The following is a 72,089-nucleotide window of genomic DNA, read 5'->3' on the forward strand; positions in this document are numbered from 1 at the left end:
GATGCTATCAGTCACTCACCGAGATGCAGTACCTTATATTAGGTGAGTGTAGCCAGGCAACAGGGAAACAGCTCTTGATCAGCCTACATCCCAAAAGGCATCACCTACACCTAGGGGTAGCCATCACCTGCACCTAGGGGGGTAGCCATCACCTACACGTAGGGGTAGCCATCACCTGCACCTAAGGGGGTAGCCATCACCTACACCTAGGGGGGTAGCCATCACCTGCACCTAAGGGGGTAGCCATCACCTACACCTAGGGGGGTAGCCATCACCTGCACCTAGGGGGGTAGCCATCACCTACACGTAGGGGTAGCCATCACCTGCACCTAAGGGGGTAGCCATCACCTACACCTAGGGGGGTAGCCATCACCTACACGTAGGGGTAGCCATCACCTGCACCTAGGGGTAGCCATCACCTACACCGCCTGCATCTCAAAATACATACAGGAGTGGGATGTAAGTTGTCTTCAAGACTGGGTTCATGATTACCTGAGGCCAACTAAACAGTAGGTTTAGTAGGTTAGTGCTTAGCTGCAGGCTAGACACTAACAATGCAGAGACATGCAAGTTCAGTTTGCTGCAAATTGCTAACAGGTTACTCAGCTACTGCGTTAGTAAATTAGTCTATTTGTGCAGCCATACAAACTAAAAATAAAAAAGCACATCACTCCCCCAAAACTTACACAAAAGCAACTGTAGAATCAGCTAGAAGAGAAGGGGAAAGCAGAGCCCACCCTTCAGCTGCATGTCAGCCTTAACTCAAGCGTGCATCCGCTGTAGTTTGTCACTTTAAGCTGACATGAAACCTGTCGCCGTGTGCTTCTGCCCTACTCATTCCTGTGCATCTTTCGGATTCTGGAATAAATCCATCTGAGAGTTAACCAAGTAAAACAAACTGTTTTACCTGCCCCATCTGTTCCCTTATCTTTTCCAGTAATGGACGCTCGGCTCCCCTTGCTTGCTGGCAGAGGGGCTCACAAGGATACATCCATTTTCCACTCACTGATTCCCCTTCCCTTCTCCTTTACCAACTGAACACAGAAAAACTCCAAGACAGCACTGAAAAGCTCCAGCAATAAGCCATCCTGGTGATTCCTCTGGGGAGCCACTACATTGGTTTTGCCATATGTATGACTACAAAAGATTAATACACTATAACAATTTAAAACGAACAAAAAAAATACTGAACCACCCTTCTTTTATGACCTTCCTTCTTAAACATTTATAAAACACTGAAGGATTGTTTTTGTCTTTTGAAAGGCATGCTTTTAGTGTTATAAATGTTGTGGTTCATTACAGTTCCCATGGCCCCCTATAATTAACCTTCGTTACATTACCACTACACAGGATCTATCATTGCTCTTGGTAGCAAAGATTATTGTCATTCAGGATGACAGAAAGATACTTTAATAACTGAAAAACAGCAGTCACTGTGTATAAAATTTCTCCATCGCTTTTTTTTTCATTTGTTTTAAACGCTGTTTCTGAATTTGTCCTTGTCAGCATACAAAGTGACATAAGGATCATTCCAGACAAACTAACAAGCCACTTCAGAGGAAGAGAATAGAGCCAGACACCAGTAGTGTGCATGAAAGCACAGAGTAAGCTGAGTTCTCCTAAACACTTGTCATCATTGAAACAGCCTTCAGAAAAAAGAAATAAATATCCAGCCCATTATTATGTATTTTTTTCTATTTTGAATCACAGTCATAAGCAAACACAACATATCTCTTTATACCTGACTGACAAACTTTAAAATGTTTTAAAATTCAAACTAATAATTAAAAAAAAATCCTTGTTAAATATAAGCTATTTGCTTTAAACTTTGCTTTGATTCTTATTTGTCAGCTGATCCTCCAGGTTCTTCAACGCAGCATTTAACTGCACTACTGCAAGTGCACCACTTGGCATCACCAGAACCAATCAATTGCAAATTCTGTCATGGCAATTTTGTTGAGAATGAAGTTATCTGCAACATTAAACTGTTGTGCTACAAGTGGTACATTTCTTGCTAACAGAAATGGCCACTTTACCAGCATTCACGAGGAACAGTAACGCTGAGACTTATTTGCATGCACTAAAAGACAGCAAAGCAGTCAACACGTTTAGACCCGTTTAGTTTTTTTTAAGTTTTTTACACTTAAACATGCAGCTCAAGTTGAGCCATGTGTGACTCAAATATCAAAACATCAGTGTTATGCTGAAACTATCCCTTTTCTGCTTAAATTACTGTATTTAAAAGAGCGAGTCCCTGCTGTAAGCAAAGGTGTGTGCATTATTAGTAACCCTTTGCGATGATTCTCTGCAGCGCTCACTGCTAACCGAGGCAACGTACAGAAGGATCTGGAAATGACTACATCACACCGTTTCACCAAGTGCAAGAGAAGGTAATTTCATCATACAGGGTCATCTGTCTCATTAGCACCGCTGTTTTTCTGGTTTTATTCCATCTGGAGTACAGCAATTCCTGTTCCTTTCCTATTCTGCAGCATATTACCAATGGCTACATTATTTTGCTAGACATGTGCAGGTGGCACCAGTAGACACAAGCTTTCATCTGAGGGAAACATCAGTTTTGATAAACAGTAAGTAAATGTCATTCTTTGTCCTTAATTTAGCAAACAGATGTGGCTTGCATCAGCATTCAGGAAGACCTACCTTGCAAAACAGAAGCAGAATAGATTTCAGAAAAAGAACACACAGATCTGATCTTCGTTTACGTGCAGGAACGAGTAGGAAAGCAAAGCAATCACGAGGACTGCTTCTTCCAGCCTCAGCAAGATCCTCAACTGGTGCAAACTGCAGCGAGCCCAGCTAAGTCAAAGCCATTATTTGCCCAATGGCAGCAATGGAAGCTTATTCCAGCTGTTAATACGACCATTTAGAAAGTCCCTTAAAGTTAATTAATAGTACTTTATGACACCAAGCTGTGTGGTGCTGTCGACACGCTGGAAGGGAGGGATGCCATCCAGAGGGACCTCGACAGGCTGGAGAGGTGGGCCCGTGCCAACCTCATGAAGTTCAACCAGGCCAAGTGCAACGTCCTACATCTGGGTCGTGGCAATCCCAGGCACAAATACAGACTGGGCGGAGAATGGATCAAGAGCAGCCCTGAGGAGAAGGACTTGGGAGTACTGGTGGACGAGAAGCTCAATATGAGCCGGCAATGTGCTCTTGCGGCCCAGAAGGCCAACCGCGTCCTGGGCTGCATCAAGAGGAGCGTGGCCAGCAGGTCGAGGGAGGTGATTCTTCCCCTCTACTCTGCCCTCGTGAGACCTCACCTGGAGTACTGTGTCCAGTTCTGGAGCCCCCAACATAAAAAGGACATGGACCAGTTGGAGAGGGTCCAGAGGAGGGCCACGAAGATGATAAGAGGGCTGGAGCACCTTTCCTATGAGGACAGGCTGAAAGAGTTGGGGCTGTTCAGCCTGGAGAAGAGGAGGCTCCGGGGTGACCTTATAGCGGTCTTCCAGTACCTCAAGGGGGCCTACAGGAAAGATGGGGAGAGGCTGTTCAGGAGGGCCTGTTGTGATAGGACAAGGGGTAATGGTTTTAAAATAGAGGGAGGTAGATTCAGATTGGATATTAGGAAAAAATTTTTTACCATGAGAGTTGTAGAACACTGGAACAGGTTGCCCAGAGAGGTGGTGGATGCTCCATCCCTGGAGATGTTCAAGTCCAGGTTGGACGAGGCCCTGAGCAACCTGATCTAGTTGGAGATATCCCAGTTCCTTGCAGGGGGGTTGGACTAGATGACCTTTGAAGGTCCCTTCCAGCCCTAACCATTCTATGATTCTATGATTCTATGATTCTACTTCCCAAAAAAAAAGTATCCAAAGCACACTTAAAGGAGTGGTTTTGTAATTTTTTTCTCAATGGAGAAACAGGTCACAGAAGGATTAAATGAAAAAGTTACACTGGTGTTGGCAAAAATTCAGCTCCACCAGCATGGCTGCGAAAGAAAGGCGAATCAAAACAAAAAAGTGGCAGATCAGGCCTTGCAGATCTGTGAGCACATAGGCATGGGGTGGCCAGGTGAGCTCCAGGGCACCGGACTTGGTAGAGGCTGAAGTTACTGCTGCCTTTTAGACGTCAATCGTCAAGCCAAAAGCACGTTTCTATTGATTTTTTTGATTAATCCTCTCCATGTATCTACTAAAAAAAAAAAGCTTCCCATATCCCTTCCAGCCCTAACCATTCTATGATTCTATGATATTTAACCAAGTACTGTATCATGGAGACATAGCCTAAACACAGAACACAGCCTGACAGACAGAAAAATTCCTTAAAAGCTTTCAGTGCAAGACCAACGTGTGACCTGCCCATCTGCTGAAGCTGGATGGGACAGGCACCGGAGCGCAGAAACGCACTGCACTCTGTGCAGGAGAGAATAAGCAGGTTGTCAAGGTGAGGGGCACGTTATAGCAAAGACTTGGAAAGAGGATATCAATCCAGGTTCGGAACATTTGCCATCTTTAAGTGCTTGACACCTGAGAGAGGAACGTAATTTGCTGTTCAGATTTCGCCCCGCAAAAGCTGGTCCGTAAAAAGCACACAGAAATTCCAGCTCTGGTAAAAGCAAACTCTTCTTTACTTCCCAGGGTGGAGGCTTGTGTTTCTTACTGGCAGAAAACCAGACTTCATCAGTGTCACTTGTGTATTAGAACCACGACTGCACAGGGATTTGTAAATATGAGGTTTAAATGCTGCTAAAAACCCAACAAAAGCTTTCCTTTTGTCTGTACTGCTCAAGTTATTTACTGAATCTTGCTGAAGTGCTCCCAGAGATAACATTCGAGACTTGCAAAGGGTGAACCGAAAATCTGGCTGTCTGCTTATGTTTGACGTATCAATCGTCAGTAGCTTTCACCCAGATTTCATCCCTCTCTACACACGCGCCAGCAGAATGACATCACAGCATCCTCCGGATTCAGCTGTCAATCACAGCAGGCAGCAAGGGCACGAAACTCACTGCACACAGCAGCCTTGTCAGCGCGCAGATCCCAAGGACTAGTTATGACTGCAGAGGCCAAAAGCTGGAGGAGATAAAGTAGACTGAGTATTTAATCAGGACAAAAGCAAGAAAACCTCATTAAATTCCACACGCACACCACCACCTTTTTCCTCTCGCTACTCCTTGCTTATTCTTTTTCATGAAAGCATATTCTGGGAAATCACAGTATGGTCACTTCATAGTATACACACTAATAATTTTTTTTTTTTAAGCGGGTTTAACCTTTACAAATTTTTCCACTAAAGCAGCAGTTGCATTACACAAGATGCCCGTTGCCCGCGTGTCTCCAAACAAAACCCACCAAACCACACCCTACACCCCATATACATTCCTACCCACCGCTTGCTGGAAGAATGGCACTGGATACACTCAGAAGTGATGGGTAGGTGCACTCCACCGCTATATCATGTGCAGATTACAGAAAATAATCTCCTATTATTGCAAATTCATTGTCCAGACTGTGACAACAACAGCAGGTCGTACAGAGTTCACACTGAAATTCAGAGAATCTCTTGTCTTCACAGCTGGAACAGCAGTACTTTGTTGTTGTTTTTCAGCTTTTCCCTTCTTCCACTGAAATTTTACGGCCATAAAAATGGGATCTAAAAATTGATTCAGCTGAGAATGAACCATAATACAGGCAAAGACTGTATAATATGATCTTAACCTCTTCACAATTCTTTTAACACATGCAAGTTGGAAAAAAAGTCTGCTATTCCAACCTTGGCTAGACACGGTATTTTATTGCCATAGTGTACTCCCAGCATAAAGTTTCCATATAGTTTTCCCTTCCTCATACTCCCACTGTTCTGAGTTGTGATCCTCCCTAAAAATAGACCCAGAAAGTCTTGTCCATCTCAACTCTAGCATACAAATTTTATTAAATGCAAAATGCAGCGTATACCTCTTCCCTATTTAGTTATCTGTGCTCCATTTTTATTAGCAGTTGCAAGCAAACGTCAGTATGGATTGAGACGAAGAGTAAGTGGTGCATACCACTTCCCTTTCCTATATTCACAAATTATTTCCCATTTTCCAAAGAAAAAGGAAATAGTGTGGGAGGGAGGGGAGGTAACAATAACAGCCTATTAAATTGAAACACAGCTTCTGTATAACACTTGGTAGCATCACCACAAGCATGCAGATTTCTGATGGATTCGAAGAAAAAGTGAGAAGGATGCTGAACATAACTTTGAGCAAGTAAGCAAAGGATCACAGGAACAAGGTGACATGCTTTTTTCATCAAAACAGAAGATTTTATTTCTGCATTGTAGGTTTTACACCTTCCTTTAAATTATCTGTTTTGTTTTTCCCCAACATTGTTCCCCATCCCAATAAATACAAGCAGAAGAAATCCATTCTGCAAAGCTTGCCTCACCCAAACTTCTCCACAAGGTAATCCCCTGCCCTTTTCCCCCTCTCCTAAACATTCATGCCTTTGATTCAGCCTGTTCTATTTTAAGGTCTCCAGCACAGACTGATACAGCAACGGGTTTCTATTTCACTAGAAAAAGAGAGCAGTGAGATTTTTAAATGACTGTTCCAATCACTTAACATTATGACCCTAAGAACTGCCACAGGAACTAACCAGCCTTCCAAACAGGTCAGCCATAGAAAAAAAAATTCTGTGAGAAACAGGGAAAGAAAAGAGAAAGAAGAAATGCTTTGATACAACTGAACGCTCTCAGGAAAATTGATTGCTCTGTAGTATGAAGCAGGGCTGAAACGTTAGTGATAACATCTGCCTTAGGGGTTGGCCTAAACACACAGAGCTGAACAGCAAACACCAAAGTCTTCCTCCTCCCCAAACTTTTGCTGGGTATCTGTCTTGTACTTATGCAAAATAGAGAAACCAGACCTTGGATCCTACTCATCTAACTGCTGAAATAAATGAGAAAAGACAGTCAAGTGATGACCTGGAAGCAGTGTCAACAGCTACGTTTTGTGCTGTGCTATTTGCCAAAGGAACACAGAGCAGCAATCAGAGCGTTTTTCTGTCCTCACTGGAGGAGCACAAGTGATACAAAGTCAACGAGCAACCTGTTAGGGTTCATAATATGCTTTAAAAACAGTCCTGCATCAAGAATTATCATTATGATCCATTCTTCCTATTAATTCAAAGGCCAAGAGAAGGTTTTAATAAGAAATAATAAAAAAAAAATATATAAAAATGGAACGTTCTTAGCCATCACAGTCTCCACTAATGAATTTGTTGACAAAAGCTTCTATTGGTTTCGCTGCTGTTAATTCTGCAGTCAAGCGAGCCAGCTGGACTCTGCTCTGACTCATGCAGCTTCATATCTAATTAAGTTTCATTTATAGAATCAAACTCCTCCAGTGGTTATAACCTTGCAGAACACAGAAGGTCATTGACTTGTAAAAAGTCTTTTTACTGGTAGGTGTGATAAAGAAAAATACATACTTTTCCTGTCATTTTTCAAAGCAAATATGTCCTGCTAGGTCATTGAACACAGTCATTCTGCAACGCGGAATTATTCCTTAGTATTGCCATAGAGCTTCCATTCCCTTTTCTAGATATTTCCTGGTAATTGAAGAGTTAATGGAAGCCCTTAATGGAAGAGGTAAAGGTGCACTTGTTTTCTGAGATCCTGTGAAAAGGTCCCGCTTCTCAATTCACCAGAAATAAAAAGGCAAAAATTTCTGTATGTTGGCACCGCAATTTGTGTTTACTAACACGTGTTCACTTACATTCCTGGAGCCAGTACTGGAAAGCTAGTTTTAAATTGTAACTGGGAACTTCCATTGTCCATTTGTGACCACAAGCAAGCTCTCAGTATGTTTCTGGTGAAAAAAGGTTGTTTGTTTGTTTTTTCCAAATATGTGAGTGATAATATTAACACTACCCATAATATCATGATATTTGCTGACTTTTGAGTTCTTGCTCCTGAATTTCTTAACCAGAAAAGAGTAGAAAAATAATTGGTGGCTAAATGTGCATATTATTTTATGTAAAAATAAGTTAATTCAACTGTATCATACCACAGAAGGAGAAACAAAAGGAGAGGTGATAAGAAATGGTAAATAGCCAATATATCATATATTTTTTAATAAGTTTTATCAAGATATCCACAATCCCTGGTGTGCTGCTATTTTCAATACTACATGGGAAAAGCAAGTGATGGAAAATGCCAGAGTTCTCAAGTTCCTAGAATTATCTTTTTTTTAAAAAAAAAAAGAAATAGTTCACTACAGCATTTAAGTCAAAGCCAGTTCTAAAATCTATTTGTCCTCAAGAAGATCATTAATTGAAGTCAACTATTAAAGAATGTGATAATAATATTTTAATAATAAGTTGCAACAGTGTAAAGAAACTGGTAAGATGAATTCCTAGAATTTGATCCCTCCAACGCCTTTTCTGATGAAGTTTTACGCAAGTAAAACATTTCACTTCTATTAGTTTGAGTTTCGCCATCTTCAAAATTGAGGTGCCTACACTAAACCAGAATTGCTGTGAAGACAAATTAATCTACAAACAACTTCAGCAATCTTATGTTCACATACTTCTTGACACATCTTGCCAGATCAATCTTATCATCCTTTCCTACAATTTAAAGAAATGTCAAATAAAAAAAAAATCTATAGATATTTGAAATAATTTCGATAAGGGATAGGTTGCTTTTATTTTTTTTACTCCCCTCCAGAATATCAGCTGAACATCAAATATAATTCGTGGTAATAAAAGGACTTAATATCTTAATATCATATACTTAACACATTAACAGCATAATCCTTTTACATCCCAGGCTATACATAGACATGAAAGTCATCTGCTAATTAACCACAGATTAATGACAACACACAAATCTGAGCTGAAAGACCAGCCAAAATAGTCACACATTCCTTATCACCTTTTTGCAGTCAGTTCCAAGTGACACAGGGTCTCACTAAGATATGAAAAAGTTTAATGTAAAAGCTACATATTATGACTGACATGTACAAGGAGAAATACTACATCCAAATATATTTATAATTTCTCTTTGAAAAGTTTTAGATTAGTCATGACATGATATATCTTCATGCAAGGAGTACGAACTGACTCAGGAATCTGCAATTCAGATTCTGGGTTGCATTGATTTGGGAGTTTATTATTATTATTGCCATCATACAAAATTTTCTCTGAAGGTAACATGTCCCTCTTTGGTCTTAATAAATTCCTACTGCTTGATGCAGATTAATTAGACATAGTACCCACTTTAATACTGCAAATAAGAAGCTACATCTTATGGTGTAGTTAATAAAAAACATCCACAGGCACTGGAAATGTTCTTAAAATTGCAGGAGAGCTGTTTGTCTGAGGGTAAATTTACCTTGCTCCCCTCATGTCTCTGCAGAAGTCACTCCTTTTTGTTTCACTATTTTTCTCTTTTAGTTTTATTCCAAGGTCTTCCTTGTCTACAAGGCAGGATACTAGAAATATATCTTTTTTTTTATATTTATTTAAACTAGGAATACTAGTAGCTACTTTTTTTAAGTAAATACAATGCTGAACACATCTATTTATTTTAAACAAATCATATAACATGACAGCAAATATTAAAAAGCATATTACAGTACAGATATTAGGGTGAGAGAGGTGTACACTGGGAAATGTTGTTAACAGAAGTGAAGGAAGATGATCTAACTTGGTGAGGCACTGGCACAGGTTGCCCAGAGAAGTTGTGGCTGCCCCATCCCTGGCAGTGTTCAAGGCCAGGTTGGATGAGGCTTTGGGCAACCTGGTGTAGTGGAGGGTGTCCCTGCCCATGGCAGGGGGGTTGGAACTAGATGATCCTTGAGGTCCCTTTCAAGCCAAACCATTCTACAATTCTAACTAGATGACGGTGACTCTGAAGATCTGTATTTAATGACATAGCTGCTTTGAAGAGCATTGAGGCATGTACTGACGCAGCTTAAACTTGGAGAAATCATTTCGAAGATATTATTGCTGGCATCAAGAATAGTCCAGAAACACTCTTGGCACACAGGGCTCTCGGGGGCACTGCATGGAGCCCAGCCTGCTGCGAGAGCTGCATGGGCTCCTTCTAAGCACCCAGGAACCAAACAGGTTGACGTGCTCAACAGCTGGAGCTTGGGAATCTGGCTTAGCTAGACCAGAAGCTAGAAGTACAAGATGATTCTGCACTCAGGAAGGGACCTGGGCATTGTCAATGGCAGAACACACGAGGCTCCTGTGTGTATCCGTTTCAAGAGACGTGTGCGCTGAGAAGGTGGGAAGCATTACTCAAAGGCACTGCCAGAACAGGGTCCATCAAAAGCACCAGACATGATGTCCTTCAGCCATGACATTCTCAGGGTGAGCTCAGATTCCTTAACAGCTCATGACATTGCAATAGCCAGAAAACACTGGCACTGTGTTGTTAATCCGGCATAACAAAGATTATTCCTGTTCAACCCAGTGAACAAAGTAGCTGACAAGGTGAGGCTGAAGCAATTCCTCCAAAGCTGTTACGGAGCTGTTCCTCCAAAGCTGATGCACAAAGTTACCATTAGCAGGTGTATTTCAAGAAGGACGAAGTTGTTAAAGTTGCAGTCCTGCGGGTTGAAAATCACATTCTACCCAAACATGCTGCATTAGACATTGCTGTTGGGGGATCTCCATTTCAGAGTCCGTACGATGAGATGTTGATGTTCATATTTCACATCATTTTGGATGGTAACAGGTCAGTCACCCATTTGATAGCAGCAGTGACCACTTACATAAGCTATCAGTGAGAGAAGGGATGGTAAGATCAGTTACTTGACTAAGGCATCATACGCTAAAAATAATTTCTTTTTTTTTTTTAGAAGATGATTGATAGTGTTCCCCTAATGAAGGCATCCTGAGTATTTCTGACAGTCAAGTCCTAAATACGAGTCAACACCGCAAATGAGGAATCCCACCATACTCTGCCAGATCTGTTCACACTACCAAGTGAGAGAGAAGAATAAACAAGCAACTTTGACATCCGTGTGACAAAGAAACATAAGCACTTCAGAAGATTGTTTTCGCCAGGACCAGCAGAGAACCATCGGTGCTTCTGAAGCAGAGACACTGTTGCACTCAAAGTAAAATCATACTCAGCAAGACATAATTAATATTCACATGCCTTAAGCACAGGCATAAGCAAACTAAAATAGCACAACCAGCAAGAGCAGATAAGTGCTGTGTGACATTGTCACACCACTAATTGCATAACCAGCAACAAGCATTTCCAATGTAAATAACATGAATTGTAAAGGGGAAAATAGAGAATTCGGATGGAGTTGCACAAACAGGGTAGAGTAAGATGTGAAAAGTGGTAAAATCTGAAAGTGGTAAAATCTGAAAGATAACAAAGGACGTTAAACAGATAGGAAAGACATTCTGCTCAACTATTTTGGATTTATCATACCAACAAGAGAGATGCTTGGTGAAACCAGCCAATGAGACGGTGCTCTTATTTTGGGAAGAGGAAGGTAATATACCAATAACAAAGAAAGGACGGGAAGTCCGACAACACAACACCAGCTTCCATTCAGCCTTCCTTCCTTTCAAAGAGCACCTAAGCAAGACCACCTCCACCTTCAGATAAAACCATCAAGGACTTGCAGCTATCCATACAAGCAAAGTGGTGTCACCTCTACTGCACTGTGTACAGCTGATTTCGGACAGATTATCAAGGACTAACTGCGTGAATACGTAGGGATAAAGGTTCAGTGGTAGCCATTGGCGATGCGTATTGTTAATGCACATCAAGTAAGTAAAGGAAGTGATGTTTCCAAGGTTGAAACCAATCCATTAGTTTTCCAAACCATTCCCACTGTAGCCCTGCAATTCCCTGTGACATGTATATTCTCCACACTAGAACTGTTCTAAAGCAGGAATATTAATTCCTGATAAAGTTTGAACTTCTTCATGAAGAAACACAAACAGCCACAAAAAGCCTCAAACTGAATGAAAAAAAAAAATTCAAATGCACTAAAAGAGTTAAGGAGTAACTTGTTCTGGGTGGAAAAACATTCATCTTCGTTTGTGCTTCAAAACACTCCAGCAGAAGGGAAAAGCACACGCTCCGTCGCCTGACAGATGTTGAAGTCCATGGTCAGACTGTGACAGATCCAGATTGAAAGCGCTGCTTTGTCTCAATCAGAGCACAGATTGCTTGGATTCCCACAGAAATCCCAAGCCAATAAACCATCCAATAGACTATGAAAACACAGACTTTGTAGTCCTCTCAAAGCTGCTGACAAAGATGAAAGAAAAAAAAAAAAAAAGGTCTCCATTAAAATTTTTTACTTAACCAAAAATGTTTATCTATGAGGGTCATACAATTTCAAAATGAAAGCAGAAGCATCAGGTTCTGACCACTAAAAGTGGTAACTGACCCATAACGGTTTCTCAGTGCTGTGGGGTAGAGAGAAAAAAGTCTCAGACAAGTTACAGGATGAGTTTTCATAAACTGAAGCTTTCCTCATCGGAAGCCTGCGTATTGTATTTGGCATTCTTGATACTTAGTGTATATTCTATAAATTATATATATTATATTCTATAAATATCTATTATATTCTATAAATATATTCTCTTATATACTGAGAGATAATTAAGTGGCCAGTACACTCAAGGTTGGGTTTTTTTTAAATTAAGAAGTAGTTAGAATTTAACAATCTCTCATGACAACTCCACAAATTAAGTAACTTAAATGTTGCAAACCCTTTCTTATTCTTCCCACATATAATATCCAGCTTCCAAATAGTCTAAAAGAGAATTAGTACGTCAAAGGAATAAAGTGAGAATTACTACTGAAGGTAGAACAAGTTTTCTTGTAAAGGATGAAACTGCATGGAAATGTGCATGAAAACTTTTGTGGTTTTTGCTATGAACTGGATTTTATGGCCTGGCCTAATCCTGCTGAGCAGTCGGACTTGACAGAACACCCCCAGCAGATTGTCAAACCGCCTCTCACTCCAGTGAAGGACCTGACCTGAATCCCAGCACAAGGACAACTCATGTAGTGGAGCTGCATCCACACACAAGAACAACTTAAGACTCTAAACTTACTAACTCACATTAAACAGACCGGAGGACCAACGGATTTTTTTTTTTTCCCTCCTATGAATTTTGCAAGGACAAGACACTTTTGGCCCCTTTTCAGTAAATATTTTTCCAAGGCACAACCATCACTAACACAGTGAACACATGAAGCCCCTGGGGCTGCCAACATCAACACACATCTCTTATCAGGTGCAGTTCGGGGCGAAAGCGATAGGCACACATGGGTGAAGAAAGAAACCTTGTGCGCTTCGATGAATATTCATTACATCTCCTAATTTATTATCATGTTTACAGCCAAAACTGCAGAGTAAATTACATTCTACATAAGGTCCCGAGGGGGTTTTCATTTCCACAGCTTGGACTGGTACCAAAATAAAGCACATTAGAGAGAAATTGCAATGAGAGTCATTAGTATTTAATGGACTAACAGCAGTGTTCCTCATGACAAAGAGGCAGGGCAGGAATGGGAAAGATCATTCAGAACTTTGCTCCACAAAATCCTTTTCATTAAGCAAAGTGAATCCAAATAGAGAAACATTCCTGTTGGCTTTCTAAAAAAAAAAAAAAAAAAAAAACCTAAATACAAACAAACAAACACAACAACCACAAAAAAAAACCAAACTCCCCCACTAAAAATGAAAGAACAGCCTCCCAATATCAAGTAGCAGCTAAAATTGGTCCCAGGAGATAAGAGACAGCACAAAGGAGTGATCAGGAGAAATTAACTTATTACAGAAGCAGAGCAGAATTTGAAACTGCCCCTGCACAGAGAGAAAGTATCATACGGGGAAAACCCAAAATAATCAGTGGTTGGTGAGCGCAAACAAGTCACTGAACACAACAACTTTGAAATTCCCCATTTCCAGCGCAGCAAAAGCTTCAAACTGCCACCACAAAGGGCTGGAATTAACACACAGGGAAAAACAACTGCCCAGCAGCCAGTAGAACTTTTGCAGCACAAACATGCACGGCATAAACTTGTAACATTTTTCTAGTGATGATTCTTCAAGTCGGATGGCAGGAGCAGCACAGTCCTTGCCAAGGGAATGACAGGTAAGGATGCACACACTGGTCTAGATTAATTTTCAAAACTGAAGGCACATACAGCAGGTCACTTGCTTAAAGCAGCATTTCCTACCATTCCTGCTTATCCAAGCCAGCGAGGAAACCCCCAACTACCATTCCTCCAACACTTAGTGAAGTGATAGCCATGCAGATACAGTTGCACTAACTACAGCTCCCACATGGCCTCTGAGCACTGACAAAGGACTATGGACCACCACCTCCTGGGCAACCTCCCTCTCCATAGGAAAACTGTGCCTTTGCCTTTATTCCATTATTCCTGCACTGGTATTTTAAACAACTTGACCATTCTGACTGCCTGACCCTCCACAGACAGACACAGGCATGCTGGTTTGATACCTGCTTAATCCAATCTCCCAATCAATTAGTTCCCATAGTCAATTCAAACGACTTTTGAGATACCCTTGCCAGTTTTCATCCACAGTTTACCTCTTCCCATCTACTTTGTACCTCTCTGTGGAAAGGAGGAGATTGGAGCTGTGGGTCCTTGTCTACCTGATGGACGCCCTTCTCTCCCTCTCTGACATCATCTACTGGGGGAAGATTCTCCCCAGTAGAGTAGGCATATGGCTGGAAAGACTGATGTTTCACCCTGCAATGAATATCACCTAGTTTAGTCTATCTCAGAAACGTCCTCTGTTTGAAAGCCTTCACAAACCCAGTTTCATTCTCAGGGAATGGCACAGATCTCTAAGAGTTAAAGACTGGGAACAGCACAGCAGAAGACATTCTAAATGGAGGCAGTCTAAATGGCAATTAATTTGTTTCTTCAGCAAAAATATCTGCTAGCGTGGCACAGATCAGAATTCTCATCATGTTTCTGTCTTATCTTTTTAATACCTTATCTAGGACATAGTTTTCCAAACTGTTAGGAACCTTTCTCGGCTGGCACAGCTGTCAGTGGAACCAAAAAAGGCAGCTATAAAAGAAATACACACAGGTCACTACAAACTAAGCAAGGTAGGTCCTTGTCTTTTTCTTTGTCATACGTTTCCCTGATCATACAGTAAAACCATAGGCTGCATGAAAGCATTAACCATTAAGACAGTTGCTCCATTAACCTTTGTGTTGAATGTCCCAGAGCATCATTACGTTATTTTGTTCTTGTAAGTATTCTTCCAGAAAGAATTTCATCTCACAAATGTATTTAAACTCTGACCTGTATTCAGCAAAAATAACAGAGTATATCCCTAAACAACGTTTGAGGTTTTTTATTCACATTATAGAAATGTGTTTTGCTTTTGAAAGAAAACAACATAAATAGCAAAACAAATGTAACATCACTTGAAGTAATTGAGTTTTGGATTTACAAAAAAAAACCCCTTGGTGGAGTCAGGAATAAAAGTCCTACCAATTCTCATCACTGAGGTCCTAACAGACAACTTTATGAGGTCTCCAAATTGCTGAGGAATTAACACTCCTGGAGTTAACACACCCTGGGCAATAGTGCTGCCTACTTTCCTTCTCAGTCAGAAAAGTCTTCCGCTTTGTAAACTTTAAAAAGCACATGGTATGGAGACAATTCCAAGATTCCAGAGACTCAAACTTGTGACACCTCTAAATCACAAGCCGGAGAACAGGTGCTCACTGGAGATACTCTCCTGTAAAAAAAAAAGAGGTGGCAGCGGACAAACAGCAGGCAGCAAGGGCATCAGCACTCAGGTTGTGCTTCCTGCACCCAGCCAAAAAATATGAATAATGCAGGAAAATTGGAAAATTTAAGACAGCGGATTCCACCATTCATCTTCAACCTTGTAATTATCTTTCCTTCTGACTAGTCGTTTTTGGGAAGGGCAAAGAGCTGGTGAATAAGTACACCCAGCTCCTTGGAAAGCCTGGCACACTGAGGCACAAAGTAACTAACCTAAGTCCTGGGGAATGATCTTTGTGGGAACGCAAAGTTGCGATGAAGATACATTAAACTTGGTAAAAAAATTGTCAGATGTCGTTATTGGATCTCATATCTCTAATAAGAGCAAATGACAAGGAACATGATCACTTTTAGAAGTAAACTGGTTTCCCATTAAAAAAAAAATCAAAATGTCAAATTCTCAGATTATAATTGATCAGCAGATATTAATATGTAGAAAAATCACCCCGCAGATTGCCGGTCTCATTTGCCATTCTCTTTAGGCAGGTATAGCGCACACAAGGAATGTTCGCCTATAGATGTTGTTCCAGGATGAACAATATATTCTCAGGAGAGCTGGACGAATCCAGGCCAAGGTGTTGAGCTTTAGCCCAGCCAGCAGCTCAGCCACCATGTGGTCACTCGCTTCCTCCTGCCCCTCGGTGAGATGGAGAGGAGAAAAATGTGACAAAAGGCTGAGGGTGAGAGAAGAACAGGGTGGGATCACCCACCAACCACGGCCCTGGGCAAAACAGAGTCAGCTTGGGGACAAAACAATTTAATTAGTTACCAATCACATCAGCAAGGATAAGGAGAAACACAGCCACCTTCCCGTCACCCCTCCCTTCTTCCCAGCTCTACCTCCTCCTCCAGTGCAGGGGGACAGGGAACAGGGGTTGCAGGTCAGTTCCTCACACGTTTCTGCCACTCCTTCCTTCCCAGAGAGAGGAGTCCTTACACTCTTCCTCTGCTCCAATGTGGGGTCCCTTCTCACAGTAGACAGTTCTCCATGAACTTTTCTGACCTGAGTCCTTCCAGCAGGAGGCAATCCTTACCCATCAGATCGCTCCAGTGTGGGCTTTTCCCACGTAGTCACAGTTTCTTAAGGCACAACGACCCGCCCTGGCATGGAGTTCTCCACAGACTGCAGATGCATCTCTGCTCCGTTGCTTCTCTCAGCAGTAGGGGGTAATTTCCTATGGGAGAAAGTCATCTACAGACTCCTTTGGGTGCAGGCATCTCTGCTCCAACATGGGGTCCTCCACAGGCTGCCGGTGGATCTCTGCTCCACCATTAATCTCCATGGGCTGCAGGGGAATCAGCTCCACCACACCTCTTCCTGCTCCATCTTCGCCGACCTTGGTGTCTGCGTAGTTGTTTCTCCCACATTCCCGTCCTCTCTCCACTGCAGCCGCATCCATCTCGGTGTGACAAGCTCTGCCCAGAGTGTGCCTCAGGAGCAGGGCACTTCGGAGCTCTGCAAGCCATATCACCACGGCCATGACTAGTCAAGTGGCAGCAGTCCAGAGTGGGCAGTTGCCCACACAGGAGGCTAGGGAACCAGGCCCTCTGCCTCCCCGCTTTTGTCACTGCAGCTCCTGCATGGCGCAGGTTTCTTTGTTCCCTACTTAAATATATTATTCACAGAGACACTGATTAGCTCAGCCCTGGCCAAAGGTGGGTCCAGTCTGGCCAGAGGCAAGTCTGACCTGGAGCTGGGGAAGTTTCTCACAGCTTCTTAGAGGAGCCATCCCTGTAGCCTCTCCCCCACCACATACACCCAGCACACAAGGTTAGGAGTTGGAAAAGTGTTTGAAAATGGGTATGGAATAGAGGTCCCTTCCAGCTCCGCATTTTGCTGTGATCGAAGACAGTCTGATGTAACCCAACCGCTGATACAGAGAGGGACAAACCAGGGCTGGGATTTGATTTTGAATCCTGGATAGCTATACAGGGAAGGCTGATGATGTTCAACCCTGGCTGAGTACGTGTGGAGGACAAACTGTGATTAACGTCCAAAGTCAAACCTGACAGCAGGTATTACAGAGTGGATTACACCGAAACATAACCTAATATTACCAGACATCTCCCTCAATCAAGCCTCTCTCCTGAACGGAGCGATCAACACTAATGCCATTGTCACACTATTACACTGGTAGACTCCAAAGCTTTCCATTCCCCCACACCATCTAAACGCACAAAGCTGAAGGCTCCGGGCCATTTGGAACATCAGAACGACAGGAACAGAGTTCAGACTTTCCTGAACATTGCTGAACATCCTAAACACTAAATCTGTCGGAAAAATCTTAACTAACAGCACATTTCTCAACACAAGCAGCTGAGAAACCATGCAGTCTTCTCCACAGATGGCAGCAACGCACGCCCTGCGCTAGCACATCCTTTTACATCAACATGACAATCTACATTATAATCAGTATTTTTACACCACACATGCTTAAGCAAGCAAAATGATGACAGCCACATCACTCCATCAGCTAGATCCAAAGCAGAATTTATACAAACAAGTGTCCTCTAAGAGAGATTTTACTCCAAATGGAAGTTTTATTACTTTGTCTGGTCATATGCCAAAAGATGCTGCAAAATATGTGTAAAAAATATGAAAAATGTTCTGTAAGTAATATTGTGTAATGAGAACTTGAATTAGATGCGCTCAGTTTCCAAATGCAAATACAGACATTTGTTTTACTGCTTTTTTTTTCTCTTTTGTTTTGTTTTTAAACATAAAGTTACCCTTTCAGTAATATTTAAGTACACTACAGAAAGAGGATTTGCTAAGAAAAAATTATTGGTCAAAAGTGTCTGCTGGAAAAAGCAGCACTAAAAACATCAGAGCACTTATTTCTGCTTCTATCCATCCAAAAATAGTCTCAATATTTCAGAATATTATTTTAATATCTTTTTCTTGTTTTTCTTCAGCTGTCTAGGCCACAATTAGGAGAAAATAATAGACTTAGAGACTGGAATTCTTTTCTCTTTTTTCAACTTTTCTCCTCTCTCTTGGCTTTTCAAATCACCCAGGAAAAATTTCATTTTAAAATCATTTTCGTGATGTATTTTAGAAAGAAACGGGGCAGGGCGTTTCCAAAAAATTAATGGGCTCCATACTAGGCACTTGTGCTTTCATTTTCAAGAAACCAGTTGCTTACCAGTTGCAAGACAGCAGTTGGCCTGCATACAAAAATCGATTTAGAACCCAACTCATTTAACTTCATTAGGCTAGACAACTAAGTTTTCAAAGGTACTTTAAGTAATCAATTTCTGGAAATATCTACTGCCAAAAATATGATTCACCATACCCCAAGATTAGGCGTATTAAAAAAATCTAGAGAGTGTGAATCAATTGACGGAAGTGATCTCCTATTCCTATCAAGTCAATGTAGGGAAAAGGAAGGAACGGCTCTCCAACTTAAGCCGGATGCTAAACTTCGAGCTGGACACATTTAGATGGCATAAATCACACCCCGTCCCGTAATTATTTCAGTACTGATTGGCAGTTTCCCTCTCCAGGGCTTTTGTGTCATAACAACCATGTTTTACAGATGTTATACCTCTCTGGAGGGTTAAAGTAGTTCAGCCATCTCACCAAGGTATGGCAGGTTTGAAACCAACTCAACTGGAGTAAACAGCTTGAATAACTGGCACTTTCTAAGATTTATTCCTAAGTGTGTTAAGAAGAAAAGTGAGAGGCATTAACACATTCTCTCCCGTAAGAACTTCAGAACACCCGCCCCGTGCTGCAGCACCAGCCGTGCTGAGCGCACACTGAAATAGATACTGCAGAACATCAGCAGCAACAAGAACCTCTTTCTCGTAGCAATTTATCCACTTACAGCACACCCCCCCTTCCCAGGCCAGCAAAGCCCAGAGCCCAAATGCCACAAGCACACAAGCACCTGCCTCAGCCGGGCTCTCCAGGGCCAGCTCTGCCCTCGCTCGGGCTGAGCGTCAGTTTGCCAAATGGATCCTGACAGCTTGCCAGAGGGGAGGGCACGCACTTGCTCACTTCCATGCAGCCTCTTTTCCCACATCTGCAAAACCTGCAGCTAAGCCTGATGTCTCCAGCTGCTCGTACCTCTACTCCTCTCGCCAGCGCTCAGGCAGCCAGAGGGCATCTACCATGTCTGAACAACACATTTAATCAGAGAAAACTCAGTTCAAGTTACTGTAGACAGAAAGGCGTTCAAAACTCATTGACTTCCAACGGATACCAGGCCCTCCTTAGGAAAAGGAACAAGAGCGAGGAGTTATAGGAAAAGGAACAAGAGCGAGGGGTTACAGGAGCCCTCTATCTGTATTCCCACAAAGCCTCATTTCTTTCAAGGGAGAGTCCTTGGGAGTTTATACCACCTTTACCATTATTTCTAGAGTCTACAATAATCAGATATCCTTAAAACTCTGAAAAAAAAGCTAGATATTCTTCAAACACAACCCTGCAAGTACTATATGCTGTCCAAAACAGTTCCTTTTCTAAGTTTCTCTTAATTTATTCTAAGGGAAATTCTACTGCTTTCTCACTGCTGCAGTTCTGGATTTCCCAGCCGTTCTCTGTGTTCCCCAGAATGGAAAGCAAGATTTAATTTTTTTTTATATTACAGTTTCCATAAGCGCCCCCATATTTTCTCATCAGCACTATAACATGGGAAAGAAGTAGGAGATATTGTTCCACAGATGAAAAGGAGAAAGCACAATAAAGATCTGCTATTCCGATTCAAGAGAATGGTGCATCTTTACAGTTTTAAAAACTTGAAGATTCAACAAGGAACGGCAGGATATCGATCAGAGAATATTTCTGTGCCACGAGCATTTATTTGTTCAGGATGGGGACCTTAGCAGGCTGGAGAGGTGGGCCTGTGCAAGCCTCATGAAATTCCACAAGGCCAAGTGCAAGGTCCTGCATGTGGATTGGGGCAACCCCAAGCACAAGTACAGGCTGGGCAGAGATTGAGAGCAGCCCTGAGGAATTCTTCATTAATGAGAAGTTCAGCATGAGCCGGCAATGCGCCCTGGCAGCCCAGAAAGCCAACCGTGTCCTGGGCTGCATCCAAAGCAGCGTGGGCAGCAGCAGGTCAAGGGAGGGGATTCTGTCCCTCTGCTCTGCTCTCGTGAAACCCCACCTGGAATACTGTGTTCAGCTCTGGGGCCCCCCACCGTAAGGACATGGAACTGTTGGAGCAAGTCCAGAGGAGGACCACAAAGATGATCCAAGGGCTGGAGCACCTCTGCTATGGAGACAGGCAGAGAGAGTTGGGGGTGTTCAGCCTGGAGAAGAGAAGGCTCCAAGGACATCTTCTAGTAGCCTCCCAGTACCTAAAGGGGGCCTACAGGAAAGCTGGAAAGGGACTTTTTACAAAGGCCTGTAGTGATAGGACAAGGGGCAATGGCTTTAAACTGAAAGCGGAGAGATTTAGATTGGCTGTAAGGAATAAAGTTTTTATAATGAGGGTGGTGAGGCACTGGCACAGGTTTCCCAGAGAAGCTGTGGCTGCCCCATCCCTGGAAGTGTTCAAGGCCAGGTAGTGGAGGGTGTCCCCGGCCATGGCAGGGGGGTTGGAACTAGGTGATCTTTAAGGCCTCTTATGAACATTGACCCACTCTCACTTCCCGTATCACAGGAGAGGGAGTTTGCTGCTGCTGCAGGCTGCTAAGACTCAGACCTCCACAGCTGGTGCTCCAGGAGTTTTCTCTGCTTTTGACACTGAGGAAGGGCATTTCTATCAGGTTGCATTCATCAGGCCAAAAGGCTTGTTTGGAGAAAGACTTTTCTCAGCTGCTCAAGTATGGATAGGTGTAAATATTTCTGGAAGTAGAAAAGTATATCAAAATCCAGTGGAGCTTTTAAGTATGTACAGCTTTTCAAACATCCTATGAGACAAGCTTAAACCATACCGTTTACAATGCATTAAACATAGGTTGTGCTGCACTTCTCAACTCAGTAGGTACAGAAAGCTACAAGAACTGGTATGATTTCACTCTTGTGCAAAGAAGTGTCAGAGAAAATTAATATTACTTACATAAGCATGCACATCCTTACTGGAAGGTTTAAAATACACGTAACTGGAGATGTAGCCCCAAGGCATAAGTCATTTGTTTCAGCAGGGTTGGAAATAGTGCTGCAGCTATCTCTGTGGGTTTTATATAAAGATATACCAGTTGGTGGTGTTTGAAAACTATACAAAAGCAGTCCTAATATGAGCACAACTGCATTTGGGGGGGATTTTGTTATTTCATGGTATCCTGAATACCTTGCTAAGGAAGACACTATTAGCATGGCGATTTTCAGTCAGAAATTCCCCCAAATCTGGCAAAATATTGAAATTGGAACGCAAACAGGTTTCACCCATACACTAAATATGACCACTTCCAAGAAGAGAACTTTAAAATATTTAGGGCATACAAATACTCAGGATTACAAAGATATTAAAAAAAAAAAAAATCATATCTAGGTATCCTAGGAAAAATGAAAGAATAAAGTTACTCAAGATCAAAATTAAACCATACGTTGACTTTCTAAAGTAAAAAGGGATATCACATACAATAAAGAAGTCTTTTTAGAAATTCAAAAAAAAGGAAGCAAAGAGTTTCACATCAAATTGTTTTTTTTTCCTCAATATGAAATGAAACACAGTTCAAGCTTTAAAAATTTTAAGATCTTCCAGTGTTTCTAAGGAGGACTAAATATCAGGATGTTTCATCTAAAAAAAGAACACAAATAAGATGTTGTGAAAGGTTCTTTTAAAAAAAAAAAAAACAAAAAAACAACTATTTATAAAACCAGCAGAAACTTTTATGTACTAAAATGGGATATTCAACAGCAGCACATCTTTTCATCATGTTTGCTCTCCTTTCTAAAGCAGAAAGCACACGCACTTAACTCCACTTTGAAGATGTTGGCCCAGATGAGCCAGAAGGAGAAATGCTGTAGCATCATCAGCCTCACAGAGGTTCCCCGTCATTCATGAAGAACATTCCATGTCCCACTTCAAGTTAGAGTGTGCTTTTGCAGTCTCTGCTCGCACTGCCTCCAGCCTCATCCACTGGCACAATATCCTCTTTGCTTCCCCATCTTCCGTTTTTACCAGCCTCTCACATGGATGGAAAATAATCTTAGCACCTTGTCACTTTCTGTCCGTATTAATTTCCTAGTATCTCTTTGATTCATCAATTTTCCTTCTGGTTAAAAGAAAAAAAGAAATCTTATCTGCAAGCCCCCCTCCCTGCTGCATAATACCTTCTGCTTTCCTCGCCCCCATCAGTTTAATAAACTTTAGTGCCAGAGTAACACCACATTGCTCAACCCTCTGAAGCATTCTGGGGAACAGGTCTTGCATAAAAAATACCTTACTCAGTATTTTACACTAACGCTACCAGTTCCTGCTTAGCTTTCAAAAATTTACGAAACAGTACACATTACTGTGGCTGCTGAAGTCAAAATATGCTTTCAAAAAAGATTATTCCATTTGATTCCCTCCCCCTAAATCTTTTTGATTCCCAAGTAGTCTCACTTCCACGGAATTACTACATAGATGCAGAGTAGCTGCTTCCCTAACCTTGCTACCTCAGCTGGTTTTGTGACTTTTTCTGGTACTGATACCCTGACAGAATACAGCAGCCATCAGAGATTATCCACCTGCAAAAATAAACCCAGATCTATTTTCACTGGAAGATTAGAAGCAGATGGGCTTGGGGTATTATTCTATCCATTGACCAGAGTATTAGAAAGTGTACCAGCAAACAATTGCTATCTTAAATTCACCTATGTAAGCTAGTCTGATATTAACATTCTCTGTTACAGTTTAATAGCATTGTAGCAATGTTAAAAAGATTCAAAATACCTATTTAGGGAGGGAAAACAATTGCCAGGATTTTTCCCTCAAAGTTACAGCCATATATCTAATTAAGAGGGAAGTAGTCAATTAAAATTGCACAACAAAAACACTGAAAAACCACAAAAAGAGTCTTGTGGCACAAAAGGAAACATACACTGCAATTCAGTAATCAGGAACCTACAGTAAAAAGAAAATAGAAGTGAAAAATCAGATTATTGTCACTTAAAAAAATAAATCCAAAGCACTACACAGCTTGGAGAAAAACACCTCCATGCACACCTTACAAAACCAGACATGAAGTGATCATTAGGTCATGCACTCCAAGTCGGACAGAGATGCTATCCAGGCTGTCTGTTCAAATCCAACTCGCTCCTGGCGATCCTGGTATTTGTTCCTACAGGAGTTGGTAAGGGACAGCTTTGGTGCCAAAAGCTACGCCCACTCTGGGAAGGGCAGCCCCAAGGAGGAGCTGTAGCCCAGTAAGAGCCACTCAGCATTCAGATGGCACACGTCCTGAAGATGTACAGAAGTGCTGATCCCAACCTGAAGATGTACAGAAGTGCTGATCCCAACCTGATCTCATGAACTGAGCCCTCCCTCTGGGCTGGAACACAGGAAACACGCTTGCCTTGGGTAGGCTCATCCAAAAGTCAGGTTTTGTGCTCCATGAGCAAGGTACGAGATAAGCACAAGCAAGGCAGATTGTAACGACTGGGGCATCAATATCAACAGCACACTCCTGATGGAAATTGGATCAGTAGTGCAAGCACATCCCTTGCAGAAGGCATGTACACAGGTTCTGAATGACGCACAGCCAGCTTATGCAGCGCTGGAAGCCAGGGCATCGCGAAACGGACACTTTCCAGAGCCACTGGCTTGTATGTGCAAGTTACTGGAAGTATCTCACTTTCCTCGTCCACTGTGGAATATCAAATTATATAGGTATGGTCTGCTTTAGGAATAAACAAATAAATAAGTCTGACTCAGCAATGCTGATACATGTAGTGACCATCTCCATTGTGAAACTGCCTTTATAAGGTTAGTATTCCATGCTTTTTTTCCCCATGGAAAAATCTCATCAAGTCAACAACATGACCAGGAAACTTTTTACTAGCTAAATATTTTCTTGTAGAAAGCTATGTGCCAGTTTTCTATTCTGGACTTCTTCATTACACACCTTAAAATCCATTATTCCTTTTTCCAGAAGGTACCTACACTCCTCAGTGCACACACACCTATGGCTTATCAGTGAATGCCACAGATTACAGTCTTCCAAATTTTTCACTTTCAACTGCTGAAATTTTAATGAAAAGTATAGGGAAAGAAGATCAATGAAAGGATCCTCACAGCCATCCAAAAAGAAGGGAGAAAATTCTCAACAGTTCTGTTGTTGATTATTATGTTCAAAGAGGCAAACCAGAACTTATCTAGGTCAAAGAAAAAGGGTATATTGAAAAGGCAACAGAAAAGGTGGAGAAGAAAATGGGCAAAAATAACTGAATCTGAATTTGTTTTCCCTGGTTGCCCTGAACCTGATGTTATTTACGGAAACCAGGAACGCAGAAGTTGCAATGCAATGACTACAATAGTGCCTGGCAATAATGGTATTAAATCCGTGTTGTTCTAATTGTTCTCAGTGTGCAATCTGGTTCTCTCCTCAGTCTTGCTGTCTAAAAGCAGCTGGGCTTCCTTCATTCCAGCAGAGCAGAGCATGAAGACAGAAGTCACCTTTCATTTCTCTCCCTCATTCACAGGGTCACTGAACAGGAGGATACCTTTGGGTATGAACGGAGGAAAGAAGTCATAGGGCAAGTACTTCACCTCCTATGAGTCTAAAAAACAGTTTTGAAGCATTACCTACAGCAATGATATGCAGAAAAAGCTTAGCAAGGAAATAAGACAGCTTGAGTAGTGAACAGAGAAGACTGAAGTCACCGAGGCAAATTGACACATAAATGGATTTAACAAAATATACTGTGACAGAGCACTCTTATAGAATCATGGAATGGTTTGGGTTGGAAGGGACCTCAAAGATCATCCAGTTCCAACCCCCCTGCCATGGGCAGGGACACCCTCCACTACACCAGGTTGCCCAAAGCCTCATCCAACATGGCCTTGAACACTTCCAGGGATGGGGCAGCCACAACTTCTCTGGGCAACCTGTGCCAGTGTCTCACCACCCTCTGAGTGAAAAATTTCTTCTTTATAGCCAATCTAAATCTGCCCTCTTTCAGTTTAAAGCCATTGCCCCTTGTCCTATCACTACACGCCCTTGTAAAAAGTCCCTCTCCAGCTTTCCTGTAGGCCCCCTTTAGGTACTGGAAGGCTGCTATGAGATCACCCCGGAGCCTTCATCTTCTCCAGGCTGAACAGCCCCAACTCTCTCAGCCTGTCTTCATAGCAGAGGTGCTCCAGCCCTCAGATCATCTTCGTGACCACCTCTGGACTCACTCCAGCAGCTCCATGTCCTTCTGATGTTGGGGACTCCAGAGCTGAACACAGTATTCCAGGTGGGGTCTCAGGAGAGCAGAGCAGAGGGGCAGAATCCCCTCGACCTGCTGCCCACGCTGCTTTGGATGCAGCCCAGGACATGGTTGGCTTTCTGGGCTGCCAGCGCACATTGCCGGCTCATGTTGAGCTTCTCATCCACCAGCACTCCCAAGTCCTTTTCCTCAGGGCTGCTCTCAGTTCAATACACAGAAAAAACCCACAGGATATCAGGACACCTAACTAGTAACTCCCAAGCTCTGATGAAAGCTTCCTCTCTCTCATAATATGGTTATGCATTTTGCGATGGATTCTCTTCTACCTAGTACATTACACTTCCATCAACGCTCAAGTTTCTCTTCAGTCTGGATTTACTGGTACATTTGTCCTACTCATTTTCATAACTCCTCTGTTATCTAGTACCTTTGACCTCTCTGCTCTTCTAAATTCACTTAACACCAATGATGACCAACTGAAAAACTGAGAAGTAGACACACACAAACAGAGGAAGGAAGTTTGTCTGCTTACTCTAGGAAATCAGGCATAAGAAAAATTATAATGGATTCTGTTTTAAAGAGTTCATTAAAACAAAGTTGAACCACATTATGTTTTAGTAATCCCACTCCGACTGTAGCCTAGTGGCAGTAAAGGTCCACAAAAATCACAAGGAGAAAACAGAGCAGCTCATTCCTTGTTCCACTTTTCTCATAACGCAAAACAACTTGGGAAAAAAACAAAACAAAACACCCAAAACACAAACAAGAAACAGTTTTGCACAACTGTAATTCACTGATGGTTTTGGTGGGAATGGAACTCAGAAAAAGATACATGAAGAAAAAAAATTCAGGAGAAAGTGATAAAAAAAGAGCTTCCAATGGCTATTGTTGGCACACAAGTCAATGCCGTGCTTAGCATGTTGTTGATGGTACAAGATATATCAACAAAGAAATTATATGCAATTCCAACAGCTATACCATGAATAGCAAGAAATTTGGTGAAAACACTAAGTATAAAGGTCCATAAAGAGAACTCCTTACATCAAAAAATGGTTTTCATATATTACACCATAAACCACCGCTTCTAAGCCTGTATGAATGCTGCATTTATTTCACCATTACAACTTTCTTCTAAAAATGTACACGAGACTTTCCAATCCATACATTAGTTTGCATTACTTGCCCTCCTCCCAAAAAAAATTAAAATAAAATCTATAAAAACTTTAAAAATAGAAGGGGGTAGAGGTCCTGAGCTGAGCACTTCAGCTGGGCTTGCATGCTTTCCAACTTTCAGTAGTTTCATTCTCTGTAGTTTACTTCCCCATTAATACAAATAATTGCAATGAAATGCATTTTTTTACTAAATTCAGTATATATTCCCTACATCTACTACCAATAAATCCCTGATTATCACTTAACTCTACACTTTCACTCCGTTCTGCCAGAAGAATATTTGGGCTCCATCCTCTCCCTGAACTAGAAAGCCTAAAGAACAGATATTCAATAATTTGGGTATTAAAAATACAAAATATGAAGAATCCATAGAGCCTCCCACACTTGCCCAATGTATCAATTTGCTCAAGACAATAAGAACTGTTACAACAGGATGGATCCATTTGTATTTCCATTTGATACAATTATTTGAGTGGCTTCAGTATTTCTGAAGGTATTGTCTTCTGCTTCCAGGCTACTGCAGAAGCCCACACAGGCACTTATCTTCCTAGGCACTTTTAAAAAGGAAGGCAGGTTTTAATTCCTATAAAGCAGCGATGGCATTTCAAGAGGCAAGATAGTAAATGTATCCTCTTCATACAAGCAAGATACATTCAGCAAGTAATTGCAGCTCCCCAGCATGAGTTGTTCCCATCCGGTTGCCCATGGAGCTCATTCTCGCAAACTAACTTTGAGTATTACTCTGAAATAAAAATAAAAAATCATCTCAGGAACCAAGGTGACCATAAATCTCTTTGGTAACCTACAGATCCAGTCTGGTCCACTGGTTTGGACACAGATCATGTTCAGATCAGGGTTAGTGTGTTACAGCAAGTGTCTCAGCAGCACACAAAACCAGCTACTAAACCACACATTGCTAAACACACAATTCAGGCACCTGAGCTTAATATAAGCCTAATATTTTAAACAAACAAGTTGATAAAGATTTGGAAGGATTACTGATGCCACTTCTTGGACTGAGCCCATCTTCCCTGAACAGCAGCTGGAGCAGAAGTTGGCTGTGGGAGAAATGCCATTTCCATATCCAGCACTAATCTCTGTGAGTATCACCTGGAACAACACCTTAGGATTACTGACACTAAGTACCCTGACCTTCAAATCACAGCTGCTGCAAAGGGTCCCCCTATATCAGGTAGCTGCAGACACCTCCCATCCCATAATACCTTGTGGTTTCCCAGCTGAAGAGTGTGATTGGGGTCTTTGAAGTCTGAACGGGCAGGAAAGCTACTTCTCAGTACTTGCAACAATACATCATCATCATCCTGACACAAAAGTTGTGAAGAGATTCCACTAAGAATTCTTCTGACTAGAGGCATGGAGAAATTGTAATTTCATCCTACTCTTGTGTGTGTACTTGCACATTCCTTTTGGGTTAGGTACCAGAATAAATCCACAAGAATTCTGATTTGATAATTGCTATTGTCTAGCATTAATCTCAGAGCTAAATGGTCATAAACATCACTACAGAGACTCACTGGTTTTCATCAAATTTGATACAAAAAATGACAGCATGGCAGATAAATGGTTGCTAGAGAAGTTAAGGAAAAAAAACACACACTTTTTAGAGTTCATCTTACCATTTGGTTCAGAGTTAAGCCAAGTATGATTAAGGAAAAGCACACAGAGAGAACATGCCACCACATATGGGCTACTAAATCTTAAGTTTCATGTCCTAGCTCCATGAAGATTAAAGAAACTTTGAAAAAAAAAAAATAATAATAACTACAGTCCTAGGTAATCTTTGCTTCTTAAGCTCTGGCATTGCCTTCACATAACTCATTTATGGACTAGAAGTTTAAATAATTTATTAAATGTAAACTGCATTTGCCTTCGTCCATGTTAATCTCTATGCTAATTTTTTATTCATACAATCATTTGTAGAATATATTCAACTACTCACTAAAATAAGCAAAATAAAATATTCTAACATTTTGAATAACCATATATATTACTGCACCTTTCACAATGATCAATACAGAGAATTTGCTCATTGACAGACATGGCAAACAAGTTTCAGAACACAATCCTGTAATTGTGATTCTACGGAAGAGATCTAGATTGAAAAAAAAAAAAAAGATAAAAGTTGATAAGATTTACAGACAGTTCCCTCTAATAAAGTATTCAGTGGAAAGAACATGTGTTTTTCTGGCATCTTCACGTCCAGTAAACAAAAATATTGAATGAATAAAGCGCCTGTGGACAGATGCTTTCATGAACAATACATTACCTGCCTAACCTCACCAAGACTTTTACTAAGTGAAAGTACAAAGAATTACTCTCTTAGTTGGAAAAATAAAAATGAATAAAAATTTAGTGACAGACGACTGGAGCAGGGGAACAACAGCGAAACAATTAGCATGCAAACACACACTGGAAAGTTTAATTAATTACTTTTCCCTAACAATTACCCATGTTGAAGCAATACTGTTCAGGATGTTGAACCCTGATCAGACACTTGCTGTCATCAAAGGGACAATTAATTGGAAACAGTAATTTGCCACAGTACAACAGTTAACACTGAGTGTTATTGTGAACATCTCTAATTGTGCTAACCGCTGACATGAATACTTTAGTCAGCTAAAATATATTTTAAAAATTAGCATACAGATGTGTAACACGTTATACTGTCTTCATAACCAGAAAGCTTCAATGTGGGCTCATATACTACTGAGTTACACAAACGTGCAGCAATAACAAACAGTGAAGCCTGCTTGATTTTCTACGCAGCCAAGAACCGAAGTATTTTGAAACTGCATTTTCTAAACATGTTATTAGGGAGCTATATGGAATTTCCATTTTTAGATTCTTCAAGGCTGTACACATAAATTGCCTAATAACGATTTTCTTCAGAAAAACAAAGTAACATGTAGACAAATTTCATTCTCCTATTCCATCAGATCTCCTTTAGTACTCTGATCTTTTGTGTTCTCTCTGAATTTCCCAGTCCTGCTCAGCTGTGACTAAAATAAAGTGAAAATCCCTTCTAAATAGTCATAGGTAATAGAAAACACTTGACAATTACAGCAGAAAAAAATAATACAGCAGGAAAGAATGAGAAAAGGTTACAGTAATCCTGCATAGAATTCCTTTCTATCTAAGGCAGTTTTAGTTTTCACTGGATGTTGATCTTCTTTCAGGGTTTTTCTTTGGCTGGCATGTGCATGTGTGGTTTAAACCTATTTCCATAGTACTGAAGTACTGAGACTGGCAATACCTGTGTATAAAAGCACCAAAGACACTGCCATCCTTTAGTTGTCACGGAGGTGTTGGTAATCATTGGGAAAAAAAAAAAAAAAAAGAAAAATTAAAATAGAGCACCCATGGGTATCAAAAAGTGACACCTGAGAACAACCTGTAATTTGCCATTATAATGTTAGACATGCAAACACATTCTCAAAAAAACAAAATCAAGGTGTAAGTTGCCAAAATATTTAAGAGGAATCTGACAATTAGCACATCTCTGCTAAGATTATCACATCATCTTGACAATATTTCTTTGGGCAAGGAATATTGTCCCATAAGCAGAGAAGAACAATTGGAGGAGAGGGGCCAATCAAATACATCAGTTATTCTAATGGAAGTGATCAACGTCTTGTGAAAATAATCCATTTTGATGACTTTTTCTTACAACTGTGTAGTGGTTTTTACATAGTTTATGCCCAGGGCTAAAAACCAAGTAAGACTAAATAAAATCTGTGTCTACCCAAAGACCTACTATCACAATCAGCAGTCTTAACAGAGAATATATATATATTTTTTCCACCCCAGCACTGAACTAATTAATTGAGTCCCAGAGAGCCTTCCCAGGACAATTTGTAGAAAAATGGATGAATTCAGAAGCGTGAGACACTATTGCTTTTGCAGATCAGGTTCAGCAAAAAGAGTCAAGAGTTTCAGATTCAGGATTTTTTAACATTTGCAGCACAACTAGCTTTTCTCCAAAGAGAAAGGAGGAAAAAAATCCTGAAGATACAGATGCATGCAAACAGCTGTAACAGCCACCCGATCCGTAAGTGAAACCAACTCCGCCACTGGCAAAAAAAAACCCCGAGATATCAAATAACTGGCTGAAAACAAACAGGCATTGTCACATTTCATATTCAAGAAAACGTTATCACAGATTTATGCTGCTGGCACAGTCCGTTTTCAGCCACTTCAACACCTGTAACTCACACAGCTGAAGTGCCTCAGTGCCAAGTTACCCCGTACCCTGAAGACTGTGGTCGGAGCAAACCAGTAGTACCCACTCCTGCTGGGTGTTCCATCCATTATAGGGAATAATGGAGCACAACGTGGCTTTAATTCTGTTGCCTTAGGCCACTCATATCGTGAACAGTAGGAGTCGTGTCACCGATGCCTGGAACAGAACTGAAGCCACAATTTATGCATATTTGAAGACTGCCAAAGTAACACGTTCCAGGAGCCTTCCTTTCCACTTTATAACCTTCCAGAGAACACTGAAGTTCTAAGACATCCCAGTGTGTTCTCCAGTTATGTTTTCTTCAGTGTTTTTACGTACGAGATGGCCCTTTTTGTCAGGTCATGACACAACAGTCAGAGATACGTATCAGCCAACTAACATTAGACAAAAATCATGTAATATAGGCAATCCCCACCAAAACTACTGATGTGCAAGACATGGCTATTGACCGAGGTTTCACCTGATCCAAGAGCAACAGGGCCTTAGGATCAAAGGAGTGGTGGATTGCAGAGGTGAAGGCATCCCATGACTAAAGAAGGAAAATAAGCAAGCGGTCTCACATTTCTTACCAAAAAAAGCATCCTGCCCAAAAGGCTTTTCAGATAAAAGGCTAATGCCACACTTCTGTTTTTGTAAGGAAATTGTTAACATTGTCTCCTTCCTATACATTTCCTCCCTAAGGAATTTAAATGATAACGAAGTAACACTGGCTCTGTGAGGAAAAAATCTTCCTAAATCCAATGGTCAGCAGTTGGCATGTATTCAAAAGCACAGAAATTGGTATACTGCAGCTTGCTCATAGTCCTATCATCATTATAAAACCAGTGCACTTGGGGATAAAGTTTTTCTTTAAGGAAACGTACGTTCTTCACTCAAACCCTGTCGCAGTTTCTTGTGTCTTCACATCCAAGTTGTTTCATCCTCTCGCAGTGCTCTTAGAGGTTGCCTTAAAAGCCCACGAAAACAAACAAAGCCACAACACACAGAATGGAAAAAAAAAAAAAGTATAAATCTCTTTATTTTCGCAAGTTCTCCCATCTGAGAAAAACTGGCTCAGTCTCATTTATTCCATTGGGAGAGGGGAAGGGAGAGAAACAACATACTTTTTCCTACCCATTGTCTTGATTTTGTTGTTGTTGTTGTTGTTAGGAAAAGGTTCAGAAAGAAGAAAAATATGAGATTCTCAAACTTTTTATGTTTCAACAGGAAATAAAATTAATTTCTCCATAACAATTGCTTGAAAATGCTATTTTTTTCCACTCTCCTCATTAAATAAGCATGCTACTCCTGCTTGCCCAAAAGCAGAAATAAGTACATTGAGATGACATAGTCTATAGTATTACTTTCACTTTTCTTCATCTTGTACTATCTTATGATCCCTTATGAGCTCAGTGTCCCTGTCATGTTTATTCTTCCCTATTTAAGAGGCTCATCACAATTCCCCCGTAACGGCCTTGATAGTGTTATCCCTGAAGTCAATGGAAGCTTTTCTACATCCAGCTTTTTTTATTGCTTTCCAACTTTTTTCTCCCTAGCCCCCTCTCTGTTCTTTCATCTCTGAAATGAAGGAAGAACAAAAACCAAAGCAAACACTGTATATACCCTCAGCTGAAACAGCAATAGCATATTCCTAGTATATTATCAATTCTTTTCTTATTAAAAAGCTATTGTCAAGTGGCACTTTTTTAAATAATTTTGACCACAGTCGAGCATTAAGCAGATATTTTCAGTAAGCCACTAACAACGAAGACCAAGGCTGTGTGAGAGGACAGCAGCATTTAATTTAGAACCCATCAATGGGTTCAAGCATTTCAAACTGCTCTTTCTGAAGTTCACTACCTTGCACTTCTCTCTATTGGATTAGCTTTGTAACACCTTCATAAAGCTCTTTAAAAACCAATTTGAACTTAAAAAATACTTAAACCTAACAATTTTGTTATTCTTCAAATCTTTGCCACTTCAGATGCCTTTTGTCACCTGTGTCCTTTCTTCTGTTTTCCTCATTCAGAATGACCTTAACGAAATAACAGGGAAAGAGTTTGGGTTTGCTGTCTTGTTTTTTGTGGGTTTTTTACTGAAAACAAAAGCTTCAGTTTTCCATTTTTTCCCCTAATTTCAAACATTTAGAAGTGAGAAAAAATAGTTAGAAATAACAATTCCTAATAAGCATATTCATCAGCATTCCTCACTATGTTATACAGCTCTGAGGCAAGATGCTGCCAGAAGCTTTTCTTTGTTTATGGAAAACTGATCAATTCCAAACATTATTCTGTCTGTCAACCACCTGCTAATCAACAACCTTATCCTTCAATATGCAAGTAATTTACTTCCCCTAATAAGCCTTTATAGAAGGCATGTCGTAAAGAAGTTTAGTCCGAAGTATAACCTCCAGTTCTGTTTTCTTTAGTGTGATTCCAATAGAAATATTTTCATGGGTTTGCTATAATATTTTTCTTGACACAAACCACAATGGTTGATTTAGATGATGTTGAATTAATGCAACAGCTTTTTTACATTCCCAAAAAGGTTTATAAAAATGCAGGGAAAAAAAAAAAAGATATTAAGAGAGAGAAAACAGTAAGTGTGACATCATTACAAAGGTAAGAATAGAAGATAGTCTAATATGAAATTGTCTATAGAAGCTTTAACCTAAAATACTAACTAAAATAAAATAAAAATAAATACTAACACCTCAGAGGCTTTATAAACCTACAGATTAAAACAACACAGAGGTGCTAACGCAGATGAAGACTTGACAAAAAACAATGAGCTGATGTAGGATGAACAAGACTGATGCCACAGCAGATCTTGCTCCAAGACCTGGTTTGAGCAACACGCTACAAAGCAATGCCTTTGCAACATCTGCTGTTGCAACATCTGGTTAGGACGTACGATGCCACCAGCACAGATGCTATTTTGAGGTTCATGTAGCTTTATCTAACTCGTTTGAAACTTTTGTGCACTTCTGCACTTTGAATTTTCAGTGCAATAAAAGAGAATCCTATGGAGCGAGGCAGCATCAAGCCCACATTAGGCTCACTTGGGTCTTGATCAGAAGACAGCCCTGCAAACGCGTGCTCATACACACACACGCCCCCAGTACTCAAGTGGGATTAAATTGACCATATTCAAAAGTAAATTTCATTCTGAAAGTGTTCAGAAGGGAAAGAGAAGTGAAGCTTTTTATATTAATCTTGTGATGCCTAGAAGCAGGACAAGAAAATTTCAATATGCACTGTGACCTCCTGCAATTTCAGACACAATTACTTCTGAGAGACGCCACATAAACTCTGGTAAGCAATTCTGCTTGTTGGAAAAGGAAAACACAAAGGTACAGCCGTTTCAGCAAGAGGCCACCTGTGAGATTCATGGCACAACAAGCAGGTTCTGGTTCCCTGTTCTGCCCAGTTGAGGCCACCAGCTTTCATCTGCCAAACCACTCTGCAGGAGGCAAAACAGGGACCTGAAGCCGAAGTTCCCACACTCTGTACAAATACTCTAATCCCCCACAGAGAGCAAGAGAAAAGCACAAACGTTTCATGGTAAGCTTTGGTTCTGCTCTAAATTGCTCTTAGATTTTCTGTTGGTCAGCTCTGCACGATACCAACGTTCAGTTATCTCCACAAGAGCACGGATTTGATTCTTTGTTGAGGCATCGACGTTAATGTATGTGGGGAAGTGACATGCTGCATGTGGGGGCGTGTGCTGGAACAAGCCCATGAGAATTATAGAACACTGTAAATGAAAAAGAAAAATTGCCTTTAGGGTGACGGGCTATCCTTCAAGAAGAAAAGCCAAATAATTTATGCCTGTGGAGGTACTGTAAGGCTCATATTTTAGCAGACAAAATTCCTCTAGATAATATAGCTGAGACCCTGCAGGGAGGAGCTATTAATCCACTGTATACTTCACTATCGTTTATTGAGCCAAAAGGAGGAGACATAAAACTTTAAAGCCATTTTCTCACTCAAGGTTTTTTCACTCAAAAGTTTGAGGAGCTCTACCGATCAGATACTGCATTGAAAGACTGGGAGAACAGATGGCTGACGTATAGTGAATAATTTTTACATCAAGTAAACCTTCACTGTTTGATGCAAACTTTGCAGCAGGACGATGCTCCTTCTAAAGCATCCCACTGGGCAGGTAAGAGTGAAGGATCAGAGACAGTTAAACACATGAGCTCTCTATTGGCATCCAAAAAGTCATGTCTACTCCACCGCTAGCCAAAGGCTGAGCTCAGAAGTGTATATTGCCAAATACAAAAGGCAGATTTCCATCTCTGAACTGGGTCAAACAGAACAACACAGCAAGCAGTAACTGGTGGGAACAGATCACAACACCTCCTCTTCCTCAAAAACCCACTTGTTTAGAAATGTTGATATCCTTATAGGTGGAAGCTCTAAAGGAAGCCATGCATCTCACCCAAAACAAGGCAAGTCTCTATTCTCAAATTAAGGAAAGATGTTTTTGCTCCAGTTCCTCACACAATTAAAGGTCTCCAGAAAGTTATGGGATTCACATTAGCCACAGAAGTTGCAATGTTGCATTTACAGCAGCCTTCATGAGTTGTAAGAAGCCACTTAAGTATTGGAGCTTAAGATCAAAAATATTGTGCAAGATGACTACTGTTAATATTCCTCCTCCAAAAGTTATACCTTTCTCCAAAACTTCACAGACATCAGTGACATCAGTCCTGCCCCTTTGTGTAGAAGAATAAACATTTAGAACCAAACAAGATTCTTATTCTGCACAAATTATCAGCTTTCACACCTGTAGCTATGAAAAAAAAAAAACAGACAGACCCATAAAATCTCATCTCTATATTGGTCTCTGTTCTTTGCTTTTGGAAGTACGTAGAAAAAGCCAGCCATCAATAAATGGCTTATTTTGCTGAAAGTAGACTGGCATTTTCTTAAAACAAAAAAACTTTCAGCTCCCTATCTGCTGCCTTCCAAACACTGTAAAAGCTGTTGGGCCTTCCCACTGGGATACTGATATGACACAGCCTGTGGGAAACTGACTGTTGGAATCCAGATCTGTCTACATCACACGATGTGAAGGTGGCTGCAAATTTTAGAAGTAACCAAGTGAGCCATTTTTGAATACTTCCCAGTTTTCCAGAAAGACACACTGCAGTAGGTACACAGGAAGCAGTTCACAACAGCGAAATTCACAATAAAGGTAACTCAGTATCTAACAGCAACTCCTGCCAGAACACCCTCTCTGCCACATGTAGAACACGACCCGCTGACAGTCGTTTGAAGTGTTTATCGATGGAAACCACATTCATAGGATCATAGAACTGTTTGGATTGGAAGGGACCTTGAAGATCATTTAGTTTCAATCCCCCTGCCACGGGCACAGATGTTTTCCACTAGATCAGGTTGCTCAAAGCCTCATCCAACCTGGCCTTAAATACCTCTGAATTAAATGTGCAGAAGTCTATGGGGCCAGACGAGATCCACCTAAGAGTTCTGAGGGAGCTGGCGGAAGTGCTTACCAAGACACTTTCCATCATTTACCAACAATCCTGGCTAACAGGGGAGGTACCAGCTGACTGGAGGTTGGCAAATGTGACGCCAATCTACAAGAAAGGTAAGAGGGAAGACCCAGGGAACTACAGGCCTGTCGGTCTGACCTCAGTGCTAGGAAAACTCATGGAACAGATCATCCTTAGTTATCATACGTCACATACAAGACAGACAGATGATGAGACCCCGTCAACATGGATTTATGAAGGGCAGGTCTTGTTTGACCAACCTGATCTCCTTCTATGATAAGATGACCCGTTTAGTGGATGAGGGTAGAACTGTGGATGTTGTTTACCTCAATTTTAGCAAGGCCTTTGACACTGTTGCCCATGACATTCTTCTGCAGAAGCTGGCTGCCTATGGCTTGAACGGGTGTACGCTTCGCTGGATCAAAAATTGGCTGGACGGCCGGGCCCAGAGAGTGGTGGTGAATGGAGTTAAATCCAGCTGGTGGCTGGTCACCAGTGGTGTTCCACAGGGCTCAGTGTTGGGGCCTGTTCTCTTTAACATCTTTATCAATGATCTGGATGAGGGGATTGAGTGCACCCTCAGCAAGTTTGCAGATGACACTAAACTGGGGGGTAGTGTTGATCTGCCTGAGGGGCAGGAGGCTCTACAGAGGGACCTGGACAGACTGGATTGATGGGCCGAGGCCAACTGTATGAAATCCAACAAGACCAAGTGCTGGGTCCTGCACTTGGGCCACAACAGCCCCCTGCAGCGCTCCAGGCTTGGGGAAGCGTGGCTGGAAAGCTGCACAGCAGAGAAGGACCTGGGGGTGCTGGTCAACAGCTGATCGAACATGAGCCAGCAGTGTGCCCAAGCAGCCAAGAAAGCCAACAGAATCCTGGCACGTATCAGAAACAGTGTGGCCAGCAGGAGCAGGGAAGTGATTGTCCCCCTGTACTCAGCACTGGTGAGGCCACACCTGGAGTATTGTGTCCAGTTTTGGGCCCCTCACTTCAAGAAGGACATCGAGGAGCTGGAGCGGATTCAGAGAAGGGCAACAAAACTAGTGAAGGGTTTAGAGAACTTGTCCTATGAGGAGCAGCTGAGGGAGCTGGGATTGTTTAGTCTGGAGAAGAGGCGGCTCAGGGGGTACCTTACAGCTCTCTACAATTACCTGAAAGGAAGTTGTAGGGAGATGGGGGTCAGTCTCTTCTCCCATGTTATGAATGACAGGACAAGAGGGAATGGCCTCAAGTTACACCAGGGGAAATTTAGGTTAGATATCAGGAAAAACTTCTTTCCAGAGAAGGTTGTGAAGTATTGGAACAGGCTGCCCAGGGAGGTGGTGGAGTCGCCATCCCTGGAGGTGTTTAAAAACCGTGTGGATTTGGTGTTGAGCAATATGGTTAGGGACCCCGACAGTGCAAGGTGAATGGTTGGACTCGATGATCTTGAAGGTCTCTTCCAACCAGACGATTCTATGATTCTATGAATTTCCTCAGATGAGAAATTCACTTCAGAATCATTCCGCCCTACTGAGTGTCTGGCCTCATAGTAACTCTACTGTTCCCAGAGCACTAGATACAGTTTTTTAAAATAAAGATTTTATTTATATATTTTTTTTTCCAAGTTTTGCAGTGTCAAAGAAAAACAAAACAAACCACCAACTCAACAAGAAGAAACCCGTCCTCCCCCCCAAAAAAGGTACATTTATTCCCAAAGTTCAAAATCAGTTAGGCCTTAAAAAGAACAATTCATTCACGATGCAACAGGAGCAGAATATTTTTGAGAGGCTATTTTACATCAATTTTACATTTACTCTGTCTGTTTCTGGTTGTTAAAGGACTAAATATTGCACAACTACTTGTGTTTCTCAGAGGAAGCAATTTGAGATTGTAACGAGCCACTGGGATGCAACAGAAGAGGAAGATATGGCAAGTGATCGGTCTATTTTACTTCCCACACAGACATACAAATTTCCTATGACAAAGCCAAGGAAAGAGGTCTGAATAATTCCCTGAGATCCTTTTTCTGCAAGGCAAATGTCTCCATGCTATTGTTGCTTCAGCAAAACACAGGAGGGGAACAAAGACCAATAAATGTATAACCACCATTCAGGCAAAATACGCCAGACAGTGACAAATAACTGATCAAACACGGATTGGACAGCTTTGGTTGTTGGCAGAAACGTGAAGATGTTTGTTTTTGAACAGGGAACCAGTGGCAGCGTTATGCAAGTCCAAGATTTCTCCATCAAGGGGGGCTTTGAGGCTGTGTCAGTTGGTGTTTGGGTTTGTTACTCTCACCGCTCCCCTCTGCCTCCACTGTGTTTATTTGATCTGTAGAAGAGGATCAAACAGAGCCTTGCCAAAAGGGAAATTGTGGCAGTCTGAGCTCCTAACCTCTTGGAAAAGCCTCCCCTTCGAAGCCAAGCTATGAATACACACACAGCACTTCTGCAGCGGTGATAAAAGCTTCCTGGTGCATCACGAAGATGAAAAATGACTCGCAGTCGAGAGGGAAATTGCCAGAGGTGTCAGAAGACATGTTGCAGTGACGTAAACACTGACACAGACATTAATTTCAATAAGCCGACAGTGAAACGGTGCATACCTGAGCTGCCTAAGTCTTTATGATCTTCCTTCTTTTACAGTAAGATTTTGTCCTTTGGGCTCTCCAGCAGCCATACCTCCATCTTTCTCGAAGCTCCCCTCTCCCAACAGAAAGCACCTAGACATTTCAGTCCAGCAGGGAGCTTTTCATTAATTATACTAAATAGAGTGATGATCTGGAAAGGTCGTACCAGCCTTTCAGCATGCCCTCTCTCCCAGCTAAGTACTTTTCAGCCACAATTGATTACCTTGTCTTTTAGGTTTGCATGATTCTGTCAAGCAGCAGTGCACGTGGCATCAGTAACGTCATTGATAGTGTGTCCCAACCTGGTGCGGCCTCCATCCCACATTCTGTGGTGCTAAATCATCACAGAGGTTGAAGCCTTTTATGTGACGCCCCAGAAAGGAAGAGATGGCACTGGGGAGAACTAGCACAATAGTTGGTATTCCAATGATCTGATGATGTGGCACAACATAAAGAGTACTCCTCTACAAGGGCCAACTGCTCTCTCACCAAGTTCCCTTTTATTAAGTGATTTAAAGCCTTGTTGCTGTGTTACATCTGCTGGAAAAAAATAAACTAGGTTACTAAAAAGAGGCAGCCAGTACCGTTTCTTGGAAGTGCCCTTTGCTTCAAAAGACAAGGCTGCCACATGACTGACATTCACACACTGATTAGTGAAGAAAGCCACACGCACACTTCAGCATACATGCTTGCCTCTTACAGTGCCACGCACTAGTGAAATCTACTTTCAAACGACTGTAGCTATCCCCATGTATGCTCTATGCATTTTATCAGATCCATACCTCCAGGAGACAGGTTCTCAGTATGCACTACTCAGATCATCATCAGTGACAACAGCACTGCACCTGGTACCACACCAAAAACCTTCCTACCCCTCCCTGTTGGATATTTGCCCACAACAATAGCCCAGTTGCCCATGACATTCCCTCAAAGACATAGTAAACTTACGACTTTGGAAAAAAGGGCACAGGGGTGCCTGTGTATAGGGTTAGGCAAAGGCTTAGTTTTTCTGCACTGTCAGTTCAGCAGGGGACACAGACAGATGGTCACCTTGTGCTGAGGCAGCTCAGAAAATGCTTTTTCAAGTAAAAATATAAACGGGTCGTGTCACTTTTAAAGTCTGAAACATTCCACTGGCACCCGTTCAACTGCCTCTTAGTTAAGAGGTTTTTGTATGACAAATAAATTTGCAAAAGTGCTAGGTCAAAAAAAACAAACCCAGTCAGCTCCTTCTGTCCCCGTTTCTCTCATCATTACAACGCACTCTTGGAACTTTTAACTTTAGGGAAATGCAAATTCTTCAATGATAAATTATGCAAGAGGAAGGAAATACATGTGGGTAGAGATACGACAGAAAAATCTCTTGCAGCACATATGGGATGGCGAGGTACAGAGACAGTGCTCGTCAGTCACCCACAACGGAGGAGAGAATAGTTAAGTTGTACCTGTAGTGAGATTTTATACACAGCCTTAAGCAACTGCACTCACAGCATCAACACTGCAGAAAGGGACACGTGACTGCTGCGCCTTGGCTACAGCATGACGGAAAGGGACTTGGATACACAGATACAAATCCCATTTAAGGTTCCTTTTGTCCTTCGCTGCAGACTCTCCTCATCTGCTATGTCCTAATTCAGACTTGGTAAAACACATGCACTTGTACCCTGCCTGGTCAATGCCCAGCATAAATCAAGTCACTAATTGTCACCGGAGCAGTTCAGTTCTACAAGGGCTTTGTACTAATGGCCTACACCAAATTGCAAAACTGTTCTCTGCCCTGCGTAACGTAAAGTCACAAGCACGGGGTGAAATAGTAGAACGTGTTTCAGACCAAAACAATGGTCAAACACCTACAGAACCGCAGGAGTCCATAAAAGCATCAGCATAAAGCAAGAAGTGGGGAAGGGATGAGGCGCTTCAGTGAGGGAAAAGCACGGAGGAGCTGCAGTAGCTGGTAACGTCCCACAGTACTACCAGTGCTAGAATTCACATTCTCATCTTCACCCTGAATATTCCAGCACAGCTGCAGCACCATTTCACAAATGTTTTCCCCAGAAGACACCCAGAGGTTGAGAGTAACAAAGTCACAAGTTTTACCATGGGTCACACCAGAATCACAAAATACAAAAAATGAGCGTGCACAGATTCTGTCAGAGTAGCGAGGAAAACTTATTGGTTTTACACTGCCATGAACTTGACCTGGAAGCAACTTACTTACTCCCACCATTGCACCAGTTCCTTCAAGATGAAGGCGGTTCTTTAGTTATGGAAGCAAAATGAGGGGGCAAGTAAGGGGCTGCTGCTGGGAAGCACTCACCGCCATGCAGCTGCTGGAGCCGAGTGTCCTTCGCTGGGGATAAAGAGGGAAGAGAGCGCTGTTTGTTTCCCGCCCTGTTGTCACTGGGCACTCCAGAGCTCCTCTCCAGCTCCCGGCAGAGTCCTCTCGGCCGGGGGAGATGGCACGGTGGCGGGACGCACGGAGCGCCTAAATCAGATATTTTTCTTTGCCTACATCATATTCAATATCCTAAGCACCCTTCACACACTGTGTTATCTTATCCGTGTGTCTGAACAATGTTTGGCCCCCATTTGACACACGAGAGGGAGAAATCACTTTTATCCTACATTTGCATGGTATATAGCACAATACAACTGTGTTCTTGAGGGCCTAAGAACTGATGTAATAAAACAACAAGTAGAAAAACAGTAACACATGATGTATGAAACAGATAACAGTAACAGAAGAAAACTAAGGATTCTAGAGAGGAAAAAAAAGAACACTTTCAATTCTATTTTTAAAATCCAAACCAAAAAGTCTGGGGAGAATATTTCTATAAGCTAGGATTCACATCAGGAAAAAATCCACAGCTGGATGACAATCAAAAATAAAATAAAAAATAAATGGGAAGAGTGACATGTAAAGTGGACACTATGACAAAATATTTGGCACTATAGTTGTGTACCGAGGTCTCTAAGCACTTTACAACCAGCAAACATTTCTCTAGACAGCCAAAGACTGGCAAACACTACGTTCCCAGACCCAGATTTACACAAAGTTTAGGGTTTGAAGTTGGTTTTTTTTTTCATTTTGGGAAGGAGTGGTTGTGTCAAAAACCTGCTCAAGTCAGGGAGTAACATGCAGAAATTTCAGATTCTATCCCCAGACTAAGACCATTGGACAGCATTTCTGCCCACAACCTAGCCAAAAGGCTCAAAGTTTCAACACTGACTTGATTCATCTTACAGAGCATCGAGCTGGTGTAACTGCCTAGGAAGGAAAGACGATCAAGATGCAGCTACTTTATGGAGACTTCCTAAATCTTAGCAAGTAAGCACCGCAAGCAACTAAACACATCTGGCAGATACAGACAGACAGAGCACTCAGAGAAATAAACAAGGAGATTGCTTAGCTCCAGATGCTTGTTCAAGGCTTGAGGTTTTCAAGCACTGGCATCATTCCCACCTTGTCCCATCTCTGTTATTCCGCTTGGTTACTCGGGACTCAGACTCCAACTCCAGCCGTGGAAGAACACTTCTGTCCTATGTGCTCCTGCCCAGTCGCTTCCTTGGTCAATAGCTCTGTTGTGGTTCTTTGTCTACAGAGCAAAATAGTAAGGGGTGCTGCAGGAGGACACACCTGTAGCTGGAAAGCAGAGCAAAGCAGCATAAGAAGGTATGAGCTGAATCTAAAACGGCAAGTATGTAAAAACAGCTCAGAGCATGCTTATGCACAGTGTTCTTTGATTCATTTCTCCCTCTCAAGCAACTTCTTCAGCTGTTATCCTCTGATAACGACAGTGCCATCTGCTCTTATCACTTATCTGGTATCCCTACCTTTTGGGTATGGAAACTTGTCCCTACTTACATAAAGTATCATCAAATCCATTCTGTGCTGTTTATGAAAACGTACGCAGTTGCTGGAGGGAAGATCACATGGCTATAAGGAAAATTACTTCAGATAGCAAACCACAAGATGCCAAAAAGAAATTAAACCCTAAACACAAGTTCTTCACATGACAGTCCTTCGCAGCTGTCTCCTTTCTCAATCAAGTTGCAGAAGAAATGCCTGCAATCTCCCCAGAACCAGCCCCGAGTAAAACTGAACCCCCAGGTCTCTCAGCAATAGTCTGGCAGAATATGCAAAACTGCACTGGGCCTGGGAATGTCAATCTCTGGCAGAATTTTCCATGCTCTAATTAAAGGACCATAATCTGTGAAATCATCAGGCACATGCTGATGAGAATAAGGATGAGTGTGCTGGTACATGGATGAGGGCACTGACAGCATTAATATTATCAGCTGTATTTCTAATATTCAAGCTCTACAGGAAACTCCTCGATGACAGCTCAATAGCTTTATGTGAAGGACAAATTTGCTTAGGGAGACTGTGTAGTCTTCACCATTGAAGATCTTTAAAAAGAAATTCGACATCTGCCAAAAAATGACAGGAATATAGCTGATCCTTCCATGGACAGTCACCATTCTGACATCCTTCCTAGCCCAAAGCTATGAGGCTGACCTTTGATCTGCCTACTTTATAGCCTCAAAGCAGGCTGGTCTCTCCCCTCCATAAGCTCCATTTCACCAGAAATTCATTCCCAAAATTAATATAAACCCTGATAGCATGAGACATGACTAAATAGGTAGATAGACAGGAATAATTAAAAGCACACCCTGCAGCTTTATGTATCTAAGGTTTGTGAAGCACCCCACTCCTCCAAATCAGGCATCTTTAATTCAGAGACAGAAAGCCAACAATGCTCTTCTGGGTCAGTTCAGACAATTTCTGCAAAAGAAGAGCTGTAAAGCAGGAGCTAAGGCTCACTGGAAGCTAACAAGCTAACAGAAAGGTGGATGATCTTCTCATTAATTGTTTATCAGCACCTCAGGACTTGAAAGAAAAGCAACATCAGGCAGGCTAAAAACTCAACCCAAAGAGACAGGGACTATGATTTCTCAGCTATGTCAGCGAGCAACCAGTATCTCATGATCACAAGCAATACTTTGTCCAAAACCGCAGATATATGAAGCAGGGAAGGGGAGGGTGTAAAGTTGAAATATGATAACTGAATCTAAACAATGTCAGGGGGAACAAAGGCACGCATTTTTTTAAAAGCTCAATTCCAATTCATGTGTTCAAATAAAGGTCAGGTTATGAAAAGTTGACTACTATGCATGCAAGCCTTTTGAAACAAATATAGCCATTAATGCCACAGTAAGAATTAGTGGGTCTAAGAGGTCTAAGAACACAAGGTCTAAGAAAATCCAGCTTTGAGATCTCTTGATAATTGTTCTCAAATCTAAATGGTCAGTCTCAAGCTCAGTACAGCTGTTCTGAGCACCCTTCAGTTAACCAGGAATATCAATCAGCTGAACATTATTTCATCATTCTTAGCAATGATGTAGATAAGTGCCCAAACAGCAAATTACACAGTTTATGATACTTCTAAATTCATGTACTGAAATTAATTTGCAATCACCTTCCTCCAAACTTAAAACAGAAATTTAAGGAAAACAGGTATTTCTCCCTCTGCCACAAACTAAAAGGATGACCACTGCAAAGACTTCCACAAGTGTGATGTTCTCTCAAAAACACAGGGAAGAGAGCTTTACATTTGCAGTAGCTGTTTAGTGACGTTGTGATTTCTAGCTTTAGTGCCATCATACACACGAAATACATCAGTGAGACACACTGTCCCATTCTCTGTCAGGTACATTCAATACTGAGAGTCAGCTGGCCAAACGTCTACTTTCTTTTCCTAACATATGGCCCAATTACCACTTAGGCTACTCTGCAGCAATCTTTATCAATTAGCACAAATAGTCACTAGAGCCTGGGCTCAAGTACTTATTTGATTACATATCTGCCCAGAGCTGTCTGCATAATAGAGTAAAAGATACTCAGTCTAGCATGGGAATCTCTTATTTCTTAAACATCCCATGCTTGGCTAAGACACATTAGAAAACACGTGACAATTCTGCTATGCCCAGTAAACTGCCTTTGCTTCCATTTTTCTTTGCAGAACAGTCACCACTAAGGACCTGCCAGCTGAAAGAGATCCTAGGTAAAAACTAAACAATGACGAGATTCAGTAATGCAACTTGTGGGTCAGGTTGCTTGTCTCGCAAATACTGCCCGTTTGTAACTCCAAAACTCAGTTTATTTGATTTTCACAAGGCTCCTGGAACTTCACTACCTCTTAGCAGCTTCCAGCACCTTCAGGAAGGTGATCCTGCTGCCTCATCTTGTTTGCATAGCCACACCTGTGCTCTCTTACTAAAGAAGAAAGGCTTTACAGTTACTGAATTCCCATCGGGTATATGGTAAAGTGAAAGCAAGTCTCAAAGTCTTCAGCAACACTTAAGTCAGTCACGTCTCTATCTGAACTTAAAAGACTCACAAATTGCACAATATAAATGAAGATGCAGTTGTTTACTGCCCTCAACCAAAAGACCTGCAGAAAGTCTCTAATGCATTTAATTAGTATCTGTAAGCACTTTGAAGACAAAAAGCAAGGTAACACGCCACGTGTTACTCCTGTGTAACCAGCAGCTCACAAGCACGTTGCCAAGTAGAACCATCAGCTTGTCCTTTTAAACCTGTTGGTAATAATTATGGCTGTGAACAACAGACATCGTTCAGCTGAACGAACACGGTGAGACTTCAGCAAACAGCTCGCATCAATCTGACCTTCTTACAAACGGCCCTTGCTAAACGTCAAGAAAGATTTCCAGAGAGAAAGGAAAATGCCTTTCTTCCCAGAACAGTACAAAGTTTATGCAGATAAGAAAAGAAAGTGAGATACAAGTGGAAGCAAATAACTGTTTTCAAAAAACCTCCGAAATTACTGCCAACTACACAAGCTATTAATAAGGCCCCAGTTCTAAGCAGAAGTGATCAATTATGGTGCTGCAAACTGTATCTTTTGGATACTGATATTATTCTCTTTACAGCTAAATAAAAGACCAAGAAGATATTGTGGGTTTTTTTTCTAATGCACTCCTCTATTCTAGTCCTTTAAAGAGTTCTATGAAAGTAGCTTGCCATGTGATAACTTATTTCCTCATTCTTAAACATCCTACACAAAAAGAAAGATAAATACCTTGAATTGTGGCACAGAGCTATGCCATACCACATTTCATTACGAGTTTATTTTACACACACAATTTAAATATGCAGGGTTTTTCTGAAGGGGTATTTATAATATCCAGTTAATTGAAATACTCAGTCTTGCACAGGTCTTCTAGCTCACAGAGTGCCCCATGTGTCCAAGATGCTCACCCTTACGAAAACTTAAGGAATGGGTGAGCATCAGCCTTGTGGCAAGGAGCTCTTAAAGTGTTATCCCAACACAAACACACCAGAATTGCCAATATCTCACCATTATTTTCTATCTGGGAAGTGAAGTTTTGCTAGTTTTTATCATGAGGATGCTGAAAAAAACATTTTTAAATGGTTATAAAGCACTTCAGAGATAAATCTCTAGCATGCCTTACTATGAGGACCCATCTTGCCCCTTTTCCATGAGGATACTAGAATTAGTATCATTTCCATCATGTTGATGCATCTCATTACCAGTAACAGTCCCCTGTGCATATAGTTTCATTTGTGCCATGGCTTTTCATATACATACACAGCCCTGGCATCAGCTGTCTCTTAAGCAACTGCCACAAGGAGTAATGTGTTTTCAGAAAAGCAAAGGCTGGTGGTTCTCAAAGAAATGTTGATAGCTGAAAGAAATCTGGAACAAAAATAGTCATGTTTCTACAAGGCTTTTCAAGATAGTCCTGAAAGACTTCAAAGAGGATTCTCTCTCTCTCTCTAAGCTTACAAAACTTCATGGACGCTTCCATTTTACAGGTACAGATTTATTTATTTATTTTTAAATGGGGGACAAGACACATTGTATTTCCAGGCTGAGTCTAAAATTAACCATGCTGACACTAAAGTAAGTAGAATATTGGGGTGTTTTTCATACTGCTGGATTCATAAGTATTAATGACTTATGAAATCACTTAGTCCATCTGTAAATCAACCCACTGAATTTCCTACTGCAAGAGTAGTTCTACGTGGCAGGTAAGAATAATAAGATATCATACCTCACTAGTCAGGTTGATTAACACAGAAATTAAGAAAACAGTTATTCGAACTCAGTCACATGCTCTTACAGTGCTAGTGGGGTACACTATGGATATGTCATCACTTTCCAAATCATTGGAGACTAGACATGACTGGATTCCTGACAGAGATTTAGGTTTCATTTTTACAGTCATTAATTTCTATTTGGCCCAGTTTTAAATTGAGATAATTAAAGACAACTTCAATATTTTACAGCTGTGGAATCTGCACAAATTTAGCCCTTTACTGTAGCACTTTGGTGAAGAACTTTCATTTAGGCTGAAGCTCTCATTTATGAAAGCTGAAGAGGTTCCATTCATGACTGGAGATGTCAGGTCTTCCGACTTTAAGACCTTACAACTTAAGAACCACCTTAAAAACATGACCCAGGTAAAAGTAATGCAATTATACACACCAAAATCTACATGAATCATGAAACAGGAGTTCGGAACACGTGATATTTATCTCAATGGGATTCTACTCTGATTCCTAGGGGTAACTAACCCTACTAGCTACTCTAGCATAAGCAGCTAGCTAGTCTGTCTCTCAAGGGCAAATATTCATTGTGCATCTAGAAACTAAACAAGACACTGATTTGAAGAGCACTTTGTACATCTGAAGTATAGTCTTTTGTTTTCTGATGCTTCAAAGTAACCAAATCCATCCTAGTAAAAGAACCCCGTGGTGGAGCAAACAGTGCGGAATCATAGAATGGTTCTGGTTGGAAGGGACCTTAAAGACCATCTAGTTCCAACCCCCCTGCCATGGGCAGGGACACCCTCCACTACACCAGGTTGCCCAAAGCCTCATCCAACTTGGCCTTGAACACTGCCAGGGATGGGGTATCTACAACTTCTCTGGGCAACCTGTTCCAGTACCTCACCACCCTCAGAGCGAAAAATTTCTTCCTTAGATCTAATCTAAATCTATATTAGAAGAAAAAATAAAAATGGTGGGTGGAGCATCTGTGTGCTTCCACCTAGGAAAGAAATTTTTTTATAATTGTAAAATGTTTTCACTACTCTGAAGTATGAACAACCATTATAGTTGCAAGATTGTTTTAGCCTCCTTCACAGAACCAAGTACCTCAAAGAGCAACCTCTGCACACCTAACATAGATGAAAGACTCTTCACACGTCAGTCCAGTAAAACACGCACGAAAAAAAGATCAGAGGGAGGGATCAAATAAACAAAAGCCTCCTGACACTTTCGCTAAAGATTAAGGCCTTCTTTTTTGACTGATCAGTGTCTGAAATAAGCTTAGATTTTTGTTCTGCTGCTCCATTCCTTCCTTGCTCAAAGAATGGATTCGGCAAAGTCATAGAATGGTTTGGGTTGGAAGAGACCTCAAAGACCATCTAGTTCCAACCCCCCTGCCATGGGCAGGGACACCCTCCACTACACCAGGTTGCTCAAATAAGCTACTTTGATCAACATCTCTTCCTAATGAAGTATTTAATGCCCTTGACTATAGCTAGCTTTTCATGTCAGAAGTGGGTAACAACAAAACTAAATTTCTATATTGGCGAAATTATATTTGTGAGAACAGGGCAGGGGGGGACTGAGAGAGATAAAGAACACATTTTGCCTAATTTTTATTGGGTTGATGTACTTGCCTGTGAGGGTATTAAGCCACATCAATACACACAGCTAATGAAATAATTAGTTGTTAGAACCACCACCTTATGTTTGCTTGGAGGAAGTCAGCTTTAACGAGATAAGCAAGGCAGAGTTGGGAGGAAGTCAGCAGAAGCCAAGCCCCTGCCATCTTACCCACACCACTCCCTTTCAAGTAGCAATTAGGTGAGAGAAATCACACCGAACCGGTGGCTCCCGAGCTCTGCCAGTGACTTAGGGTTCCCAAGGCTTATGCTGCAAAACGAAACTGAATTTAGAAAACACACTTCTTTAAGAGCTATGCATAAAACAGTTCCAGGTCATCAAAAAAAAAAAAAAATCAAACTGATTTTTAAACTGTCTGCTTTCAATCATGATAAAATTCATTAAGGAGTCCAGAAAACAAACAAACAAAACAGCAAAGGGAAAAGCTTGAAAGATTTAAATTAGAGATATTGCTCACTGAAATGCTGTCTTTTAATGCTTGGCTCCAGATACAACCTTTCAAAAAGACTGGCCAGAGGAAACACCACCCAGATCTGCTCCTACAGGAGACGAGGCAAAGGGCTATGGTAAGCAAAACTTGCAATAAATTTTCGGAGACAAGGCAGGGGGAAGGGGAAACACTGGTTTCGACTCTTCAGTTGAAACTTGACCTTCTTTCCACAAATGGCAGGAAAACAGAAAAGGTCATCTAAAAATCTTCTGATAGCCGTTCACCTCGGAAGTACAGGAATTTTTAGTGTGTCGAACAGAAAATCTGCTTCTGTTGTAGCAGAACTGAGTGAGCATGACAGAAGCACTTGAACCTTCTGAAGAAACCGGCAAGTGTGTTATTTATATATATATATATATGCCCCCACACACATTATTTCTAGCTGTAGACATGAGAACAGGAATGCATTTCTAAATAAATATTGTGCTACTCCCTGAGCCAAAGTCTGGAAAAGTTAGTGTCGTGCAGCGCTAAGAGAACAATGAAGAAAGTAGAGAGAAGAGTGGTATCTGTATTTATGAAGATTTGAGATGAAAACTGAAGTCAGCTCAAGTTATTTTGCAAACCAACGTAGCCCACAGTATATCAATACAGACCCAACCTTGTTCTGACAGTGACAGAACATCACAACAAGACTAAAGTGGTATTAATTGTATTATTTAAGTGTAGTTAGATTTATGTGGAGGATGGCAGGGGCTATCTCAAAGGATTTATTGGTTCTTCATCTTCCTCCAATTTGGAAAAAAAATATTTTAAAACTTTCTAGAGGAAAAATCTATCTACACACTACTTAATGCATACATTGTTTCAGTTTTGCCTCTATCATGTATGAAAATTGAAGACTTTAACCCTCCCCTATAGTTTCCTCATCTCTTATCAAGTTCTTAATGCATTAATTTCCAAAAACAGGAAAGGAATATTCATAAAGATGGTAGCTTTGACTTCTATTTCGCACACTCACAATCAACCTCTCCTGATCACACTGTTGTGATACTCGCTTCACCTAACGTAGATGAAGCCTTAAATACAGAAGTAATGTTAACAGCGAGTTTAGCACCTCTGTACCTCAACAGAAGTGATGGGGTAACAAGTTACACTGTTGTTCTGTGCTTCAACTTGAGATAAATTCCTAAGCATAAATACATTTGCTCTGTAAGGAATACATAACTGGGGGGGGGGGAAGGGTATGCAAGGAGGGGAATCTACTTTTTAATCACAGTTTTCTATTTCTGGATCCCCCCATCAAGTTCTATAGACAACTACATCCCAAACATTAAATGCAATGAGATAATTCAACAAATCCTACAGGAAAGTGCTATATTAATGTTTTATTACCTTCCATAAATTTAAGAGTAATCACTATGTAGTCCTATTACTTTTCAATGGAAGCCTATAATCTTCATTATCCATTAAATGCCATACGGATCTTCTTCAGGGGGCAGAGGTTCCTCTAATCTGCAGTTGTAGATTCATGCACCACAGCCTTACCTTCTTCAGAATTCTTGCTATAGGGTTGTTTTACCAAAGCCACAAGCAGATCCTTTGCTGGGATCAGCTGGCTGGACTGCTGTAGGGTCCCTGAGCCCCAGCACTGCTGCAAGGTCCGACTATTCCGAGTTTTACACATCAGTATCCTCAGAGTGTGGTGTCAGTCCTCTACAGAGCAATTAAAGCAGCACAACACCTGTTTGGGTTTTTTAATATCCATCTCTATTGTTCAAACTGATCCCACAGTTCTGCTTTTGTTGTTTCTACCCTTGAGGGCAACAGGATCAACCTTGCAATTCCAGAGCGTGGTTTGTCCCATGATACAATAGCATCAGCTGCAGCACAGACTACAGCTGGAGCTTCACACTCACTGCAAACCAGGGGCTACGCAAAACCATGCAAAGTGAGACGTCACCTCCAATTCAGCAAGTCAGAACTTCAAGGTTGATCTAGTGACTCAGCTCTTGCCTGATGCTTCTCAAATTATTCTTGGACTAGCTGGTATGGAAGAGAATGAGTCAGAATTTGCTTACACAGTTCATCTCCTTCCTCACCAGCATAGGGCAAGCAAACAAGCAAAGAGAATGAATTAACAATGGCAACGTTTAGAAACAAAACCAATACTAACCTTGCTGATAGTCCTCCTTATACCGTAAACTGACAGGAAGGCTTCCCACTATCCTGACATTGTCACTCACCTTTATTGCCCTCTCATCTAACAGGCATGGCGGTTGCACCAGTTATAGCCAGGGCTCCGTGCAGGTAGTTCAGGTGTAGGCAACTCAACACGATCTATTTCTCTGTCATCTCTGTCCTGCACTGAAGGATAATTTTAAACCTATTTGGCCACTGAAGGTAATGCAGAAGGCAGCAGCAATGCAACGTCAGTGGTCTGATCCTCACTCCTGCCTGGGGAGGAACAGCTTAATAGAATCATTTCGGCTTTGAAGGTCACAGATAGCAAGAGATCACACATCTGAACCACAGCCTTAACCCTGACTGCGTTGCGCTGATTGCGCATCCTCTTTTGTTCCCGTTCGCCAAGTTAATCTCCGAAGGGAGGTACTGCTTTGTCTCACAAAATGACTGAATTCTAACAGCCATTCAACAATAAATTCAAAGAAATGATAACCGCTTGCCAAGTGCCTGCGAGTAGAGACTGAAAGCCCAAGCAGGTAAAAGCATTTCTTCATCTTAAGAAACTCAAGGCATTGTATGTATAATGAAATGCCACTAAAGATATTTGTTACTGTAATACAAAGAAAGCAAGTTAATCAGGAACAGCACAGGTGGCAGAGTACACAAGGTCGTGGCAGGGAACCTGCTGATTTCTGTCTTCAGCAGTAGTAGCCATGCACTGGGGGAGCAATTTACCAGCTTAACGCAATAGCTCAGTAACAGTTTTAGTAGTCTATACAGTATATAAATCTATACATTCTTTACCCTACAGGAAAACAGGTCAGAGAAAGCTAAAGCAAGTAAGACAGATCACAGAGTATCTGCATATGGTCACAGTAGATCAAATATAAGACTGCTCCTCTAACCACAGCTACCTGAACTTTCAAAACGGCAACAGGCACAGAAAGGGAGTCTTCTCCTTCCAAAAGGGCCAGAGCACCATTTTAGATCTAAAGGCAACGCATATTGCCTGTTCTATTGGGGTCTAATGAGTAGGGCAACTAAAGTACTGATTAGGAGTATTATTTTCCTTAGTTGAGAGACAAAGTCTACATAAACAACGGAATTCAACAAAGACTTCCAATCCGGAGCAAAAACAAGGGCAAAAAACCCCACTAGCTTGGCTTCATATCACCCACACATCAACTCGTTCTCAATATTAACATCAAATCATAAAAATAAAATTGAGAAACACAGGAAAAAAACACTAGAGCTCAAGTACCAGACCTTAAGATGTGATGTTAAAAAACACTCCCCCCCATAGTTTTACACTCGTAGTCTCGCCCAAAACATTTTTAGTGTAGCTATGACAGCATTCCACTTTTTCCAACTGTATTAGCTGTTTCAGAGCTACTACCTCCTAACAAGACAGTTTCCATAAAACGTAGGAGCGTATTCATCATTTGTTTTAGAAACCAAAACAATTACAGTGTTTCCCTTCCTTTGTAATTTTAAAAATTTAAACAGAGTATTACACTAGCAGAAGGCAATTTCCAGTCCCACTACTAACAATGGCATAAAGCCCGTGTAACCTTAAATTCTTCATGTTTTCTAGTGTCTGTGTGATCTTACTAAAATAACATGCAACATCAGACAGAGCCTTTTGTGGAAAGCATGCTCTTCTTCCTCCAGTGACCCTTTGTCATGGTTTGATGTGGAGGGGTGGGGGTTCTGGTGGCAGGAGAGGGGTTTTGCTCCCTGCGACCTCCCCGGTTTTGGAACCGGGTTAGGCTTAGTTCTGGCCACCAGATCAGACTGCCATCCCCCTCGGGATTGAGCCAATAGGGCGCCTCTGCGAATTGCCCTATTTAAGTCAGGACAAAGGAACCGGAAAAGGTGCTTCGCCCAGGAGCGAGCAGAGAAGGGAGGAGGGCACTGCCCCCGCTCCCTGGCTCCCAGCCGGGCAGCTGCCTGCATCGGGCCGGCGCCGCCCACGGAGCCAGCTGGGGAACTCGGGGGCACCCCACTCCCAGGGTGCCCACTGGGCTGAGTTCACCTGGAGAGGACTGAGATCTGAGAGAAACAGCCGCATCGACAGCAGGTCAGTGAGGATGGAGCGGGAGGAGGTGTGCCGGAGCTGAGTTTCCCCTGCGGCTGATGGTGAGATGGCAGGCGGCCCCCCTGCAACCAGGACGGCCTCGGTGGAGCAGAGACCCACTCGCAGCCCGTGGGGAGAAGATGCCTGAGCCCGAGGATGGTCGTGTTGGGACGCACGACGAGGCAGAGAGGCATCTGGAGTCTGCGTGACGACCCACGCCGGAGCGAGTGGCTACAGCTCCCTAAGTATCCGAGACTGTGGTAAAGCCCACACCGGAGCAATCCGTGGGGAAGGATTGTTTCCAGTGGGCTGGACTCACGCTGGAGAAGTTTGTGGATTTTCCTCGTGGGTAGGGGATCCATTGGAGCAGGGGAAAAGGGTGTAAGGACTCCTTCTCCTTTAAGAAAGAAGCAGCAGTAACAGCACGGAATGAACTGACCTGCACTCCCCCAGTCCCTGCCCCCTGTGCTGCTTGGGGGGGGAGGTAGAGCCAGGAGGAAAAGGAAAGGGGGGGAGGGAAGGTGTCAGTTTTAAGATCTGGTTTTGTTTCTTTCTGTCCTCTCAAGTAATCGGTTTTTCTGTTTCCCTTTGTCCTTCTAAGTAATCATTAATAAACTGTTTTGCTTTGAGAAAGCCCTGTCTGGTTTGCCCGGGACCATGGTTGGTGGGTGCTCCCTCTGTTCTTGTCTCAATCCTCAGCCCTTTGGTTTGTTTTTTTTTTTTTCCCCCTCTCCTCTCTACTTTACTGGAGAAGGAGAGACTGTGTGAGTTTTAGTTGCTAGATCAGCCTAAAACCACGACACCCTTCCTTCACTGCTTCTGGTAGCGCTTACCACTAGGCTTAAATAATTAAACATGCCTAAGCCCAAAGTGCTTGCAGAAATGCACCTATATTTGAAAAGTACTATTTAGACAATAATTTGTAGAACAACAACTGGAGGCCAAGTGCTTATTCTAGTAAACTGACAGCCTTGTTGGAACGACCTCCTCATTTCCATTGCCTGAGGGCCTGCACAAGATCATGAAAGTGGCCATCTAGTACACCAATAACAGTTAAATAATATGGAGAGAAAGAAAGAGACAACTGTCAGCAACATTCAGAAGTAAAAAGTATTCAAGTGTTAAAAGCTCAGGCATGGTTTCTGGAAAAAAAGGAGAGCACTCTCATTGTACAATAGACATTTAAGCTGGGCAAAATAACCTTAGGAAATAATGCTTATGTTACATTTAGAAATATGTGGTATTTTCTTAAATATTAATAGATTTAGAAAAATCATGACTCTCCAAAACACATTTTCTCCTCCCTTCACATAAGACAGAACTCACTCCCACTAGCCAAGTAAACGTTTATGAATATCAGAGTATTAGCTTTATCCATTTCTACCTCCTCTGCATCCTCAAGACCATGGCTTTATAACATTTGCTCCTGAAGTTTCTCTCCCCATATCCAAGAGCATAAAGAGAAAAGGGGGGGGGGGGGGGGGGGAGGGGGGGAGCATATTTCCTGCTGACAACACCAGAAAGACTTCAAACTGGCTCATCCCTAGCCAGAGGCAAGGAGGTAGGTTTGTCACAGACAGATAAGATGAGGAAATAAGTTAGGCTTCTCTACTGCTAGACCTCAAAAGCTTCCATTAAGTTCCAGATGGAATAATCATTGAAACACTCACTATTCACTGCAAAGCTTTGATTTCAAATGGGAGATTACATTAAGTACAAATAAATATTTCAGACAAGCCTTTTACTAGGTTTTCCCTGTCTTTCTACATTCTGTAAACATGTCTAGTAGAACATACACTTTCCACATGTTAAACGCAGTGTTTCACAAATAAACTTAAAGCTAATACTCTTGGAAAGTTTCACACAAGTCTTCACAAGAAGGAACTCGTGGCATCAAGGAAATTCCATCACTCTTTCTAAACTTCTAATCTAACACATCTCATACAGGAAAACAGCATAATTAACACCACTTGCCTGGTGGCAACTATTCCCCTTGAGAAGAAAGCAGTTCAGATGTAGGTAGAAACGCAGAGAATCATCTCTAAAAATAGGACACATCTAAAGCAGTAATCCCTGGGTTTTGAGGATTCATGTATCAGAAAGTGGTATCCCAAGCCTGCACATTACATAATGGAGTTGATGTCTGGAGACAGGTGTGGAACTTCTCTATTCATCTAAATGAAAAGAAAGATCTTGCATCTCCACCTACTTCAGAAAAGGAATAAGAAGAATTAAGGCAGATTAAGAGACTCTTTTAGGCAGCTTAAGACCCTTAAGCACACATTCCCAAGCCAAGTATTTATAATATAAGAAGTCTCCTAGTTACCTCTCTCAACTGTCACTGTTTTCCGTATCATAAAGCTGCTTAAACTATAAAGCTGATTGTCAAGGGAATCCCAGTTTGAAGGGATCTTTTGTGGTTCCAAAGGGTTGTGACTTCTGGAAAAGGAGGGCATGAGGTTACTGCGGCAAGCCCTGCATATCCTGACAAAGGAGGAAAAGGAGAGCTAACAAGCCAGGCTACACTGCCTCTCCCTTACTACTCACCTAAATCACACGGTAGTTGCAGGGCAGAACATGGCCAAGGAGGACTAGGGCAATCCTTGCTCCCCTGAGGCCACTTAGCTCTCCAGTAAATAGTACGGATACTCTGCTGCAGGTCAGGAAAACCAGAGGTGCCTCCGAGCAGCGCTGCTACACAAGACCCACCCCATTGCAAACATCCACTGAAGTTTCAGAGGCAAAACACCCCTGTGGATCAGGCATGACACAAAACATCCAGAAAGAAAATGCATGATATTTACTACCTGACAGCCAGGTTACATTAATCCAGCCATACGGTACCTCAGCCAAATGCCTTTGCATATTCTAGAGCTGATAATATAAAGCCACTCGTTATTTATTTTAGTCACTAAAAATCTTCAAAAGCTTACATAGTTTTGACTTACATTTTTCACCGGAAAACATGTGAGTGATGACATAAATATTGCCACATAAGCCAAATATTCTAAGGTCTAAGCTCACAAACTCCAGAATAATACTTTTTTTTTCAAGAAATGAATTAAAATACCTGCCCATTCAGGTAAATCACTTCATGCTTCCTTTATTTCCAATGCATCACTCATTTTACTTGAACATTAATTCTGAATATTTAGGCTCTTGTATACCTACATACTAAATTACCTCTTCTGCATGCCTCAGTTTGCTTCAGACTTCCTGAACTCAGCTGTTCCAAACGTTAACTGTTGTGAACCCACTACTCCCATAATTCTTCCAACAATCCCATCTAAACTCAAGTTTAGCACATACCCATATAAAAACTCGAACCACACCAAGCGTAATGTTTTCCTGGGCCCACACCCTTCTCCAGTCCACATGTTCCTTTCATCCAAATGGAATATAAACTATGTCTCTCATCTCCTTTGTTTTCAGAACTAGATTGCACTTCCACCCGAGAGGAATGATTGTATAGTTGAATAGATAAAATATGACTTCAATATTTACAGCTCCATTGAAATACAATAATTGAAGAGTCCGTGGTGAGGAGGTATTCCCAGGACGATACGTTCTTACTTGGTATTTATTCTTACTCAATATATATCCCATTGCTCAAGGAACTGTAGCTTAAATTTCCTATCAAAGTCCAAGGCTTAAATTTTCAAAGCTTTTTCAAGAGAGATCCAGATCCAGATCCCTTATGGAGTTTTGATAACGCCACTCCTGTTACTAGCCTCGCAGTATCCACCCCTGCTCAAAATAAAAACGCAGACTCGGGACCAAAATGGTATTTCTGAGGCATATGTTTGAGACGCTTAAAAGAACATTCTACAACCTGTTTTTCCCCCACCCAAACTGCTAAAATACACTTTCACTGCATGCAAAAGTAAAATTTTCTTCTCTGTGCATCCATACAAGGCAATCCCTGCTAGTACTCTTACAAGAATATGGAGCTACGTTTTTCTTTGGGGTATTCTCTGCACTATTTTTCCTTCCTGCTTTGAGTTCACCCATTCCACTCTTTTCTCTCCAGTTTTTACTATTGAATCTTCTGCTTTCTAGAAGGCGGCTACTCTTGCAGGTTTTCAGTAAATTGTAGGTAGATAATTTGCTTCCAAGTGCCTCATTTTCTTCCTGAAATAACTGAGGGTATAGTGAAGATTTATAGGTTTACATGAAACGCACGGTTATTATAGTGAGCGGCTCCAGAGAAAAGCCTATAAATAAAAACAGGTTGAAACAAACGCAGCCTCAATGCAAGAGCCTCTGTAGAAAGACCCAATCTCAGAACGTTCACCTTCTCTTTGTCCCTTCAACTGGAACCTGGATGATGCTTTCAACAATGCTTAACTGATGAACAGTAAGGGGAGGGGGGGTATCACAGGCAAAGTGCCATCCCTAGCTCTACCTAACAATCCCAAAATGATGTCTTATTCATTTAATAAGCTGACCCACCACATATGTCATGCAGAAGTGTTGCTGTTCTCTCTCATTCGCCAATTCATTTCTGAGACAATCGAAAAGCAAGCAAAGATAATATACTAGTAGACAAATTAGAAAAAGAATCCCAAGATTATACAGAAAACATGCCCGTTGCTTGATGCCCTATGTTGCACTGATAAGATTTTCTCCTATGACCAAACAACAGAAATGGGAGAACTCTTTTGCTCCCACAGGGAGTTAAATCAAATTAAGCAAACATTTGCAAAAAAAAAAGTTACCGGCCTCTCATCTTACTCGTCTGTATCTTTACTTCATACCAATTCAGCTATTTCAGAGGAGCTAAACAGAGAAGGATATAACCCTGTTCTTGCTCTTGTAAACAGGATGAACAACAGGACTGGAACTGACAGTCTCTAATTACTAGTACGTGCTGGACTTCATGAGCACTTGAATTTAGCCTACTAAAACGGCATCTTAAATTCTCAAAGCCTTTAGAATAATGGGTCTCAGAAAATCTCCCTGCCACGGGTTGCAAGCTCAAACCTATGTCGAAAATGCAAATTCCTTGCTCAATTCTGCCTCTGCAGTATGTATTCTGAGAAAGTCAGTCTCCAGTTTCTGAAAAAATCTCTGCCCACCACCCTCTTCCAGGAGCAATAGGATTCTACCTTATGTAACCGCTCTAAGTTTGGCAGAAAGAGCTCTTACACAGCAGCATGTTGCAGATTTTGAGAACACAGAAGCAGTAAGTTTCCTCCTTAGCAATATGAAATAGCTGCATAAAACTCAGCATATCCCGTGGGCATTTGAATCTTAACTTTGGGAACGTCACCATCACTACCTTACCAACCTGAACAGTAACAGCCTCCAGAAGCAAATACCTGCCTACGCATACCATGATCTCAACACTCCTCTTTGGACCACTCCTGAAATCTACAGTGTCTAAGTCAACATTTTCTCACTTTATTTTGGTGGTTTTGTGGAGGTTTTTTTTCGTTTGTGTTTTTTTTTGTTATAAAATTCAACAAAAATACGTGATCTTTTGCATTACTTTCATAAAAACATAAGGAACTCTTACTACTAAAGGATGCCTTCTTGGCTACCTCAATCTGTGGAAGACCAACTAACGGGTAAAGGCTGTCTTCCCTAAACAACTTGAGTAACCGTCCTGTTCAAAAGCCAACGAATTAAACATTCTCCAAAAAAACCTTCATTTTCACACTTCCAACTAGGAGTACTGAAAACAAAAAATTAATTGGTTTTAATCTGCTGCTTAAGAGTTTGGAGTTTATCTAGCATGTTTGTTTGCCAGCCCAAGAACTGGAATTTTGGGTTCTGAATCTCCTTCATTGCTAGCTCTTATCCTTTGACACAGAATGAAAAGAAATGGGAAGGAGAGCAATGGGGAGCAGGCAGAAGTAATTTACTGCCGTCAACTAACTGAAAGGATATATTTGTAACTTCATTTTTTTTTTTCCTTATGTGGCTAAAAGCAGTGAATTTTACTTACTATTAATTCTCTTGAAGTAAGAGATTTAAGAACACTACCTCCACCTGCAGTAATTTCCAGTGATTCCAGAAGCACACTTGCATAATCAGTGTGTGTTTACTGGTAAACCACTCTCTTCTGGCTCCTTATTTCAAAGCCAGGCCCAGTGTCATCACATTAGTGTAAGATATTATTGCAGACCAACGCGATGAGTCAGCAATCAAAACGATGTGTTCTGCCATCCCACAGAGCTTGTTCTTTTGGTTCCAGTCCTGGAATTGCTGGTACATCTCCTCTCTCTCATCCTCCCTTTGCTTGCATACCACTGCAGAGCTCCAAGGTTGGCTTACCAGTTGTCAGCCCAGCTTGTTTCAAAAGGAAGGAGGAATTCATGTGTAAAGTACCCTGGGTCTTAGAAACACAGAAACATGTGCTGGAGAAGCTTAGTGCCTGGTTGGCTGACTTCAGCAATGAGAAAAGGAAGCTGCTCAATTAACTGGAACTAAGTGAAAAAAGAAATTTCAGTTTTATTTATCTTCCACTTAATAATTAAAACAACACTTAGATAATCCAGTTCATGAGAAACTCATTGTAGCCATATTCCTGCTCCATATTCCCTATCTCCTCCTGAGAGCCTTTACCTATGATGCACTCACTCCAAGACCCTTGCAGGCCTTCCCTTCATATTCCAGCAAGAAGTCCAATGCACAGTGGATTGAGCTCATGCTCAAAAACCAAGCAGCACAGGGAAGAAACCATTTTCCACGTTAGGTGAGACTGAAGGCGTGCGGGGCGTTACGCTATGAAACACAATTAAAATAGAAGGGCCACTAAAATGAAACACTTGACATTCCTTTCACAGTTCTTTTTAACTGAACAGGAAAAAAAACCCACACATGATCCAACTGGTGCTAAAGCATGTTCCCACATAAAACCTGCCAGCACTGAGTATTATCTCATTTCCATTATCGCCAGAAGAATAGCAGTGGTGTTAGAAATTAAAATTGAACCTGTGATACCAACATTATATACAACACTGTATTTTATAAGACGTACAAACAAACCCAAAAAATAGCAAATATGACAGTAGAATTAGAAAGTCAGAATTGAAATCTAGGAAGAGTTCTAATCAAAATCTACTAAACCACACAAAAATACTTCGGCAGGGTTGAGGAGGAAGAAGCACAAGGTTTCCTCTTCAGTGAATCTGTTAAAAGTGTAAAATAACCACCATTTGCTTTAGTCTGCAGTATATAAGGAGATGATACTACATGCAAAAAAAATTCACATCAGTCTCACTTCTGTAGGGTTGATGATCAACAGATACAGATAATTTATAACATCTGGACACCGTATCAAGGGAGCAGTGACATATTTCTTTTCCAGCACACAGGTGACTACCCTCCCACCCCGTTTAGGGCATGCAACACTACTAAATTATATCCTACACATCAGAATACATAGAAATGCTCATGGAGCAAACGTGTTGTCTTTTTCCCCAGACCATGAAAGTTGTTTCATCTCCAGGCAGAACATCTCCCCGCTGCTTTCATCCAGTCAGCATCTCTGCTTTGATGGTCTCATTACATACTTCAGTTCCAAAACCAGGGTAAGGGTCTAAAAACCATGAGTTGTCATTTCTCCACACACTGCCCTCCCCCCTCTTTTTTTTCCTTTTTTTTTTTTTGTTTTCAGCCCTCATTACACACAGACTGTTCCCCATCATTAAAAGACAGCCTAGGTCACTACCTGGTGGAACAGATACATGTGCTACATGAGATGGAGCTGGAGGAAAGTACAATGAGGGAAAACTATGGCAAACTGCATCCTGCCCAGAAAGAGATTTGTCATAATCATACAGAGCAAAGGCACATGCAACACAGAGCATCACTTCCAGAAAACGAGGGGAAACACACCTACAACCAGTTCTCCTCTCTTCCTTAATCCCTCTTTAAAGCTATTATGCAAAACCAGTGGGAAATAGAGGGACTGACTGACAGGATGCAGTAACAAAGTGATTTGATTACTCTGAAGCAGAGCCTTTTCATTAAGTTTTTAGCTTTACAACACAGGATCTATTACAAGAAGGGTCATTACACTTCTTTGTGCCAAATGGATCAGAAGTCCATCCTATTTGATGTGTCCTTGTGTTTATAAATCTTATGTAAGTTACCTTTTTTTTTTACATACATTACATATGTATACATACAAATACAAGCCCCTCAACAGCTGATTATTCAGTAGAACTGTATTTTGATCCATGTCTTTTTACACTAAATAACCAGCTCTGCCCTCTTTCTAAAAGATACCATATCCTTCAATATTAGTCGTTCATATCCATATAATTGAGGAGGAGTACCCAACAATTCCATTTGGAGAACCAAGCATCTTTGAAATGTATTTACAGATGGTTTTCTCACCTCCTTGGGAATGCTAAGTACTACCAGTGCAGCAATTAAAAAAAGCTCAACAACAAGAGCTCCGATTCTATTGTGATGCAATGATATTTTATTTCTATTATTTAATGGAAAGATGGGAGAGACTACAACAGTCACGCTGTTCCTGCAGAAACTGCATTGGGGGGGTGTCGGAGGAGGAGAAGTGCCAGGTTTAAACACCAAGTAGCACCACAACCGTATGATTGATAGCTCTCCAGAAATACCGGAGTGCCATGAGCCATGCTGGACGAGACATTTACTTAGGTCACCTGAGCACTTGGTAGCACCTCCATCCCAAAAATTAAGGGTTCGCAAGAACTCATTTGTGATTGGCACTCTGTTCCATACGAGTTATTACCGGCTGGCCCTACACAGTTCATAAATTCTGTAGCTGAAAAAACCACAAAAGCAGCAGCATTCAAAAGGTTAATGAGAAGCAAACAGATGAACTTCACATAAGCAATGCACAAATCCTCAATTTCCATTCTGTTACCTTCCACTTCCACTAACAGCAGCAGAAGCAGCTTTTTACTTACATATTCATCATTCCAGAGCTGACTGAAATGCAGGGAAAAAACTGGACAAGATTTATGAAAATATGGAGACTTCTATTGAAGATACTGCATGAACGATCTTTCTTGCCCATTCTAGATACTTTCCAAATATTTTAGCTGGTTTAATAAAAAGAATTCTCTCCCTAGAAATTTGTATACCTTTTAAATTAAAGGAGCTTTCTAGTGCTATTTGAGTAGGATTTTCAGGCACTATCCATTGTTATTTTGCAAGCATTTTTACTGTGCAAATGGCAGGGGGAGAAGGGGGGGGGGGGGTGACAGGGGAAAAAAAAAAAAAGGAAGTGAGAAAGGGATACAAATCACAAGCACAGACTTTACAAACACCACACTCCATATGCACCAAGTAATCACGTTTTAGCTTTTTTTCCCCAGCTCAAACAAGCAAGCAGGAAACAAAAAAGGAAACAGAAGGGGCAGACAGACCCCTGGACTTACCTTTTGTATGGTCCCTCTGTAAACTTCTCCGAAAGAAATTTAAATTCCTCCAGCTGGATTTGATTCGGATCGCTTTTCTCTTTCTCAAGTCACAGCGAAGCAAAACAATTAGTTTTCAGAGGTTCCATTTACTGCTTTTCCATCCCCAGCAAGATGTGTCCATGAGACTATGCCAAAAGTAAGCCCAGAACTCAAAGGCAATTGGGAAAGGGAGCGTGGGGGGTTGCCGAAGGACCAGATTGTGAAATTCAGGAGCTCGAGCACAGAAATATCCTACTGTACAATATACCTGGCTTCTCGCTCACCAAAAAACTGTAGTGCAAACTGTCAGTAGTAGCCTCCAATAGCTGCTGTGTGTGCTGCAGATGGTACGTCTCACTGTTACCTTCCCAGATGGGTAGAAGATTCAGAGCAGCAAAACCAGGGGGTCTCCTCCAAACCAGGTGGATTGCCAGCCACTCATTCACTCCGTCCAATTAATCAAGACAAGAGCAGCTCAGTCACCAGAGGTATCTCCTTCCAGGGTGCACAGGATTATGGCAAGGTTATTAATCTTGCTTTGCTGCATCCCCCCCACCCCCTACATTCAGCAGCCTGCACCGAGATGATTGCCAGCTCTGTCTCTGTCCCTGTTCTACTGCATTTTGCTCAGCCCTCTGTTGCTGCAAGTGAAACACAGAGGAGGGAGGAATACTAATAAGGTGGTTAGCTACAGTTTCTTTAAGGCATTCCACATACTGCCTGCGCGTGTGCGGACGTGCATGTGTGTGTGTGCATTTTCCATGGGGCAATCTGGATTTCTCTGCAGCTGAAATAGGACCTGTCTCTACATCAAAGTCCGAATTAATCTGGATTATCACTTAATGAATATCAGAGCCAGCAATTGTGTTTGACTTAGGGTAAGAGGAGGGTACTAAATGGTCTGGAAGATTAGGACAGCAGTAGTGGTTACAGGGGGGAGGGAGTGGGTGTAGAAACCACTACATCCAGGAGAGAGCATTAGGTTAGAAAATTTGTTCTGAAGCGACTCGTTTTAGCACTATTTTAGAAGTCATTCTCACATCCTGTACCAGGCAGGATTTTAAAATCAGCACTGTATTATCCATTTCTAGATTAGACAGCAATATGTGGAGTCAAGTAAATATTTTTAGAAAAGAAAGGATTTCTGGCAGGAAAAGAAAAATTTACAAAGTCGGCTGAGGCAGACATCCAGCATTGCATTTATGAAGGTGCTTGAAATTCCCTCCTGTGCCGAGAACTGTTCTGCTGATACCTTTCACTTGTGAAATGAGTTGAGAGTTCTCAGTCCAACAGCCAGAATAGATTTTCCATGTACTGTCTGAGTAGCTGACCTGCACTGGGGCATGAACCCGGGTATTCTGTTGTGCCAAGTACCAGTCCCAGCTGTAATTCACTCCCAGGAAATATGAAAGCAGTCATATTGCCTTTGCTTTCCCACAGGTCATTCGGATCCTCTGCATCAGGGTCAGGACGCAAGCGCTGCTGTCTCACTTGGCATCCCTAGTTCCAACTTTTTGCAGCACGTGACACTTGGAAACTCCTTCAGGAACCTAAAGGCAAAAATAAACCATTCTTCAGAAGCAGCTTGGGGATTACTACAGTAAGCTATTCCTTAAGGAACTAGTTCCTAGGTCTGAGTAACCAAATACACTCGACAGAGCTCCCCATTCAGTGAGCTACGTGAAATGAGTGGTGCTTCATATCACCCAAAGAGCTAGCAACGAAACTGTGATTGGACAAGCACAGCGATGGAAATACCTGTGTAGTTTTGGAGGGCCCATCCATAGGCTGGCTGGCAAGGAAGCCTGGATGCACTGACCATGACAGAATTCCCATTACTTTAGCACAAAGGACTGCCATCTCACATGGCACTGTCCATAAGCATTATTGCCACACTAACACTGAGTAAAAGCCTTCTACTAGTAAGTAAGCCCCGCGGTTTTGACAGCCAGTGAGCTTAACCACAGAGCACAAAAAGGCCGGATGCCCGTGCTATCTGGAAAGAGAAATATAGGGCACTGTAGGGAACTGTTTCGGAAGATGGAAGACCAGCTCCATTCCACTAATCACATGTAGCCACTTGGGCTTTTGTTCACTTTTTCAGCTTAACTCGCATTATAAATTTAAATCTAAAATGATTTATTTATATGAAAGTCCACAGAACTAATTGGAGACGTTGTAAATTGTAACCAATTTTTTTTTCCTTCTTTGCAGCAATTAATTCTCTTCTCCACAACCCATCCTATTCCCAACACTGCATGACACCTTGTGTTTCTGTTTAAGCTCTGTAAATCAAGAAACCAGCAGCCCCATTCATCCACGAGCATAACCAAGCCTATCCACACTGGAACATGAGCAGCCATAGTAGCTTGAGCTGATGGTCCATCTGTCCAAAATTTTGCCTCTGCTGATCACTCACAGACAACCATAAGATCACAGGAAGTCAATAGTGGTATTTCCCCACTATCTCCCAGCCACTAGTTACCTGTGCCATAAAGAGCTGCAAGGTCAGAGACAGGAACACTCTACGTGCTTGGCTATGTGGCTCACAGCTTCATAGTCTTCTGTCATACCCTGCCTGGACTCATTTATTTATGCTGAGAAGCCCTGATGTATTTAGCTGCCCTTCATGTTGACTTTGCTCTATTCACTGCAACATTCTTGTCACAAACCTTTTCCACCTCACACGGTGTCCAAAATGCCACAGGCATGCCAGAAGCTTCCATCACCACGTTGATACTTTCTGTTTTGACAACACATTGTTCCAGTACACGCGCTAATGAAGCCAACCGTTTACGTTCCACAACCATGGCATGAATAATTTGGCTACTCTCAGAGCATCAACTTTATCAGTGTCATAACCTTTATAGTTCTAACTAGCCAGCTAAGCTTTCATAAGACAGATGCAGAGAGGCATCTGAAGTCCACGGAAAACCCCACGCCAGAGCGGGTGGCTGTGCCCTAAGAAGCTGTGACTGTGGGAAAAGCCCATGCAGGAGCAATCGGATGGGTAAGGATTGCATCCTGCAGGAAGGACTCACATTGGAGAAGTCCGTTGACTATAGTTCAATGTGACAAGGGGATCCATTGGAACAGGGGACAGAGTGTAAGGAGCCCTCTCCCTTTAAAGAAAGGGGCAGCAAAAAATGACATGTGATGAACTGACAAGCAACTCATCCATTTCCCATCCCCCTGTGCCACTGGGGAAGAAGATAGAGCCCGGAAAAAGAGAGGGATGAGGGTAAGGTGTTTGTAAGATCTGGCTTTTTTTCTTGTTATCCTCTCAAGTAACAGTTAACGAATTAAATTGAAGTGTCCCCAAGCTGAGTGTTTTTCCAGGGGCTGTGGTCGGTGGGTGATCTCTCCCTGTTCTTATCCCGACTCTCAGGCCATGTGTTATGTTTTTCTCCTCTCCACCTCACCGAGGGGAGGAGGCGGAACCACAACACTGAGGCAACTTCAGAGCTGACCTGTACAATTCCAAGAGCCCTGCGATGGCTTTGTAATAAACCTTTCTCCCAGGACTTAGGGTTGGAAGGGACCTCAAAGATCATCTAGTTCCAATTTCCCTGCCCATGGCAGGGGGGTTGGAACTAGATGATCTTTGAGGTCCCTTCCAACCCTAACCGTTCTATGATTCTATGACTTGTGAAGCCTACTCGTAACCACAAGGATTTTCAGGAGATAAACAGTGAAAGAAAGCAGAAAAGCAGACAAGCAAAAGAACATATTATCTGGAGGGGGGTGGAAATTAATTATTGGCAAGCTCCTGAAATGTTTGCAAAGTTTATATTCAAGACAAATGGTAAACAGATTTCTACTGTGCTGAGCATTTTGTAGAAAGTATAGGGTCAGGGTCTATCCGTTCCCGTTGCAATATGAATAATAGTAATAATTATTTCATCCTGAACCTCTCTTCTCCAGGGAGAAAGTACAACAGCGTAACTACGGCAAACAGGTTCTTCATGTTCTTCACATCTTAAAACTCAGTCATAATCTGGTGAGCAACACAAGAGAGTTCCTCAAGATAGGCATGTCATACAGTGCTTTTTTTTGTGTTAACCAACTTTTTTGGCAAATCGCGCAGTTTTCATCGTAGATATTTTTAGTTCCAACAGACTCACCACCAGATTCCAGCCTTCTGCGTAAAAATTTACTTTAATTCAATGCCTCAGGCATTGATTTCTAATTAATCCTGCAATGCTGAAATACAAGTCATAATATCACCTTGATTTCGTGCTATTTGGCTGCTATTATTTGAAGCCAGATTTTCCAACCCATCTACCTGACTCAGGCAGAAAACTCAATTTGATCAAAAGTCAGAAGTTTAAAAAAACCAAAGTACATGTTTTCTTACCTTTTCCTTTGAGAGTGGTGGTGGGGTGGGAAGTTTAAAACCTTATTTTGAAAGTGTCAAAAAGGAAGGTAACAGCTCATCATCATTAAAAAAATAAAAATCAAAAAAAACACATGTCCATGGACTCCAAACCCCCAAATCCTACATAAATGTTATGTTCTGATGTATACTTGTTCCTTCACCACCACCCCCAAAGGCAATTATATTTTTTTCACCTATGGTCAAGACACAGGAGAAAATATTTGAAGGACAGAGACATTGCCTGTGTTTGCTCTGCCTCTCCTTTTCCAGAAGCATCCACTTACAGCCACTGCTGTGAGCAGAATACTCCAACACACAGATCCTCAGCTTGAGCTAACATGCCCATTCTTCTTACATTTGCTTGTATTTATCTGTGAAAGTTATTACCTCTCTTCCCCTCTGCAGAGGGATGGGTTGCAAGAATTAAAGAGCGTGGTACATCTCTTACCAAAACCAGAACTAGTCAAATTGTTAGTCTGGATTTTACTTTCACACCATTATCACTCACTAAGAACTGCTGGAGTGTTCAATGTACAGGCAGCCTTAAATACTGCATGACTAAGAAACAAGACGGAAGTTACTAAACTAAAGCTAAATACCTTGGATTGATTTATCCTATACTGAAGCACTGATATCAAAAAAATTGGAGTATTGCACTATTACATTTCAGTTTCCTAGTAGATTTTTCTTTTCTAAGCAGCAATGAGGTTTTGATTCTTTTTTTTCAGCTAGTCATAAATCTTTTCATGACCTTTAACTTAACATACATTCAGGTAAGAAAAAATTAAGGAAACAGAAATAAAAATCAAAAGCTGTGATTACTACATATATCTTAAACCAATATCTCGAGTCTCACATGCTTTAATTCTCCAGGAGCTTTGACTATCTTCTCTGTACCCCTTGTGCCCATCAGTAGTTTATTATTTACACTGACTTGAGTTTTACTGACTGCAATTAAGAATGTCTGAGGGATAGTTTCATCAATATTCCTGCTCTGGAGAGACTGGCATTTTCCTTCCAGCCCCAACTCCAGGTTTCAAGCCTCCCTTCTGTGCACAGGAATTCAGCAAATCAGGTTGATGCTCAGCAGTGGGATAGGCATTGCTAAAGAAGGAAAAATACCAAGATGAGGGTAAAATTAGCTTTATTTTAACAGGTGTGCTTTCTATGTTCATTTGAACATTCTGCAGGCTGGCTCTAGCTGACTACTGAGATCATCAGGGGCGATCAAAACATCTCGAGTTTATGACTGCAGTATTTTGGAAAGTTTTTTCAGAATATTTACATAATTGCAAGCAGACACTGATCATTGAGATTTGCTTGCATGCGAAAACAACTTACAGTGAATCGAAACAAGGGGAACAATTAAAAAAACCCTAATTTCGGGATTCACAAGAAGGACAAAAAGACCTGAGTCTGTATGAGTTTTACTTATGTTCAAAAGAGTTCTGTGACAGCGAGCCTGCTCCTTCAACGTGTCAAAGTCACATTGAAATCTGGTAAATTAATGCTTTCTAGCTTAACCCAAGCCAGGGCTGAAATAAGGCATTTCACTTCACCATGGGGACAAAGGCTTGCAAGAGCTTGAGAGATTTGCAGCTACTGCAGGAGTTGCAAAACAAAAGATACTTCAACCTCAAAACAGAGAGGTGACTGTCAATAAACCTATTGGGGTAGAAATTAATCAAACCTTGTACACAAATGCGCTTGCAAGGCTTTAAGGGTTAGCGTGCACCATGAAGAAGGAAGTTGGCACATGAACAGGGACAATCTAAAGAAGAAAATTTAGTCACATGTTGTCGTGGTTTTTTGGACTGAGGGTCGAGACAAGAACCAAGAGGGAGCACCCACTGACCGTGGTCCCGGGCAAAACATGACTCAGGCTTTCTTCATAAAACAAAACAATTTATTAACAGTTACCTAACAAGAGACACAAGGGAATAAAACCGGTTACTTGAGAGGAGAAAAAGAAAACAAGGCCAGATCTTAAAACAACATCTCCCCATCCCCTATTTCCTTTCGTTCCTGGCTCTACCTCCCCCCCAGCGGTGCAGGGGGACAGGGAATGGGGCAGTGCAGGTCAGTTCATCCATGTTGTTACTGCCGCTCCTTTCTTAAAGGAGGAGGAGTCCTTACACCATTTTTCCCTTGCTTCGGTGGACCCCCTACTCACGAGGAAAAAGTCCCCAAACTTTTCCAGCGTAAGCCCTGCCCGCAGGATTGCAATCCTTCCCCATGGATTGCACCAGTTCGGGCTTTACCAGTCTCTGCCCCTTAGGGAGCTGCTGCCACTCGTGTCGGCGTGGGCCGTCCCACGGACTCCAGATGCCTCCATGACCCCGTCGTGCATCCCCTGCCCATTATTAACAGTACCTGGTCGTGCATCCCCTGCTCCACGACCTCTCCTGGGCTCAGGCATCTCTCCCCCAACGTGGGTTTCTCCACAGGCCGCAAGTGGGTCTCTGCTCCGCCGAGTACACCCTGGCTGCAGGGGGGCTGCCCGCCATCTTCACACCGATTGCAAGGGAAACCTCAGCTCCAGCACACCTCCTCCTGCTCCATCTTGACTGACCTGGTCGTTGTGGTTGTTTTCTCTTAGATCTTAATCCTCTCTAGAGGAGCTCGGCCCGCCGGGCACCCCGGGAGCGAGGCGCTTCCCGAGCCCCCCATGCGGCTCCCCCGGCGCCATCTTGAGCACGTGGCGCCGGCCCGGGCCCGGGCAGTCGCCCGGCCGGGAGCCGGGAGCGAGGGCAGCGCCCTCCTGCTCTCTCCTCGCTCCTGAGCGGAAAAACCTTTTCCCGCCCCTTTGTCTCAACTTAAATAGGGCCATTCGCAGAGGCGCCGATTTGGCTCAACCCCCAGAGGGGGATGGGACTCAGATCTGGTGGCACAGGGAGCAAATCCCCTCCCCTGCCGCCAGAACACCCCCCCACACATCAAACTATCACACATGTTTAGTCTGATCAAGTAATTAGATTTGATTGTTACCTTGGGAGTTCCTTTGTGAAATTGAGAAATGGAAGAGATCCATGTCTCTCAACCAAGTTCACTTCCCAGTTACTGTTCTCTAACGCGCATTCACCAGCTTGCAGTCTAACTGTAAAAGTCTGAGCAATAGGGTCTCCATTACGTTTCATGGGAGACTGTTCCAGAGCCCATTCGATTTCAAAGTTAATGCTGTAAAGAGCCACTGGGTGGGCACTGAGCTCTATTATTTCAAAATACATATGCTGATAGAGGCTGTTAAAGGTTTCAACAACTTATTTTCCTGTTAAACACTTTTTGTCAGCCATTACATCCCTGTCCCTCAGACGCAAGGAACCATTTTCCATACAAGACTTTCCTTTACTCTTCTTACTAACACCCACATATCACCACAGGCAACAGACACAAAAAAATTAGCTTTTCTTGTACTAAATTTTAAGCTTAGAGATGACAGAAAAAAGTAGATTTTTTTTTTTCAGACTTCAAGTTAAGGCTGGGGGGGTTTTTTTTTTTTCCTCCTCACTCAAACCAGTGCAGCACTTCCAAGTACATGCTTTAGCAGTAATAATTTTAATTACATTGTGATACCTACAGATGCATCTTTCTTATTGGTCTCAGAACAAACAGCATTTAACCATCCCTAAAGACAGCACTCCTTTCACTTGTGGTCATACATCTACATGCAAGCTTGTCCTTTCAGGCTTGTTTTACAGTCACAGATACCTCAGGACACTATTATTTTGTTCTGTTTTAGGCGTCTACATTTGGGAGGAGACCAGACTCTCCAAGGCTCAGGATTGCTTGAGTGACCAGCTCAGACATAGATGTTTTCATGCAGGTGCTTATGTTTGGTGTTAATCTCAAGTATCCTGTGGTATACATTGAATTGCAATTAGATAAGCTCCCTCTAAAGACTTAGAAGTCCAATGACTGTTGATGCTAACCATGAAAAAACAATATTCCTTGAAAGTTTAACCCTAGAGAATAGAGTTTAAAAAAGTTAATTGCCTCTTCTTGTTAATGCTGCCTCTGTGTTCTTTGTCAGTCCTAGAGGAGGAACATGATGTCTTCCACTGCTTGACAGTTCTTGGTCTATACCTACTTGGCCTGGATGATCCAGAGATAAAGGTTTCCCTGTACTGTGATCAATACACAGACTCACATCCCATTTCCACCTCAATCACCTGCGTGCCCCGGAGTCTGCTGCAATTACTGAAAGCACAGTTAAGAGAACCTCAAGAGGTTCACC

The sequence above is a fragment of the Tauraco erythrolophus genome, chromosome 6 (genome assembly GCF_009769465.1).
Source record: "Tauraco erythrolophus isolate bTauEry1 chromosome 6, bTauEry1.pri, whole genome shotgun sequence".
Lineage (NCBI taxonomy): Eukaryota > Metazoa > Chordata > Aves > Musophagiformes > Musophagidae > Tauraco > Tauraco erythrolophus.